The sequence below is a fragment of the Clytia hemisphaerica genome, unplaced genomic scaffold, assembly GCF_902728285.1.
Source record: "Clytia hemisphaerica strain Z4C2 unplaced genomic scaffold, Clytia hemisphaerica genome assembly, whole genome shotgun sequence".
In the NCBI taxonomy this organism is placed as follows: domain Eukaryota; kingdom Metazoa; phylum Cnidaria; class Hydrozoa; order Leptothecata; family Clytiidae; genus Clytia; species Clytia hemisphaerica.
In genome coordinates, this window is record NW_027103977.1 from 303,317 (window position 1) to 368,190 (window position 64,874).

General features: G+C 35.4%; 3 protein-coding genes across 3 annotated transcripts; 1 reads left to right on the forward strand and 2 right to left on the reverse strand.

The window, feature by feature from the left end:
• The first annotated feature begins 25,211 nt into the window (after positions 1–25,211).
• Positions 25,212–31,046, forward strand: LOC136810831 (ELAV-like protein 3). Its single transcript, XM_067067418.1, has 3 exons — positions 25,212–25,655; positions 25,846–25,923; positions 29,446–31,046. Exons 1-3 carry the CDS (start codon positions 25,461–25,463, stop codon positions 30,364–30,366), a joined length of 1,194 nt encoding a protein of 397 aa, XP_066923519.1. The 5' UTR covers positions 25,212–25,460; the 3' UTR covers positions 30,367–31,046.
• Positions 31,047–47,317: 16,271 nt separating this feature from the next.
• LOC136810832 (serine protease hepsin-like) lies at positions 47,318–50,063 on the reverse strand. The gene is made up of 4 exons (XM_067067419.1): positions 49,886–50,063; positions 49,151–49,351; positions 48,439–48,555; positions 47,318–47,894 (listed from the first exon to the last, which is right to left on the reverse strand). Exons 1-4 carry the CDS (start codon positions 50,049–50,051, stop codon positions 47,749–47,751), a joined length of 630 nt encoding a protein of 209 aa, XP_066923520.1. The 5' UTR covers positions 50,052–50,063; the 3' UTR covers positions 47,318–47,748.
• A 419-nt stretch (positions 50,064–50,482) lies between these two features.
• On the reverse strand, positions 50,483–52,977 carry LOC136810840 (uncharacterized). The gene is made up of 3 exons (XM_067067426.1): positions 52,858–52,977; positions 51,557–51,739; positions 50,483–50,742 (listed from the first exon to the last, which is right to left on the reverse strand). Exons 1-3 carry the CDS (start codon positions 52,895–52,897, stop codon positions 50,483–50,485), a joined length of 483 nt encoding a protein of 160 aa, XP_066923527.1. The 5' UTR covers positions 52,898–52,977.
• Positions 52,978–64,874: the final 11,897 nt, after the last annotated feature.

The window sequence follows — 64,874 nt, forward strand, 5'->3', positions numbered from 1 at the left end:
GTCTGGGTGCTTGCATCCATCAGACGTATTTTTTTGGTAAAAAAACCAGCCATTTTTCTTTTGGTTTTATTAATACTATTACTAAAACAAAAGATAAAACGGTTAAAGCAATTTAAAAGAATCAAAAACGAATAAATTGACCACAGAAACTTAAATAACATTTATCAAGTAAGGGTTATGGTTTCAGGTCATGTGATATCACCATAATTAACCAACTATCATCATTAACCAACCCTTACGAGGGATTATCATCTTACGATGACGACAATAGAAAAGGAGTAAAAACAACTTAGTAGAAAATGACTGTAAAAAACGATTGGATGGCTATTTGCAGCTGAACCAAATTTTCATCACTGGCGTTGATGCTTCGATTCACTTTCATAAAATTACAGGAACATGTTCAATTTCTTTCACCATCTCAATATGTCTTTTATGCTTGACCAGACCACAACAATAACCAGGGAAATTATCAATTACCAAAAAACAACTTTTTGTGGTGAATAGCACATTCTATATTTTCACATGTGTATCAGGGAAAAATTCGGTGAACATACGGCATGTAAATATTCATCTTATAAGACATGTGATAAGAAGGGAATGATTTTTCAATTAAATTCTACTAAATTCAATTCATTTCAGAACTAGTTGGTAAACATTGTGTGTTGAAAAAAAGCTCTGGAATTTAGCAAATTTCTCAAACATAGTTTAATGGGACATTTCGATCATAAGTTAATTGGGACCAGTGTTCTTGTTTATTCTGTTAAACGATTTCTCGTGTTATCAGAGATGAAACTTTAACAGAAATTAGCTGGATTGTATATAGGCGAAATGGCTACCAGGTTTGAGTGAATGATAATGATACTTTTATCACACTTCGGTCTTATATCGTCTTATATTAAACAAAAAATCAACTTTCCAAAATGATCCAGAATCACACGAACCTTCAGATCTTATCGCAAAACATTACGTCATGAATATCGAGAATTGCTTGGTCAATGTAAAGAAAGAAAAACAAAATAAAAATGTTACCTGGTAAAAAACCTAAAGTCTGAAAGGATCCAGGCATTTTCGTTTTTTGGAATTTTTTAAACTAATAAAATAATATTCTATATTCTAGCTTATCAATTACGTAACGTTTCAAAATGAGCACGCTCGTACACAGACCTCTTTAATATTTTCGCGTGCTTTGGAAAATCAAAACATCTTGTTTCTTTTTATGATGCTGTTACTGCTGTTGTCATTTATGACGTTGTGCATATTGAAATAAAAAAATATGTTTTGTTATAAGAAGCACTAGCTTTTTACCATAATATAGACGACTATAATAATAGTAAAGTCGTATTATTGTCCACTAGAAAAAAGTTGGCTAAAATATCATCCCCGATGGGAAATTATGCTTCAATTTGTGTCCCCGCTGAAAATAATCAAGTAAAACTGAGTGGAAATCCCACATTTTGACGACGATATACATGTAGTTAACATTTTTCGAAAAATAAAGCCTGAAGTAGATATAGAATGTCCCGGAAAGGATTTTTGACGACTCGATTACCTCGATTACGTTTGATGAGTGGGAATTCCACATTCATCGATCATAGTTTATACATTTTTCGATAAATAAAGCCGGAGCATAAATTAATAAAAAAGATTCAAAGAACTAAGTGATTTTGGTATCGAGATGTTACTCTCTTTTTAGAGAGTCTTTGATGTTTAACCTTCTTAAGGTATCTTGAAAACCAAAACCAGACCAGTACTGGTTTTAAGAATGCTTAAAGAGGAGGTATATGCAACAAAAAGAGCTCACCATTAATTTTTTTCCGCTGCTGCCTTTCTATTGCCTCTAGCGTGTCCGTTTGTTCGTCGATCTTGATGACGACAGTTGTTACTGAAAGACGAAATGATATTAATTGCTCCAAAGTCATAATAAAATCCTTCTTTTTCCAATATAAGGCTTTGATCTTAAAAAGATAACCAATTCCCAATTCAATAGATCCATCCATCATGGCAGACTTTTAGGAATTAATGATTTTTGCCCGTTATTAAAAGACATGTGTAAATTACATTTTTTCGTTAAGGAGCTTATTTTGGACTGAAGCTGGTCGATATTTGCCTCCAGGGGCTGAAGACCGTATACGTTCTCCGTCTGGGTGCTTGCATCCATCAGACGTATTTTTTTGGTAAAAAAACCAGCCATTTTTCTTTTGGTTTTATTATACTATTACTAAAACAAAAGATAAAACGTTTTAAAGCAATTTAAAAGAATCAAAAACGAATAAATTGACCACAGAAACTTAAATAACATTTAAGTTGAATCAATCAAGTAAGGGTTATGGTTTCAGAAGGTCATGTGATATCACCATCATTAACCAACTATCATCATTAACCAACCCTTACGACGGATTATCATCTTACGATGACGACAATAGAAAAGGAGTAAAAACAACTGAGTAGAAAATGACTGTAAAAAACGATTGGATGGCTATTTGCAGCTGAACCAAATTTTCATCACTGGCGTTGATGCTTCGATTCACTTTCATAAATTACAGGAACATGTTCAATTTCTTTCACCATCTCAATATGTCTTTTATGCTTGACCAGACCACAACAATAACCAGGGAAATTATCAATTACCAAAAAACAACTTTTTGTGGTGAATAGCACATTCTATATTTTCACATGTGTATCAGGGAAAAATTCGGTGAACATACGGCATGTAAATATTCATCTTATAAGACATGTGATAAAGAAGGGAATGATTTTTCAATTAAATTCTACTTAATTCAATTCATTTCAGAACTAGTTGGTAAACATTGTGTGTTGAAAAAAAGCTCTGGAATTTAGTAATTTCTCAAACATAGTTTAATGGGACATTTCGATCATAAGTTAATTGGGACCAGTGTTCTTGTTTATTCTGTTAAACGATTTCTCATGTTATCAGAGATGAAAGTTTAACAGAAATTAGCTGGATTGTATATAGGCGAAATGGCTACCAGGTTTGAGTGAACGATAATGATACTTTCGTATCGTCTTATATTAAACAAAACAATCAACTTTCCAAAATGAGGCAGAATCACACGAACCTTCAGATCTTATCGCAAAACATTACGTCATGAGTATCGAGAATTACTTGGTCAATGTAAAGAAAGAAAAACAAAATAAAAATGTTACCTGGTAAAAAACCTAAAGTCTGAAAGGACCCAGGCATTTTTGTTTTTTGGATTTTTTGGAATGTTCTAATTTATCAATTACGTAACGTTTCAAAATGAGCACGCTCGTACACAGACCTCTTTTATATTTTCGCGTGCTTTGGAAAATCAAAACATCTCGTTACTTTTTATGATGCTGTTACTACTGTTGTCATTTATGACGTTGTGCATATTGCAATAAAAAATAAGTTTTGTTATAAGAAGCACTAGCTTTTTACCATAATATAGACGATTATAATAATAGTAAAGTCGTATTGTCCACTAGAAAAAAGTTGGCTCAAATATCATCCCCGATGGGAAATTATGCTCCAATTTGTGTCCCCGCTGAAAATAATCAAATAAAACTGAGTGGAAATCCCACATTTTGACGACGATATACATGTAGTTAACATTTTTCGAAAAATAAAGCCTGAAGTAGATATAGAATGTCCCGGAAAGGATTTTTGACGACTCGATTACCTCGATTACGTTTGATGAGTGGGAATTCCACATTCATCGATCATAGTTTATACATTTTTCGGAAAATAAAGCCGGAGCATAAATTAATAAAAAAGATTCAAAGAACTAAGTGATTTTGGTATCGAGGCGTTACTCTCTTTTTAGAGAGTCTTTGATGTTTAACCTTCTTAAGGTATCTTGAAAACCAAAACCAGACCAGTACTGGTTTTAAGAATGCTTAAAGAGGAGGTATATGCAACAAAAAGAGCTCACCATTAATTTTTTCCGCTGCTGCCTTTCTATTGCCTCTAGCGTGTCCGTTTGTTCGTCGATCTTGATGACGACAGTTGTTACTGAAAGACGAAATGATATTAATTGCTCCAAAGTCATAATAAAATCCTTCTTTTTCCAATATAAGGCTTTGATCTTAAAAAGATAACCAATTCCCAATTCAATAGATCCATCCATCATGGCAGACTTTTAGGAATTAATGATTTTGCCCGTTATTAAAAGACATGTGTAAATTACATTTTTTCGTTAAGGAGCTTATTTTGGACTGAAGCTGGTCGATATTTGCCTCCAGGGGCTGAAGACCGTATACGTTCTCCGTCTGGGTGCTTGCATCCATCAGACGTATTTTTTTGGTAAAAAAACCAGCCATTTTTCTTTTGGTTTTATTAATACTATTACTAAAACAAAAGATAAAACGTTTAAAGCAATTTAAAAGAATCAAAAACGAATAAATTGACCACAGAAACTTAAATAACATTTAAGTTGAATCAATCAAGTAAGGGTTATGGTTTCAGAAGGTCATGTGATATCACCATCATTAACCAACTATCATCATTAACCAACCCTTACGACGGATTATCATCTTACGATGACGACAATAGAAAAGGAGTAAAAACAACTGAGTAGAAAATGACTGTAAAAAAACGATTGGATGGCTATTTGCAGCTGAACCAAATTTTCATCACTGGCGTTGATGCTTCGATTCACTTTCATAAAATTACAGGAACATGTTCAATTTCTTTCACCATCTCAATATGTCTTTTATGCTTGACCAGACCACAACAATAACCAGGGAAATTATCAATTATCAAAAAACAACTTTTTGTGGTGAATAGCACATTCTATATTTTCACATGTGTATCAGGGAAAAATTCGGTGAACATACGGCATGTAAATATTCATCTTATAAGACATGTGATAAAGAAGGGAATGATTTTTCAATTAAATTCTACTTAATTCAATTCATTTCAGAACTAGTTGGTAAACATTGTGTGTTGAAAAAAAGCTCTGGAATTTAGTAATTTCTCAAACATAGTTTAATGGGACATTTCGATCATAAGTTAATTGGGACCAGTGTTCTTGTTTATTCTGTTAAACGATTTCTCATGTTATCAGAGATGAAAGTTTAACAGAAATTAGCTGGATTGTATATAGGCGAAATGGCTACCAGGTTTGAGTGAACGATAATGATACTTTCGTATCGTCTTATATTAAACAAAACAATCAACTTTCCAAAATGAGGCAGAATCACACGAACCTTCAGATCTTATCGCAAAACATTACGTCATGAGTATCGAGAATTACTTGGTCAATGTAAAGAAAGAAAAACAAAATAAAAATGTTACCTGGTAAAAAACCTAAAGTCTGAAAGGACCCAGGCATTTTTGTTTTTTGGAATTTTTTGGAATGTTCTAATTTATCAATTACGTAACGTTTCAAAATGAGCACGCTCGTACACAGACCTCTTTTATATTTTCGCGTGCTTTGGAAAATCAAAACATCTCGTTACTTTTTATGATGCTGTTACTACTGTTGTCATTTATGACGTTGTGCATATTGCAATAAAAAATAAGTTTTGTTATAAGAAGCACTAGCTTTTTACCATAATATAGACGATTATAATAATAGTAAAGTCGTATTGTCCACTAGAAAAAAGTTGGCTCAAATATCATCCCCGATGGGAAATTATGCTCCAATTTGTGTCCCCGCTGAAAATAATCAAATAAAACTGAGTGGAAATCCCACATTTTGACGACGATATACATGTAGTTAACATTTTTCGAAAAATAAAGCCTGAAGTAGATATAGAATGTCCCGGAAAGGATTTTTGACGACTCGATTACCTCGATTACGTTTGTTGAGTGGGAATTCCACATTCATCGATCATAGTTTATACATTTTTCGAAAAATAAAGCCGGAGCATAAATTAATAAAAAAGATTCAAAGAACTAAGTGATTTTGGTATCGAGGCGTTACTCTCTTTTTAGAGAGTCTTTGATGTTTAACCTTCTTAAGGTATCTTGAAAACCAAAACCAGACCAGTACTGGTTTTAAGAATGCTTAAAGAGGAGGTATATGCAACAAAAAGAGCTCACCATTAATTTTTTTCCGCTGCTGCCTTTCTATTGCCTCTAGCGTGTCCGTTTGTTCGTCGATCTTGATGACGACAGTTGTTACTGAAAGACGAAATGATATTAATTGCTCCAAAGTCATAATAAAATCCTTCTTTTTCCAATATAAGGCTTTGATCTTAAAAAGATAACCAATTCCCAATTCAATAGATCCATCCATCATGGCAGACTTTTAGGAATTAATGATTTTTGCCCGTTATTAAAAGACATGTGTAAATTACATTTTTTCGTTAAGGAGCTTATTTTGGACTGAAGCTGGTCGATATTTGCCTCCAGGGGCTGAAGACCGTATACGTTCTCCGTCTGGGTGCTTGCATCCATCAGACGTATTTTTTTGGTAAAAAAACCAGCCATTTTTCTTTTGGTTTTATTAATACTATTACTAAAACAAAAGATAAAACGTTTAAAGCAATTTAAAAGAATCAAAAACGAATAAATTGACCACAGAAACTTAAATAACATTTAAGTTGAATCAATCAAGTAAGGGTTATGGTTTCAGAAGGTCATGTGATATCACCATCATTAACCAACTATCATCATTAACCAACCCTTACGACGGATTATCATCTTACGATGACGACAATAGAAAAGGAGTAAAAACAACTGAGTAGAAAATGACTGTAAAAAAACGATTGGATGGCTATTTGCAGCTGAACCAAATTTTCATCACTGGCGTTGATGCTTCGATTCACTTTCATAAAATTACAGGAACATGTTCAATTTCTTTCACCATCTCAATATGTCTTTTATGCTTGACCAGACCACAACAATAACCAGGGAAATTATCAATTACCAAAAAACAACTTTTTGTGGTGAATAGCACATTCTATATTTTCACATGTGTATCAGGGAAAAATTCGGTGAACATACGGCATGTAAATATTCATCTTATAAGACATGTGATAAAGAAGGGAATGATTTTTCAATTAAATTCTACTTAATTCAATTCATTTCAGAACTAGTTGGTAAACATTGTGTGTTGAAAAAAAGCTCTGGAATTTAGTAATTTCTCAAACATAGTTTAATGGGACATTTCGATCATAAGTTAATTGGGACCAGTGTTCTTGTTTATTCTGTTAAACGATTTCTCATGTTATCAGAGATGAAAGTTTAACAGAAATTAGCTGGATTGTATATAGGCGAAATGGCTACCAGGTTTGAGTGAACGATAATGATACTTTCGTATCGTCTTATATTAAACAAAACAATCAACTTTCCAAAATGAGGCAGAATCACACGAACCTTCAGATCTTATCGCAAAACATTACGTCATGAGTATCGAGAATTACTTGGTCAATGTAAAGAAAGAAAAACAAAATAAAAATGTTACCTGGTAAAAAACCTAAAGTCTGAAAGGACCCAGGCATTTTTGTTTTTTGGAATTTTTTGGAATGTTCTAATTTATCAATTACGTAACGTTTCAAAATGAGCACGCTCGTACACAGACCTCTTTTATATTTTCGCGTGCTTTGGAAAATCAAAACATCTCGTTACTTTTTATGATGCTGTTACTACTGTTGTCATTTATGACGTTGTGCATATTGCAATAAAAAATAAGTTTTGTTATAAGAAGCACTAGCTTTTTACCATAATATAGACGATTATAATAATAGTAAAGTCGTATTGTCCACTAGAAAAAAGTTGGCTCAAATATCATCCCCGATGGGAAATTATGCTCCAATTTGTGTCCCCGCTGAAAATAATCAAATAAAACTGAGTGGAAATCCCACATTTTGACGACGATATACATGTAGTTAACATTTTTCGAAAAATAAAGCCTGAAGTAGATATAGAATGTCCCGGAAAGGATTTTTGACGACTCGATTACCTCGATTACGTTTGATGAGTGGGAATTCCACATTCATCGATCATAGTTTATACATTTTTCGCAAAATAAAGCCGGAGCATAAATCAATAAAAAAGATTCAAAGAACTAAGTGATTTTGGTATTGAGGCGTTACTCTCTTTTTAGAGAGTCTTTGATGTTTTAGATACTGTCATTTGGGGAATAGAAACTTTTCTAGCAAGCATAATTTTCCAGCTTTGTTAGTAAGCTCATTCTTCATATTTTTATCCGAACCAATCGAAGGTCAAGAAGACCGTTTTATCTGTCTATAATTTATGTTTTCTTGTGCTTGAATAGAAAGTCAAATAAATTTCAGCCCTTTCAAAACATACTAACGAAGAATTGTCGTGTATAGTGTAGAAATCACTATAACAATTTCTGAATCAAAATTTACCTATGGATGATAAGAATTGACTATTAATTGACCGTATTTTTTTGGTATCTTATTAGACAAAATCAGGATTTGAACATTTTACCTGAATTGCTTTCAGTTTTTTCAAAGTCACCTTGACTGTAGCTTGTGTTCAAAATACTTGTGAATAATGGATTCAAGAATAAGTCATTCCAAATCTATGATTAATGAGGATAAAACTAATGAAATATCTTAACACGTGTACTATGTGTACTAAGGTTACACCCTAAACTTTCTTTGAAATGAATGAAGCTGTGTAGGGACAGACCCTGATTTTTTTTGGAAATGTATCAATGTACTAATTTATAATTCAAAAGATTATCCGCCGGCCTTAATTTTACACTGGCCTCTTTTACGCCGGCCTTTATTACGCCAAGAGCCTAAAAATAATGCCAATAAGGGCCGGCGTTAAAATTTTAAATATAACAGCACAACACTGTCATTGAAGAATGGTAATACTACTTTTGCCGTCACCGATTTCTTTCTTAGCGAGCCATAAAAGGGAGCGTTTCTATTGCTATTCATTACTCGACATTTTTAGTGCTAACGGTCAATAAATATAAAAACAATAATTTCTTTTTAATCCAAAGGTGAAGTATGCTCGGTGCTTTGGTTCTTTTCACTGACCGGTTCCTTGATTTATTAATATGTTCATTTTTTGATAATGTATCTGTCAGCCTGTCGAGTTCTAAAATGAAAACCATTAATGACAGTTAAACCAAACTAGGAAATAGAATTAAAGTGATTTGGGGGATTTGCTTTGTAGTTTGTATGGGAATAAAAACAAATCCTCCGAAGAAGAAAACCAGGCGTTAATTTTTTCATACTGACGACAGTTTCATACCGTCTATGACGACGATCTTCAGTGAAATACTTGGATAAATACATTTTTATTCTTTTTTAATGTTTCTTTGTCTGCCTTGAATTTTGTTCATTTAACCGAATCAAGCTTGGTTTTTTATCTGTTCATTGAATTGTCGTTGAGCGGTTGGGCTGCTTTCTGCTTGCTCTTTAATTTTCTGTATAGCGCTTTTAAAAAGGTTGCGTGAAGGTGTTTTGCACACCACTGCACACATCGGCCATCTCTGAGCATTTGAGGGCCTTGATTGGAGTTGTTTCAACTCGAATCTTTTCAATCTTCCACTGAAAACTTTCTTAACAATTTTTCATCTTCTAATTCTGAACATTTAATATCTTTAGTTCGAGCTGCCTGCGCCCGAACTTTCCCGGCTTTTTTTGAAAAAGTTTTCAACTGAAGGCTTTTTAATCGATTTTGTATCGGCCATTTGAGGACACAATAAAATTCCATCTAATTCGCTTTTTACTGATGAAGAAGATTTGTTCATTTGAACTTCAGTTTGAGTTTGAATCTGAACAGACAGTTTGTGTCTCAACTCCATTGACATACTGAACAATAGTTTGTGTTTTTGACCGACATAGCAAGGAAATTCTGTGTCTGAATTGCTGCATCTTGACTAATTTTATTCGTGGTAATTGAGTTTGGACACAATTAGAAGGGATAGCAATTGTTTGAGTTGCGACAGACAGACAGAGAATTTTGAATGAATAAAAGATACCTGAGGTTTTTTGACTTCACATTGCGTCCGTAATTCTTTTCGCAGTGCGTATCAGGGAAAAATTCGGTGAACATACGGCATGTAAATATTCATCTTATAAGACATGTGATAAGAAGGGAATGATTTTTCAATTAAATTCTACTAAATTCAATTCATTTCAGAACTAGTTGGTAAACATTGTGTGTTGAAAAAAAGCTCTGGAATTTAGCAAATTTCTCAAACATGGTTTAATGGGACATTTCGATCATAAGTTAATTGGGACCAGTTTTCTTGTTTATCTTTGGAGCAAAGTAAATTCTGTTAAACGATTTCTCATGTTCTCAGAGATGAAACTGGATTGTATATAGGCGAAATGGCTACCAGGTTTGAGTGAACGATAATGATACTTTTGTCACACTTCGGTCTTATATCGTCTTACACGTTTTTTTTTTTATAAGAACGTCAAAAATTTTCGAAGCCTTCGGATGTTCTTAGTTTTTTTGATTTGAAGCCTAAAAATGTTCTTAAAATGTTCTTATTTTCAGCATTTTTTGAGCATTTTGATGTAATTTCTTAAGAAATTGCATGTTTTTAAGTCTCCAAAGCCTTAGAATGTTCTTAGAATGTTCTTAAATTTTTGGGCCTCGAAGCCTTATGTTCTTATATAGTTTGTTCTTATAAAAAAAAAAACGTGTATATTAAACAAAACAATCAACTTTCCAAAATGATCCAGAATCACACGAACCTTCAGATCTTATCGCAAAACATTACGTGATGAATATCGAAAATTGCTTGGTCAATGTAAAGAAAGAAAAACAAAATAAAAATGTTACCTGGTAAAAAACCTAAAGTCTGAAAGGACCAAGGCATTTTCGTTTTTTGGAATTTTTTAAACTAACAAAATAATATTCTATATTCTAGCTTATCAATTACGTAACGTTTCAAAATGAGCACGCTCGTACACAGACCTCTTTAAATATTTTCGCGTGCTTTGGAAAATCAAAACATCTCGTTTCTTTTTATGATGCTGTTACTACTGTTGTCATTTATGACGTTGTGCATATTGCAATAAAAAAATAAGTTTTGTTATAAGAAGCACTAGCTTTTTACCATAATATAGACGACTAGAATAATAGTAAAGTCGTATTGTCCACTAGAAAAAAGTTGGCTAAAATATCATCCCCGATGGGAAATTATGCTCCAATTTGTGTCCCCGCTGAAAATAATCAAATAAAACTGAGTGGAAATCCCACATTTTGACGACGATATACATGTAGTTAACATTTTTCGAAAAATAAAGCCTGAAGTAGATATAGAATGTCCCGGAAAGGATTTTTGACGACTCGATTACCTCGATTACGTTTGGCTGAAAATGAGTGGGAATTCCACATTCATCGATCATAGTTTACTTTTTTCGAAAAATAAAGCCTGAAGTAGATATAGAATGTCCCGGAAAGGATTTTTGACGACTCGATTACCTCGATTACGTTTGATGAGTGGGAATTCCACATTCATCGATCATAGTTTATACATTTTTCGAAAAATAAAGCCGTAGCATAAATCAATAAAAAAGATTCAAAGAACTAAGTGATTTTGGTATCGAGGCGTTACTCTCTTTTTAGAGAGTCTTTGATATTTAACCTTCTTAAGGTATCTTGAAAACCAAAACCAGACCAGTACTGGTTTTAAGAATGCTTAAAGAGGAGGTATATGCAACAAAAAGAGCTCACCATTAATTTTTTTCCGCTGCTGCCTTTCTATTGCCTCTAGCGTGTCCGTTTGATCGTCGATCTTGATGACGACAGTTGTTACTGAAAGACGAAATGATATTAATTGCTCCAAAGTCATAATAAAATCCTTCTTTTTCCAGTATAAGGCTTTGATCTTAAAAAGATAACCAATTCCCAAGTCAATCGATCCATCCATCATGGCAGACTTTTAGGAATTAATGATTTTTGCCCGTTATTAAAAGACATGTGTAACTTACATTTTTCATTAAGGAGCTTATTTTGGACTGAAGCTGGTCGATATTTGCCTCCAGGGGCTGAAGACCGTATACGTTCTCCGTCTGGGTGCTTGCATCCATCAGACGTATTTTTTTGGTAAAAAAACCAGCCATTTTTCTTTAGGTTTTATTAATACTATTACTAAAACAAAAGATAAAACGGTTAAAGCAATTTAAAAGAATCAAAAACGAATAAATTGACCACAGAAACTTAAATAACATTTAAGTTGAATCAATCAAGTAAGGGTTATGGTTTCAGAAGGTCATGTGATATCACCATCATTAACCAACTATCATCATTAACCAACCCTTACGAGGGATTATCATCTTACGATGACGACAATAGAAAAGGAGTAAAAACAACTGAGTAGAAAATGACTGTAAAAAACGATTGGATGGCTATTTGCAGCTGAACCAAATTTTCATCACTGGCGTTGATGCTTCGATTCACTTTCATAAAATTACAGGAACATGTTCAATTTCTTTCACCATCTCAATATGTCTTTTATGCTTGACCAGACCACAACAATAACCAGGGAAATTATCAATTACCAAAAAACAACTTTTTGTGGTGTAGCACATTCTATATTTTCACATGTGTATCAGGGAAAAATTCGGCATGAACATATATATACATACGGCATGTAAATATTCATCTTATAAGACATGTGATAAGAAGGGGATGATTTTTCAATTAAATTCTACTAAATTCAATTCATTTCAGAACTAGTTGGTAAACATTGTGTGTTGAAAAAAAGCTCTCGAATTTAGCAAATTTCTCAAACATAGTTTAATGGGGCATTTCGATCATAAGTTAATTGGGACCAGTGGTCTTGTTTATCTTGGGAGCAAAGTAAATTCTGTTAAACGATTTCTCATGTTCTCAGAGATGAAACTTTAACAGAAATTAGCTGGATTGTATCAGCGAAATGGCTACCAGGTTTGAGTGAATGATAATGATACTTTTGTCACACTTCGGTCTTATATCGTCTTATATTAAACAAACAACTTTCCAAAACGATCCAGAATCACACGAACCTTCAGATCTTATCGCAAAACATTACGTGATGAATATCGAGAATTGCTTGGTCAATGTAAAGAAAGAAAAACAAAATAAAAATGTTACCTGGTAAAAAACCTAAAGTCTGAAAGGACCAAGGCATTTTCGTTTTTTGGAATTTTTTGAACTAACAAAATAATATTCTATATTCTAGCTTATCAATTACGTAACGTTTCAAAATGAGCACGCTCGTACACAGACCTCTTTAATATTTTCGCGTGCTTTGGAAAATCAAAACATCTCGTTTCTTTTTATGATGCTGTTACTACTGTTGTCATTTATGACGTTGTGCATATTGCAATAAAAAAATAAGTTTTGTTATAAGAAGCACTAGCTTTTTACCATAATATAGACGACTAGAATAATAGTAAAGTCGTATTGTCCACTAGAAAAAAGTTATAATAATAATAATAATAATGATATATTTCTGGCATTTCCAAAATTTACATTTGGCTCTTCACCTGAAAATTCTGTATATAATATATGTGCAATGTCTAGAAAAAAAAATTGAAAAATATCCTGGTAGTATACTGAAGAAAAATTGGGGCCTTATGCGGACAAGTAGGTAGGGACGAAGCGGTGGGCTAGTATGATGAATAAAATGATTAGGATTGAGGGGTAAAATGTGAATAGTGGTAGAGCTAGACTAAAACCTAAACAAATCCGAGTATCTGAGTATGCTAGCTGAGGCCATCGCAATGTGTGCTATTATAAAAAATTAACGAATATATTTTTTAAAAAAATACTAACATAATGTTATAAGCTAGACTAGGCTAGAGGTAAAGTAAGCGACAAAATAGATCTAAGAACTCGGTGAGATAGAATCCCGACAGAGCGTAAGATAGAATGAGCAAAACTAGCATAGATTGCAAACCGAAGGCTGTGTAAAAGTGTACTGGACCTTGCAAAACACGACCAGTATTATGACATAAATAAGTGAGCTATCAACTATCTAAATTAAATTAATTGAAACTAATTAAACATCAAATAGAAAAGAAAAAAAACTTCATAGAATTAGAAATATAATAAAGTCATATGCACTGAAGAAAAACAAACTAACTAAACCTAAGAACAGATGGGCTAAATCTAAGATCAGAATGGAGAGTAAGAGAACCAAGGCTACGAGTAGCGATATTGAAGAATTGAAGTCAAGATTAAATTGAAACTAAAATGGCCCGTGAATCAAATCGAGAATTAGACTAAAACTAATAAATATAACAAATAATAATATAACACAGAAAGCACCAGCTAGGAAATAGCGAGTAGTGATGCAGGGACTACAGTTGGTAGAAGAGGTACTACTGCAAGCTCCTAGCTAGGGCTTTGTCGAAAAAATATTTTTTTGTTTCTTGACAAAAGGCTTTGTAGGTATCTGAGTCACGACAGTTAACAGGTAGTTCATTGAACATTTTAGAAGCTTCAGATTCAAAGGAACCACTAACATTACAGGTTTCACGCAATTTAGTTCCACCAATTACATCCGTTCGAGTCTTGGCTTGCACACATTTCTCCATAGGGAGGAATTTGGGCCAGTCATTCATATTCACTGATTTCCACGCAAGTTTAGCCAGACTGTATTCGGTCCGTTCTTTGACAGGTAGCCATTTCATATCTATTACGTCAGACTTGCGAGAGTAGCTCTTCCGGACGAAGCTAGCTGTGGCATTTTGGACTCGTTGTAATTGGTTGAATAGATATTGTGGTGCGTTGTGAATTACGGTATTACCATAGTCTATTTTACTCAATACAAGAGATTCTGCCAATTGGCGTCGTACACGGTATGGTGAAGTTGGCTAAAATATCATCCCCGATGGGAAATTATGCTCCAATTTGTGTCCCCGCTGAAAATAATCAAGTAAAACTGAGTGGAAATCCCACATTTTGACGACGATATACATGTAGTTAACATTTTTCGAAAAATAAAGCCTGAAGTAGATATAGAATGTCCCGGAAAGGATTTTTGACGACTCGATTACCTCGATTACGTTTGATGAGTGGGAATTCCACATTCATCGATCATAGTTTATACATTTTTCGAATAAATAAAGCCGGAGCATAAATCAATAAAAAAGATTCAAAGAACTAAGTGATTTTGGTATCGAGGCGTTACTCTCTTTTTAGAGAGTCTTTGATGTTTTAGATACTGTCATTTGGGGAATAGAAACTTTCCTAGCATGCATAATTTTCCAGCTTTGTTAGTACGCTCATTCTTCATATTTTTATCCGAACCAATCGAAGGTCAAGAAGACCGTTTTATCTGTTTATAATTTATTTTTTTTGAATAGAAAGTTAAATAAATTTCAGCCCTTTCAAAACATACTAACGAAGAATTGTCGTATATAGTGTAGAAATCACTATAACAATTTCTGAGTCTTAATTTACCTATGGATGATAAGAATCGCCTATTAATTGACCGTATTTTTTTGGTATCTTATTAGGATTTGAACATTTTACCTGAATCGCTTTCAGTTTTTTCAAAGTCACCTTGACTGTAGCTTGTGGTCAAAATACTTGTGAATAATGGATTCAAGAATAAGTCATTCCAAATCTATGATTAATGAGGATAAAACTAATGAAATATCTTAACACGTGTACTATGTGTACTAAGGTTACACCCTAAGCTTTCTTTGAAATGAATTTTTTTGGAAATGTATCAATGTTCTAATTTATAATTCAAAAGATTATCCGCCGGCCTTAATTTTACACTGGCCTCTTTTATGCCGGCCTTTATTACGCCAAGAGCCTAAAAATAACGCCAATAAGAGCCGGCGTAAAAAGGGCCGATATGGTATCACAAAATATTGCATAACTCTTATTGTAAGCAACTCCGATTTAACCATAGTGATTGATCTTTATTTGATCGGAGTTTATGGCACGTGTTATTAGTACTGAAATTTTACAAAAAATCCGATCCAAATTACTCAAGTACTCGAGTAAATTTTAATTATAACAGCACAGCACTGTGATTGAAGAATGGTAATACTACTTTTGCCGTCCCCGATTTCTCTCTTAGCGAGCAATAAAAGCACTTTGTCCGATTTAACTATAGTGAAGGAACGTAAACAACAAGCGAAATTCTTCCTTAAACTCCTTTTATAGCATATAAGATTTTCTTTCACTTTCTATCTAAAATTCAATGGTGCTTAACAACGTTCTCGGAGTTTTACTAGTGGAGGGAGCGTTTCTATTGCTATTCATTACTCGACTTTTTTAGTGCTAACGGTCAATAAATATAAAAACAATAATTTCTTTTTAATCCAAAGGTGAAGTATGCTCGGTGCAAAAGATGTACTTTGCAATGAGGATTTATGACATTTGCTCTATACGGAGCAAAAAGTATGGGGATAAAAACCAGGTTTGCTTTGGTTCTTTTCACTGACCGGTTCCTTGATTTATTAATATGTTCATTTTTTGATAAGGTATCTGTCAGCCTGTCGAGTTCTAAAATGAAAACCATTAATGACAGTTAAACCAAACTAGGAAATATAATTAAAGTGATTTGGGGGATTTGCTTTGTAGTTTGTCTGGGAATAAAAACAAATCCTCAGAAGAATAAAACCAGGCGTTAATTTTTTAATACTGACGACACTTTCATACCAATCTTCAGTGAAATACTTGGATAAATACATTTTTATTCTTTTTGTGTCATAATGTTTCTTTGTCTGTCTTGAATTTTGTTCTTTAACCGAATCAAGCTTGTTTTTTTATCTGTTCATTGAATTGTCGTTGAGCGATTGGGGTGCTCTCTGCTTGCTCTTTAATTTTCTGTATAGCGCTTTTAAAAAGGTTGCGTGAAGGTGTTCTGCACACCACTGCACACATCGGCCATCTCTGAGCATTTGAGGGCCTTGATTGGAGTTGTTTCAACTCGAATCTTTTCAATCGTTTGGAAGAAGACTTCTACTGAAAACTTTCTTAACAATTTTTCATCTTCTAATTCTGAACATTTAATATCTTTAATTTCGAGCTGCCTGCGCCCTAACTTTCCCGGCTTTTTTTGAAAAAGTTTTCAACTGAAGGCTTTTTAATCGATTTTGTATCGGCCATTTGAGGACACAATAAAACTTCATCTAATTCGCTTTTTACTGATGAAGAAGATTTGTCCATCTGTTTGAACTTCAGTTTGAGTTTGGATGTGAACAGACAGTTTGTGTCTCAACTCCATTGACATACTGAACAATAGTTTGTGTTTTTGACCGACATAGCAAGGAAATTCTGTGTCTGAATTGCTGCATCTTGACTAATTTTATTCATGGTAATTGAGTTTGGACACAATTAGAAGGGATAGCAATTGTTTTAGTTGCGACAGACAGACAGAGAATTTTGAATGAATAAAAGATACCTGAGGTTTTTTGACTTCACATTGCGTCCGTAATTCTTTTCGCAGTCTTTCGATCTCCGTGGCCATGTTGTTGATTGTTTGCTCGTCATTCGCCGATCTCCATTGCAACGTTTGATTCTCCTGGAAAAATAAAACCATAAGAAAAGTATTTCTTTATGTTGAATTTGAGCCTTTGAGCATTTTCACTTTAAAGTCGACAAACATTGATTTTCAATTTTAAAAAGCCTTATGTACAAAAGATTACAAGAAAATCGAGATAACTTACATCAAAAAACTCTAAACAATAAAGATCCCTCAATTTTATAAGCCTTGGTAGGAAAATGCTTCATTTCTACTTAATCCCTTCTATTTCTCCTGTCCTCAGTCACAATCTGATAGTTCAAAAATCGCCTGATGAGTTTCATTATCTAATGCACGACAAAATAGATGTAGACCTCGAATTGTTCAATTTGCCAGAGTTTTAGTTTTCGATTCAGAGCGTCAACATGCTGCTTGCTCTTTGAGTTCGTGCGGGGCTTTTGAAGAAGAAGGGCTGTCGTGACATGGAAATCATACATTAGCCTTTGATTAACCGAGTGGTTTCTTTGATGTAGTTCTTTCTCCAATACACAATCTTTTCGTAACATTCTTTCAGTTTGCAAGTTGCTTGGTTGTCATTGAGTTGACCACATATGAATTGTCGCTGTACCACGGCTTCTTGAGGTTGATCCGGTGGCCGAGGTGGTGGTCAAACTGGACGTGTCCGCACTTTTTTAAGCTTATACTTGCGGCGCTGTTGTAAAGTTGCGTTTGTTTGGGTGGTTGTCAACTGTTGGTCTTTCAATTTATTGCGCACGTCTATCATTGTGAATTTTAATTTTTGTTGTAACTCCTCTCTCTACCTTCTCCCCGAGACTGTGGAGAAGTTCAGCCCGTTTCTTTCGGCGATGGCGATTCCTCTGGGTGTTTTTCGACACTGTTCTTTCCTCGTTATCAGACGAAGCCGACAGACTAAGTTCACGTGAATCCATTGTGTTCTTATTTGAATACTTGTACTGAAACTATAAGAATACATTAAGAATATTTAAGATTTGTGTAATCTTTGACACTTAGAGTTTCAGGCTGACCATCCCTATGAACCTTATCATGTGAACCCGAGATCGAGATCGGTGAGACCGCTCCCGAATCCGGCGCTCCCGATACGATCTCTCCCTCGGCGTTCATCTGTCATCTCGCCTGTCACGATCACCGTCTTGCCTGTCACGTCCACCGTCTTGCCAAACTTAATACAAAACGTTGAACGCAAATTCAGTAAGTAATATACAATAACTGCTTCAAAGAAATGACATCAATTATCCAATTCCGCCGTCCTCGTCGATTTGTTTACGACTTACATCTCGACATTCTTTTGTGATTCATTATAACCAAAAATAGAAGAAGATTAAAAAGATTTCTTGTTTCTCAGCTCCAAATTTCAAATGTCAAAAAAAAATTTCCAAAAACTTTTTTTGTTTATTTATTTTAACTGATTCAGTCCAATCTCCGTAAGCTAAAAACTGCCTTAGATACTGAGCGATTTCGACACCCGTTGTATCATTGCGTCCCCACTTTTCTTTCTTCCCAACCTGGACATCGTGATTCATTGCACTTCGTTGAGATTCGCAACTATTAGTGATTAATTTTTGCGTTCACCTGATGATGGAACTTTGATTTGAAATTTCTAACATGGTCAGAAACGTTGAGTACCGATCCTTGTTTTCTCCTGCTGTCATGACTTAAAAAAACGTCATTGCTGTACTCAATGCAAGAAAGTTGAGTGAAAAAGAGATGATTGTAAGGTAGGGTTGGTAAAAAAGTTGATGGGGCGGTAAATAAACTATAAGAATCAGTATAACTTAGTTAAGGCCAGTGATGCAAAGACTTTAAAGGAATTTGGTCGTCCAGTAACCAATAAAACGATACAAGGGAAGGGAAGAGCTGCCTAAGACCACTGATAGAGTAATCTCTTGTTATGCAGGCATGGATGGATATGTGGACGATAGAAAGAACCAGTAGTTGTGATATCCTTTAGAGAAGCAAAACAAAGGAAATTTTCTAACTGGAATCAGCCTGCTTGAGAAATTTTTTCGAGAATTCTCCATAACATACCCTCTCTTCTTTTTGAGGGTGGTGTGGAGATGTTATCTCTTCAACATTTCAGAGCACGATTTTGCATTTTTTGTTTGGTTAAATCAAATTAAAGTTGGATTCTTCTTAGTTCTTGCCAGGTAATGGATGAAAGAAAGTATCAAAGAGACCACAATTTACTCCTTCTGTCTTCTGTTGGACAGAAATAGATCCGATAGTCAGCTAAGATGCAGGGGTTTTCAAAAGTGAGCAGATTTGATGTCTGATGTGCAAAGTCATACAGACTTTTTTATAAGCAAAGGCAGACACAAAGCATCCAGGCATAGCATATGCTTGTTATATGCTTATGAATTGTTACCCAGACCAATTTTTTATAGAATCTCAGAAATTAATTTGAACATTCGATTTACAAAGCATTTAGATTTTTGGAGCAGTGGAATGTGGCTAGTCGTGGAATGTCTTTTTTTACTTGACCACTTCCAAACCTTTTTGAACAGAAAAAAATTGACCACAAGAAAAATATTTCAGTTTGCCCTATATGCTTATAAAAACATGTACTATGAAAAGAGCTGTTTAGTAAATTGACTTCATCTTTTTTTTTGTATCCGATATCCGATTGTACTGGCTGCAAGCCAATTGACGCCTTCAGTATCCAAAAACTGAAATAATTAAATTAAATTAATGATGGTCATGTGATACAATACCAAAGTCATGTTTGGAGTTTAAAGATACTCATGTTTGTCTGAGACATGTTTTGACTCACTTCGGCTAACCTTCACTTGAGCAGATGCGTCAAATTTGATGACATCATCTGATGTGAGCATTTCTTGAATCTGCTACTAGAGTCGCTGTTTTCTTAGAGGGTACTTACTATATGAGCAGAAACTTTCGCAATTCTAAATAGAGGCAATCTGCTTACTACGAGAAAGCTGTCATGAATCTAGACATTCAAACTGAAATCTTTTTAAACCAAGTATTCTTTGTCCATAAAGGATATAACAATCAATTTGATCACTTCGACGCTTCTTTTGCCTGCCCGATTCATCCAAACCATCTTTAGCTTTGAATCAGAAAAAACTCTTACCCTTCCCATACATATTCGCTAAATGCTATATTTTCTGACGTATTGTTTTCATTTTTCTCCTTATTAATATCTAACTTCCATCATCAGGTAAGGTCCATTCAGCATCTAGCTTGTTTTTCGTGGATCATAAAAATAAGCAAAATAAATAAATTGATCAAGGCTCAAGATGAAGATATTTTATAAATTTATACGGAATTTGATTTGATATTTTTCCTCAATTTCGTCTTCGATTGCCACGTCGATGCTTTTTGGCTTTCCGGTTATTCGGTTTTTTGGCATGTTTTGATTTTTCGTCAACGGTGACCTGAGTTTGTTCTTTGGCAGTGATAACGGATTTTTGCTGTTGTCCTTTGAAGGCGACAACTTGTTTCTCGATTGGCAATTTGCTAGCGACAACGGATTTGTGTTGGTGTGCTCTGCTTGTGGTATCTGGCTTTTCTTGTTGTGCTTTGCTAGCAACAGCTGGATTTCGGTCCTGTTCTTTTCTAACGACCACTGACTTTTGGAGGTGCATTTTGCTAGCGACAACTTGATCTCCATATTTAATCTCAGCCAGCATTTTTGCTTCCTTGCTCTTGTCGGAAGAATTGGATTAACCGCATTTGAATCCTTGTTTCAAGAATGCAAATACGTTCAACGTGTATGAAAAAGGGGTCTGAAATGCCATTTTCTCAGAATATAATAGCATAAAAATTTCTTCGCTATTTTTTGGACCTACCTTGTTGGAGGTCCTATGAATTAACCCATGTTCCTTCGTGCGTGCGTTCGTGCGTTAGTTACCAGCTTTTCTCGAGATAGACTCCTTCAATTTTTCTGATCTTTGGCACCAGGGTGCATAACAATAAACCCTCGAATGTGACGGAGCCTGATTTGCGAGAAAACATTTTTTTGGGCAAATTTGAGACTAAAAAACGGGGTTTTTGGACTTGGTGAAAAATTGGATCATTAGTTTTTTCTGATTTTTTTCACGAAAGTGGGGTATCATTAGATAAAGATGACTCAAGCAGATTTTTGCAAAAATAAAATTTTCGGCTCAAAAGCGCATCTTTAGCTATAAGAATCACTATTAATAAACATACATCATAGCCAAATTACTCATTTTTTTATGAGATAGATGTTTTTTTGCTCATGAAGGCTTACTTTTTAAGAATATTTGTGTTTGAGCATGAAATTTTTACAGTGAAAAGCATATTCCGACCATATAGAGGGCCTCCCTCTTTAGATTTGGATGATGACCAACCTTTGTATCTGCTTTTTTGGTTCTCCTTTTTAATCTGAATTAAGTAAGGCGAATTTTATTCAATCAACAGAAAACGAAATTTAAGCGAATCGCGCTGACCTTAAACAGCTTTAACCTTTTTTTATTTTTCTCGAAATTTTTAGATTTTCTCAAAATTAAACCATGCTGTCACAGGCACGACGCAACGGGTACGGTGGTCGCCCTACCAGATTTTCACAAAAAAAAACCGACATTTTCCTCTTCGTCGGTAAAATCGCTTAAATTTCCTCATTCGCCGTACCAGATATAAAAAGCTTCCGTCGTGTCTGTGTCGCCCTTTTCGTGAATTGTTCTTATGTTGGTGCTTTTGAGCCACTTTATATAAATGTCAAGACTTGTGATTTTTACCATTTTGTCATTTTTATTTTTTATGAGAAATGTAAATTTTACAAATATAGAGAGAGAATATTGTTTCAAAAATTTGAATATTATTTTCTTGAGAAAAAGTATAATTTTTATCTCTCTTTCAATTTTTGTTTTCGAGTTGTCCTATTATCGTCGAAGGTTTGGTCGTGGGGGAACCCGGGGGGGGGGCACTCGATCTGATAGTAACTGGGCGAAAAATCGATCCTTACGCTACTTTTTCTTGAAATTTATCGTCCATTGCAAGGCAAAAAAAAATTGGTCATTTTCTCCTTAATTTTGCCCCTTTAACTCCGTTTTTAGCTCACTTTTATTTACACCTTTAAAGTGCATTTTTCCTGAGGGGGGCGGTTGGTGTACTTAGACAAAAAGGGGTGCTGGGTATGTGTGGATGAAAAATGTCAGTTTTTTTCTAAGGTCTTCTCTAAGGGTTACGAAAATCAGAAAATTTCAAAATACGCTCTCAGGGTTCTCAGCCTGAGAGGATCGATTTTTAGGAAATTATTTTGATTTCGAGAGAAAAATTGTCCCCTCTCCTTGAGAAGATTCCTTGAAACATTTTTTTCATTTAGCCAATCAAATTCTTCTATACAACTCAAAACAAATTATGACATAATCTTCTCATTGAGACATGAGTTCAAAATGGTGGAGTTGCTTTGATTTCATTTTTATGATTTTGTTTCGTGTGCTAGGCCTATACGACACGGTGTAAAATTTCATTGCGATTGCGACAATTTGTTTTTGTTGCAATTGCACAAAAATTGTTTCCGTGTCCCCTTAGCTTAAAATACCCACCATTAATTAAGGGCCGTGCCTACATTAGGTCGCTCACCTTGAGTGCACCCCCCTTGGGGCGGGCCACACGGTAGCTCTTCTGTCAAGCTACAATCTCCGAGACAAAAGCAGCCAGGAGGGACTTCGGTCGGTGGTTTACTGAGAAAAAAATTGGACTCGAGCTTTCGAATATTCTATAGGGTTTCGAAAATGAAAAAATATATAAAATTTTACATTCCCAAATTAGTCTAAGTCCTCCCCCTTTATCGTTTTATCAAGCCTCAGTGACATACACTTCTCGGTGGGGGCGTACGGTATTTTGGAATTGCGGAAATCGACCCTTTTTTCTTCGGAATTTCGGAAATCGGGCAAAATTCTTTCATTATTTCGGAATTCTGAAATTGTTTCGGTATCGGAAATCCGTGAATCTTTGCTTCGAATTTTCGGTATTATAATATAAAGCTTTTATCCCCCTTTTTCGGAATTCATACATGAAAAATCAAATTTGGTGAAAAATTAGTCAAAACGAGGAAAAATACCCAAAAAATTCTTTTTACGGTATTTCGGAAATTTTGGCAAAATTATTTGGTATTTCGGAAATCGCAAACCCCGTACGCCCCCCCCCCCTTCTCGTTTAGCACGTATGAGTTTTGCTTTGTTATTTATAGGCTCTGACGAATGAAAAATTAACTCTGGTGAATTCTAGTTTTCAAGGCCGGCGAAATTTTAGCAAGCCCAATGAATTGAACCAAATTTTTTAGACCGGGCAATTAGAATATTTTTACGTGCCTTGGACCAGCGAAATTCGCCTTTCGCCAGAACTAAATAAGTCTAGTCTGAATCACGGACCTCTATAGATATACTTCCTATATTGAAACCCTTTTTGCTAAAGATTGGGTAATAAATAAGAGCCCTGACAGAAAAAAGGACGAGCATCAAAGATTCTATTTTCGCGCCCTTTTCATTTTGACCGTTGACAATCAGGGGAAAACCCAAACACTTTGGGCATCGTTGGGCAATTTTTTGTTATTACGCAATAGCTTGTCGATGGCGTGTTCTAATTGGATAAACAATTCGAATAATGAGGAAAACCTTTTGTTTTGAGTCGGAAAGAAAAAAAGAAAAAAATGTAGACAGAAGAAAATTAATTATGTGATCGGTCAAGTGGTCCCTTTGTAAGTATGAATATTTTTGTCACAAAAGCCAAGCCTGTTTTGTTTTCATTTTTCTTTATGAAGGGGGAGACAGGGGTAGAGACAGCATGACAATCTCGTATCTCAAGCTGGCGTTGATATGACGGTGTGCTGTTGATGGGGTTAGTTCGGGGAGACATTTTCAAATCGATTAACTTTTAATACTTATTTTCTGAAGGTGAACTTTCTCATGAAACGCTATGAAAAAGAATTAAGCTTTGAGGTTCCAAACTGAATGAAGTGAGAAGGCTGGCAAAGGATAAGTCGCCTTTTCTTTTAAAAACAGTTAAAAAGAAAAAAGCAAAAGCTCTTCTAGTATATATTTTCTTTTGTAAATTGAAGGCTAGAAAATTCCTTTCAGAAAAATGGAGCGACGAGTGTTTTCATCGAACCCAAATCTCATTCAAAAGGTGTTTTTGTACTTAATTTTTTATTCGACAACACTAGGGGTTGGCAGATGGCCTACAATTTATTCTCTTTTCACTTTTTCCCCATTTTCTTTTGTGAAGCAAAATCTTGTTTGAATAATTAATCTATCTATTGCGGTAGTAATTTTGTGATGAAAAATAGAAGAGCATATTTTTAATATTTTTCCCTCTCACTCTCTCGCTTTTGTTTGCGTGGTCTTTTATTTAAAAAACAAAAGGGATATCTGGAACGTGGTTTCTACATGCTCAGAAAATATTGAAGTATCACTTTTTTCTTGCATTAGTACGATGATACTTTTTAAGGAATTTTCACTCTAAATTGATACCTTATCCTATTAACAAATTCTCAGATTACTCTATGAGAAAAAACGACAAATTTCATGTTTTTTGAGAAGCTTGCAAATTTTTATCTTCTGTTTGTTAGAAAAAACCAGGTTGAAATTGCTATTCTGTTTATAACATCTGACATATTTTGTTCTTTTGTTTTCGGGGAAAACCCATTATGCGAGTCATGTGTGACAGATGACATGAGCAGAGTAAAACCAGATGTCTCTTGTTGTTAATAGAAACGTATTTTTAACCAATGAGAGACGGTCATTAGAAAGTATAAGCCAATCAAAATTGTTACAGAATATTATTCTATTGTTTATTGGTACGAACAAATCATGGAAGAGAAATTTCACGAATTTAAATGTAGGAGCGATTTTCAAAGGTTCACTTTATGAAAAACTTATGTGAGAAGGGAGCATCATAGTTTTGTTTAAACTTTTACGTTCTTTTTCGTTGTATAAGGCTTGGTTTGGGTTTGATTGATTTTTTGAAAAAAGAAGACTATTTATCACGAAGAAAACAACACTGTACACAAGATTTTTAACCAGAGAAAAAACTACAATTTTTAACTTATTGGTATTTATATTATTTATCGCAACACGTGAATTTTAACACAGCATGACAACTGTACATCTAATGAACGGACACCATCACCTTTTGAATGGAAACATGAATGCTATGAATGGACATTTAGCAATGAACGGTTATGCAAACCATGCTCAAATGGAGCCTCCAAAGCCTGCCGAACTCGTTGAAGTCGAGCCTTTCGATGAAGACAACGCTACAAATCTTATCATCAATTATCTCCCTCAGGTATTTTTTCTTCCATTCCATTTTCCGCTAGTTTTTTTGAGTATGTTTCGATGCTTTTTCAAAGTAGATCTTAACACACAATATTCGGTTTTTCGAGGCAATATTTTTAAGTCTTTTAACGAGTGAATATCAGTAGTTCTTGGCTCTTCGTACTTAAAGTTTAATTTTTTATCTCTTCTTTTTCCTTAAGGAAATGACCGAGGAAGAACTTCGAACTTTGTTTTCATCCGTTGGACCCTTGGAATCATGCAAACTCATTCGTGATAAGGTATAAACCTCCATTCTATTTTGTTGTTTTTCTGTCTGTTTTGCATGTTTCTCTCTTTACACATGTATTTCGTGTTTTTTTTGGTTTTGTTGAAAATTAATCTGCAAGGTCGACCTTTTCTTATAATCTAAAGTCTCAAGACAAGACAATTATAACATCGTAGTGATACTATAATTCTTTCAAAACAAAAAAGCGAGAACTTCTTTAACAAGCGTCACATGGGAAATCCGCGATTCATTCATAAAAAATCGTAATTTTTCAAGAGTTTCCTTTGAAAACATAAAGTTGTAAAAAAAGTTAGAGAAACAGTAAGTTTTGTGTAATTTATGTCTGTTTGTTTGATCGCTATTAAAAATGCATCACTTTAAAAAGTTTAAAGAGACAGAAAGAAAAAGTTTCGTCTTGCCGAAAATGTTTGGGCATGCTTTTTTCTCTATTTGTTTTTTTCCGCCATTTTGGGTTCCTGCCCACAAAAAGATTCGAAAGAAGCCATTGTAATGAAAATTCTTTTCAAGATGAAAAAAAATTCTCTCTCGCGCCATCCGCTTTTCTTTTGAAAGAATTTTTTTTCGTTTCTATTCTTTTGAAGGGTAAATTTGATTTACGAGGTTTTGGCTTTTGTCTCAATTTTTTTCTGTTTTATTCAATTCGGTGATGGAATTAATTACACTGACAAATTTTCTTTAAAAAGAAGGAACATTAAATTTATAATTTCCTCTGACGTAAAGCCAATAGAGAAAGTGTTTTTTGAAACGTTTCTGTCGCATTTCCTTTAGTGTCTCCTTCTTTGAGACAATTTGAACTGTTGATTGGCTGAAAATGATTTGCCAAAAAGGCAATTTCTTTTTATGCCTTACTTGACAAATTAGAAGAATTTTACACTTTGGGGTTTCCCTTGGCATCTGGCATGTATTGTCCAATTTAGATTTTTGAAACGCCAAAGTGAGACTAAAAGTACTCTAAATAATAATTCTTTATAGTTGTCTTTTTTGTCAGCCATTTAGGAAGAAAGGGAAGGCTAAGAGATACTCTTCATTTTAATGAGAAAAACCTCATTATTAAAAGCCCACACAGCAAAAGCAACCTTTGATGCCAAAACACTAGAAACTTTTTGAGGAGAACTTTTTTCTACATGACAGGGAAAATTTTTAATGGCACGATGACTGATTTAGTATATTTGCTTTTCCATTCAGATTAAACTGAGTGTCAACAGTTTGTTTTGATTGAACCAAAATAAAAACTTTAAGTGAATGAAAGGAAAGAATACCTCACTCAAAACAAACCCTTGAGCAATCCCACTTCAAAAAGTTTATTTTTTTAAGAAGCCTACATCCAGACAGCTTTTATAAATACAAACTAAAAAGAAGTTTATCAATTATTCTCACTTGAGGGGATTTGAAAGTTTTGACAAGATGATTTCTGATTGGATAAAAATTTGATGACTTAATCTGGAAAGGTATTTCTGAAATAAGAAGCAATAACAACTTACAGCATACAATGTTTCTATAAGAACAAACTATATAAGAACAAGAGGCTTCAATGGCCACAAGATTGGAAACAAAAGTTACTCAATTCGTAAAAATAAGCATATTGAAAAGTAAATTTTCATGCTTTTAACTCAAAAAGTTAAATACATTCAGAGGCCTCGAAGATTTTGGATGTGCTTATAAAAATTTATTGTAAAGGATGGCGGGTTATAGAGTAATATTTTAAGGCTTATTCAGGTTATTTGAGTGATCACTAAAAAATTTTATTCCAAAGAAGAGATTTTTAACCCATCACATTGAAGCTTCTTAAAAACTTCATATTCGCCAGACGTGGTGACATCGATCTTTCTATTTTTCTTTGTAATGTGTTTGAGAATCATAACTTGACACCTCCATGTCTGTCAGCAAGAAATGCTTGTTGTCAAAAATCTAATGATGTTTTTTTGTCTTGTGTTACTCTTATCCTTTTTATACGAATTTGTTACAATTTTGTTCTCCTCTCCGTTTAGAAATGCCAGCTCTAAACACTTAATCTCAAAATTTTTTGAGGATCTTGAAAATACTTTATTCGAAAATACAAAATAACGATAGACAATTATACATTTTTTGTAAGAAAAATCTCTGAAGCTTGGGGACGTCCTCAACTTTTTTAGTTTTAAGCCTCAAAATATTCTTAATTTTACTCTTTCGTGAGTGTTTTTGTGCAATATACCATAAAATTGGGTCTTTAAAATCCTCAAAGCTTTCAAATGTTCTTAACATGTTCTTAATATTTTGGCGTTAGAAGCCTTTTATTCTTATAAATTTTGTTCTTATAAAAAAGGTGCATCCATAAAAAATGATACCACTTTTGACCTTTTTAGTGAAACGACTTTTTAATCTGAGAGTAACGATTACTTTATCTCGACTTCTAATCTTTTTTTGCTATGTCACACTTCAAACGCTTACTCTTCAAATCGTGTCTTTAAGCTGAGAAAATGTCATCGGGAGCTAGTGAAAGTCTGAAGGCTTGAGTGAGGCTTTCTTTTAATCCCGATTGTCTTTACTGTGAGATTTTTTTTCTGTGGATAGAAAATGTAAGGGCTCAGAATGAATTTCTCATACAGTCTTGAGCCTGGTTTAAGATTTGATCTGAAACTTTAACAGAATGAACAGTTATTTTCACAACATTCGAGAAGGAATTAACCCTAAAATTTTCGAAAAATAGTACAATGGAGTCTCTTTAGCTCGAACCTCTACAACTCGACAATTTGTTCCCCGTGGGTGTTGGAGTTATGGAGACACCACTGAATCTTACACAACTTGTTGTTGTAGTATCATTTTCTAATCACACAAAATAAATTGAAATTATTCAAAAGATATTTATCTCAATAGTCATGTGTTGTTAATTGGTCAGTCATTTTCGACCACGAGTTCAATTTCTTTTAATTACTGAAACAATTTGATACCTATTTGCTTTCCTAATGAGTACCTTCCAACCCTCATAATTAACAGACAAAATTTTTGTTTTGATTTCATAAGCAACTTTTTGATGACAGTGAAAATGCTAACGACGAGTTTTCATTTTGTCACAGCTTGGCTTTGCTTTCCATATCAAAACATCACAATCCCTATACACGTTTTTTTACAAGAACATCCACAATCTTTGAAGCCTTCAGATGTTCTTAAACCTTTTCAGATTTAAGCCTAAAAATGTTCTTAACTTGTTCTTAATATTTTAGTTATCGGAGCTTATGTTCTTATATAGTTTGTTCTTACTATATTTTATGTTTTCTTATGTTTTTATTCCCTGTCTCGTTGGATTATTCTGCTAATAACAAATGTAGAAAGGATGTTAGATTAGAAGGGTCTTTCTTGGTAGCGATAACTCTTTTTACGGTCACAAGCCTGTTCTATTCTACCTTTCTTTCTATCTTGCCTTTAAATGAGATTTTCATATCAAGTTCTCGCCATGTTTTTCGGTTTTTACTTTGTTTCGAATTTCCCTCGTGCAAGACATCGAAAATAATTCCCCATTTGCCCATTCTTTCATCAGGTCACACGTGCTTCCCTCGGTTACGCATTCGTCAAATATGAACTTCCCAATGACGCCAAAAAAGCCATGGAATCTCTTCAAGGGATGAAACTAACCAATAAAACTATCAAAGTTTCGATCGCGCGGCCATCGTCCAACGAGATCAAGAACGCCAATTTGTACGTCAGTGGTTTACCTCTCACTTGTAGCGAACAAGAATTACGCGTCCTATTCGCTCGCTATGGAGCCATCATCACGGCAAAAGTTCTGTACGAAGAAAATGGCCAATCACGTGGTGTAGGGTTTGTTCGATTTGATAAACGTATTGATGCGGAAGCAGCCATTTCCGGCCTCAATAACCGTATTCCTGAGATGAATGGTGCGGTCAAACCACTCACAGTGAAGTTCGCTAACCCTCCTTCACAAAAGATTCAACCCTACCTCGATATCTTGGCACAAGCTAAAGGGCTGGCTGGATCCGCCCTTCTTAGACAAGCAGTTGGTCTCTCTCAACTCTCTCCCATGGCAGCTACCTCGACCGCTGCGGCAGCTTCACTAGGAACCTCTCCGCTCGCTTCACCCCTGTCTCCTAACTCGTCGATCTTGCGTGGAAACTTAGCTATCAGTCCGTCCAACTCGGTGACCGCTTTGAATGGCATCCAAACATCTTCATGGTGTGTGTTTGTTTACAATCTGCCGTCAGACGCCAATGATCTTACCTTATTCCAGCTCTTCTCCAAATACGGAGCGATTTTGTCCACTCGCGTTGTCTACGATGATAACACTAAGAAATGCAAAGGATTCGGCTTTGTCAATATGGCTCATTACGAAGACGCAACGATGTCAATCTTACATTTGAATGGTTACTGTTTGGAGCGTGGAAAGCCTCTTCAAGTTTCCTTCAAACGCCCAAAATCTCAACAAAATATGCCTGTGGCGTAAATGGGCACCTGTTGGGTGGATGGTCGGAACGATGGTGAGATTCTGCTTTTTTTGTTTGCTTGCTTTTCCGTTGTTTTTTAATTTTTCCAGAAGAGAGAAATTTTGTGTATATATATTTGTGAATGGAAGACTTGGGAATTTTTATTTAGTTTATATAAAAAGCAGGATAATAAAAGAGGGTCGTTTCGTTACCATAGATACAGGGGGAGAGAGAGCAGTGGGTTCTGGTGGGTTAACGGGAGGTAAAGAATTATTTTTTAGAATTTTCATGTTTTTTGTTGTTTTTTTTAGAAATGTCCCAGGAATTTCTAAAAAATCTAATTATTGTTATTATAAGGAATTATATTATAATATTTTTTCTGTTAGTTGTTTTACTGTTCATTTGGAAAGCACCAAGAAATTTTTTTCGGGATTTTCAAATTTGATCAAATTCGGAGGTTTAAAGTATGAGAAATTCTTTTGTGATTTTACTGAATCTTAAACATTACAAATATGCTGACTCATCAAAAATTTAGCTTCTTTCTTGGTGTTTTATACTTAATTTCTTGATTTTTTTGCGATGATGAAGAAATGAATTTTTTTGTCTTGGTTTGTTTGTTGGTATAGATAAGAGATTAAAAAGGATTTTTAAACAAAGCGCTGCTGAGCTGCTGCAACGTTTTTACAACTCGGCAGTCGGCCAGTGTTATTACGATAAGCATTTACTGTTCATACTTATTATATTGTAATATTATATTATTGTAGTACCTAGTTCATTTTCCTGACCTCGAAAATAGAAAATCAAGAAATTTCTTTCTGTTTTTATATCTTATATGTGAAGGCTAGATGCCTTTAAAAATGTAAAACCCAATATTCTTACCCTAAGCCCTGCTTGCAGTGGAATCTCTCAAAAGCGGACATTTTCGGACAGCTCCGGACAAAAACATTAGCTGTTCGCTGGAGAGGGATTTCACTGTAATATCATTTTAGGGCGTGGTTATTTAAATTATGAAAAGATAGTGTATATAATATTGCTATTATCCTATAATACTTTCTCGTAACGAGATAATAAACTTTAGAACTTTGTTATTTTGAAATATTTAGTAGCTATAAGTTTGTGTTTTTGTTGCTTAAATGAAATGTTTTTTGTGTGTTTTTATTTCCAAACGATTTTCTTTTCTTTTTTTCTTTGGATTTTTTTTCGTTCCATTTTCATATCGTTTTTGTTTGTTTTTTGAAAGATTTTTACCGCCATTTCATTGGTCCAGAAATGTTAATAATCCGAGAAATCCAATTCATAAATGAATTCAAATTTTCTTAAAATAATTCCAAGTCTTTTGTTCCGTTACAGAAATAAATTATCAAATTTTTATCCAAGATTTTTAAATAATATTGTTATGTATCTTATTCTTCCTTGAAGACAGTTTTGATCAGAATTTATTGAGATTTTGAAATCAGCTTTTCTTTTGGTCTTGAATACATTGTTATTGCGTTTTTCAAAATTTGGGATTATTCCTATCAGAATTTGAGCCATATCAAAGAATTTCTTTCGTTCTTTGAAAAAGAAATCAAAAAATCTTTCTATTTGTCGTTTTCGTTTCGCCTTAATTTTTCATCAAAATATTTTCATTTATTTTCTCTCTTAATTAGCAATATTTTGTGTTCTTTCATTTTTTAGTATTATAATTTCTTTGATTTATTTTTCAATAGTAATATTTCTTTTGTTGTTTTTCGAATATTTACGTTTTCTCAAAATTAAAAAGATAAACTCAATGAAACAGATGAATCAAAACACGAAATTTCTCTCCCTTCAAACATTTTTACTAAGTAGCATCCCACTGAGCGACATATTTGAGATGACGTCATTTTAAAATTAAAATACAGTAGATAGATGAGAGGTTTTTGATAAAAATGGGGCAAAAATATTCTTTCTCTTATATCTGTATCGCTGGAAATATATTTTCTGAAGTTTGAAAATTCGTTTTCTGAGAAAGTGAAACTTTTGGCATTAGGTGATTTCAAATGTCATTTGTGGTCGAAAGACTCTTAATGATTTTGTTTTTAAATATCGGTACACTTTGCCTTTATAAGAACAAAAGACAAATCTCGACTGATTTAATATTCATGGAACTTTGATTTAAGCCTCCAAATTGTTCTTATTCTGTTCTAGTGTTTGAAATTCAAATTCTTCCCCTTAGTTAACACCCCTGTCTCACAGTCCCGGTGGAACTTTTTTCCTCTGGGGATAAAAATTTCAATGGGGGTAGTAATTTCTATTGTCCAAATATTAAAAAGTCAGCGGGGTTGTGGTTTTTGAGTGCAATTTCTAAACATTGAATTTCGAGCGGGGATGAATTTAAAGTCAATTTCCCAGTGGGATTGAAATTTCAGGGTATTTTTCCAGTGGGGCTGGGGTCCCATCGGGTCTGAGACACATGGGTGTACCTTATATCATTTTTGTTCTATATGCTCATTGCAAAATATATTCTTTGAGTTAAAAATGAAGTTGGTCAATCTTTTTGGTCAATAATGACCAAACAACCTCGACCTCAACCTCAAACAACAAAAACATTGTCTAAGGGGTCCTAATTATCAGGCCTGAGAACTTGATGGTTTCATTTCTCCAAAAATCTCTCGCACTATTTTGCCATAAGTTACCTACCAAAGATGAAATTTATACCAGTTTAAATATTCTCCACTCGGACTTTTCTTTCCAAATCAAGGTTTGATACATTGGTTTATATTTGAGAGAATGCGATTGAACACATCGTCAGAAAAATGAAGGAAATATTGTATCGATTTCCTTTTTATTTGTTTTTCAGCTTTCTGTTGTAATCGATCCTCATCGAAGACAAGCAAAAACAAGACGACTCAGAGTCGAAAATTTCGCAAAGTATTTGATTATAGTGGGGGCCACTATGTCGCGAAAAAGCTTCTCGTGTGCAGCAGCTTGTGCAAAGGGATTTTATGATTGAATATTGTTTCTTGAATGTAGAAGATCAAAATTTGAGAGGTGGGGCCGGGTGGGACCACCCCCTGCCATGGAAACTAACGTCATTGGTTACTATGGCAACCAAAGTAAAAAGTCGTCAAAATTGAAAAAAATTTTGTTCCATTCGAAAGAGCATGAAAAACTGATAAAGAAAACGATCTCAACCTATATCTGAAAATGAATATATCATGAGATATTAAGGAAATAAGGCAAAATGACGTCATCGAAAAATAAAAATTTGTCAAAATTCAATTTTTTTTTGGAAAGAATACCTTCCAGTGGTGAACATAAAATATTATTACGAAAAGTCAGAAAATCCTTTTTAAGAAGTGTATTAGCCAAAATTGATATTTTTAAATTTTGCCTGCAACAATGTGCTGACTGGGCGTACTCCCAAGCTCCAACCTTCGACAGGAAAAAAATGAAGATATCAACAAGCTGCTGCACACGGGAAGACATAGTGGCCTCTACTATTATTCATAAATGAAATAATCATATTAAACGACTGGGGAATACAAGGGTTGAAGAATGTCAATCGGAACCTCTAACAGAGAATAAAGTTACCCTTACAGAGACAAGGCGAAAAAGTGACTCTTAGAGCACATTTTCAAAAAATGTTCTAACCTTCTAGAGATTCTTTTGACTTTTCAAGTTTCGTACCTTAAATAATTCCGAGACTTGGGAAGGTCAAAAACAGAACCTTAGTATCTTCTTATACCTGGTATATAACTATTTATGCCTAAGTACCCCCCCCCACACACCTTCACCATTAAAATAATGCAATAAATAGAACGGGGCTAGAGCTATATTGTCACCCAAATGTGAACTGTCCCAGTGTGGCCAAGTTACATTTCAATATCATACCAATATCTTTGACTAGTTACAAAAATATTAAAATGTTTACACCTTGTAGGATTGTAGATAAATCAAAAATAACTGTTTCAAGGCTCGAAAAGCACAAATTTGGAAAATTACATAAATATTTTAAATTTGATGGAAATTAATTTAAATTTTTAAGGCCAATTTTTTTTCTGCAAAAATGTTTTACCTTAAAGCTACTGCTACTTTGTTACTGCTGTTACTTGCCTTGCATCCATATCATTGAGACGTGGAGTTACATATTTTTTGAGAATTTATTGATTGACTAGTAGGAAATCGATTTTGGAGCAGGTCGATCAAATTTGATTGACTTCCATTTCTTTTTTTTGATGAATAACCAATCAATTTGTTCCAATATTCGATAGGTAATGAAGCCCATTAGAAAATTTTGAGTATTGATCATTAATTGGATTTGAATGATAGCATAAAATCATCGAATACCTATCAATTACTGTACGTTGGTCTAATGTCAACACCCCCCTTCTAATTTCAACATCCTTCTTTAAAGATAGGAATAATTGGAAGGTCAGAATCGCTGATGGAAACTATTTTTCTTTGCTTAGCGATCAGAGAAGAATAATATTATAATATATTAATAATACCTTTTGTCTATAAGTGATCCCAACCTTCCAATTATTCCTATCTCTAAAGAAGGGTGTCGGAATTAGAAGAGGGATGTCGACATTAGACCAACTTACGGTACCAGAACCCATCGATAGAAAATAAATCAATTGTTTTGAGTGGGAGCCTGGCACTGTATAAAAAAGTTTGTCTTTGAGTTATATCTGATCAATCAAAACTCAAATCCATTGTATATACAGTATTCAATCAAAGTTGATACAAATTTTACAGCAAGATTTTGATATAGACTTCAACAACAGTCTTGCCGTTTTCCCTCACATCCATTTGGGTTGACCGGGTGAAGGCTCGTACACTTTCCAAGTGAACCGCTTTGAGTGGGAATCCTAAACTTTGACGCCTGCATAGCAGTCGGTTGGCAAATGATATCATACTCCAGGATGCATCGTCTCTTATTTTCCCACTATTTTCTACTTTCCTGTCTTCTATCCTGATTTTCTATCTTTCTCAAGTGTTTCTAACTGTTTTCTAAGTATTTTTCTGAAATTTGCCCGTACCGGTGAAACAGGTCTCCCACCCCGGCTCGAACCACAAAATGCAAGCAACCTTGGTTTGCAATCCCAATGCTTAACCGCTTGCGCCAACGAGACACGGCAGAAAGCTGTCATTCACAGATACTTATAGCGTGTAATTTACAGACCATAATTAAGAAAGCTCCCAACCCTACCGGTGCCCCTACAAGGATCCCTACGGCGCTACGGGATCCAAAGTTAAATCTTAGGGTATGAATGCCCCTAAGAAGGCCTTCGGCCTTATATTGTGACTCTCGAGCTCCAACCCTAACCCTAACTGATAATAACCGAGCCCCCGTCTAGGCTAGCGTCCGCGGATTGGAAAATTTCACTTGCATCCTGGGAGTATGATATCGTTTGCCAACCGTAGCAATCAAGGTAACTTTTTCCAATCGACGACTAATCGATAAATAATCGATGGATTGGATATCGTTTGATTTCAATAATTGATACATGATAGACAGAATCGATAATCAATATTTTACAGGAAGCTCAATTGGCTATCAATTGTAGGTATTTGTGATCCATTTTCCATCGATTTATTCTTAAGATGTTCGATTGATCACAATTGACAGCCAATTGAGTCCAAACGATTAAAAAACTAATCTATTACATATCAGTTAGAATAGTCTTGATTATCGAAATCAATCTAAATCCAATCAATCGGTTGGTTACCAATTAGTCATCGATTGATATTGAGCCTGGAAAATGACAAGTATTAACACATCGCACCTACCTAGCTAGCAAAAGGTAACTTCTCTGTCACTTATAGATTGACACCCCCTGTCAGCCTGCTATAAATTTTTCTGTGGAATACTTAGTAAATGATAATCTGTCTTACAACACAACTTAATCAAATATTAACAAATAATTCTACTTGTAAAAATGAAGATCATACCTGTCTGTGTTGTCTGTATTATTGTTGTTGTGTGTAGTGATGTTCAAGAGCAACTCTAATTGTAAGATTCCTATCACTTTATTGGTGCATTACTAACTACACAAACATAAAATACTATGCTATTGTAAAGAAATATAAACCTCTTTAAGTACTCTAAAAACATCAAAAACATGATAAAAATACAAAAATCCAGAGCAAGTCTGACAGCATGATCGAATCCGCCATTTAAAAAAACTAGTAATGTTTATGAATGCTTGGTTCCACCTACCTAAGCACTTGCGGAGTGGAATCATTAAATTTTATTTTAGCGAGTGAGTTCATATTTTAGAATCTTCGAGAATGTTCTAGAAGTTTCAACTACTTTCGTTTTCTAATTTTTTTTCCGATGACACCGCCGCCGCCGCGAAAGGCTATCGTAATACTTTCGCTATGCGAAATTAAAAATCTAAACATGGAACATCGAACATGGCGCATAAAAACTCGAATTTAGTCTGAATTTTTGAAAATCCAATTCCTTAATAAATTTCAGGAAAGACTTTAAAAAATACTTATTTGAAGCCTTCGAGTATATCTTGAAAACCTTTGGGGATTGTTGTGGAGTCAATTTGACAGAAATGTTGAACAGAGACTTCGTTCATGACTCAACAAAGGCCCCCAACAAAGTCTTGATCTCAAAACCCCTACAAAAGTCATTCAACAAATCTCAATCTCGTATCCATTTTTGGATGGACGTGATACAATACTTTTCGTGAGCGCTATCACAATAATAACATTGCAAACTAAGGGACTGGGTTCGAGTTTAACAAAATCAGGGATACTATAGAGCCAATCTAACAGAAATGAAAAAACAGAGGCTTCGATTCAAAAAAAGTCTCGACGTCAAAGGGCCTGATACAATGTGAGTGCTATCAGAATCGTGAAAGAGTGACTGCGTTTGAGTTTGACAAAATCGGTATTTTTTTGAAGACGTGAAACGGAGGTGTGATATACTTGAATCCTCATCAAGTTTTTTTTTTTTTTTTTAACGAGATACACTTCATCAAGACCTTCTCAAGTTCACTTTTTATCCGATGCTTCTTCTGCGTGTAATGGATACCAAATATTCGCGAGGTTAAGTATCGATAGAGAAATCACGACGAATTTCCCCTAGCCTTCGATGGCGCCACTGAGAGAGATCAACTTGCTACTAGAACAAATTTCGTGTAACGGTGTTTTTTTATTTCGACTGTATTATGTATTATTCACTCCACTGTGGATGAGGTGAGTGTGCACTAACCTTGCCTGCTTGTGGTTCACGCTGGATTAATGCACACTTGGTTAAAAACTTTTCAGTATTGCAAGCTGGTAAGCAATATAAACCTTAGCAAAAACGGTTCGGGAAACACCTAGACCGCCCAATACTGTAATATCCTCTGTAAAGGAGAAGCTAGCTTTTAGCGCTCTCTACTTTTTTTATTCCAATGACTGTAAGAACTTTCCACTCGCGTCCACACTAAGTATGCGTTAAATTAGCTTTCTGGTTCTGATTTGGTGACACTTGTCTATAGATCAATTCAAACAACAATGGCAAGCTCCAATTTGCTATAATATATGAATGGAGCATTTTGATACCTCCTTTATCCTGTTTTAATCACTTTCTTTTTCAGTCAGTGTAAACCAGGCTCTCGGTGAGTGTTGATATTTAGTCTCAGTTTGTTGATTTTGTGGTCATTTGAGGGAATGTCGTAATAAGAGACAACAATGCTTTTGGAATATTAATACACCTTTTTACGTCTACTCATTTTGAGCCTTCGTGTGTTCTGTGAGTTTTTGTTCTTTAAAATGTTTTTTTGTCAGAATTTTGTGAGTATTTTTACTGTAATTTCTTTAGAAATAGCATGTTTTAGAGCCCGAAAAGCCTTAAAATGTTCTTAAAGTGTCCTTGTGCCTTGAAGTGTTATGCTTATAAAAACTTTTTCTTAGGAAAAGAATGCGTACTTCAGGAATGTCAGTAATTATTGAATATTATTCTTGCAGCTCTAAGGATGTTTGATACCTACACCATTGAGCTTGAAGCCCGAAGGGCTAAAAAAGAATCTCTAACCTTTCACAGGCAAGAAAAAGTGAAGCCACTTATTTCTCATTCAGAACGCGTCTAGATTGCGCTGCAGTCATGGCGACGGATTGTATCTAGTGGCTTCATTCCCCATGCAGGAGTCTCGAGTCTAGCCCTTCGGGCTTGGAAGTCAATGACCTATGCTTTATTAAACTTCTATTCTTACGAAGACTGTGGTTTTGATTTTGGAATGCAAGGTCACCAGTAGAGGTTTACGGGGGTTGTGAAATACCGAAGCACTATCCTTAGATCATCAATACTGTCATCAAAAATTGTTGTTTTGGCTACAAGATCGATCTGATAAAATATCCTCCAATCTCGCACCGCTTGCACCACTTTCTGAATCTTTTTTACTGATGGACGCGAACTAAGGGACTAAGGCCGAGTTTGTTGTCTTCAGAAACAGCAAATTACAGTCGTCTTGTATAAGGTTCCCATTTCCACGATAAGATTCCGCTATTTTTCCCGGGATAGCCGGCATGCGATTAGAGTAAGTTTTTTTCTAAAGATACGGAAAATCTTATGTTTACTTACGAAACTGCCTAACTTTCCGAAGCTTATTTTGCAACTACCCGGTGTTCTTGTCTTTTTCTGGTAAAAAAGTGGCAAAGGAATCTTAGCGGGGAATTGGAAATCTTATACAAGACGACGGTACATCGAGAAGAGCTTGTAGGCTGAAAAAAAGGTTTAAGCGAGTCGGTAGAAGATTCAATATGAGAGATTATACCGTGAAGGAAAATCTTTTGATCTTCAAAAGCTGGAATAAGAGCTTATTGAAAAGTCAGTGAAAACTGAGCTAACACTCTAGACGACTTGTTGAGGGCTTAAAAATTAATCTTGTTAAGAAAGACTGGCCTTGATAGCTACTTTTGAAACAAAAATCTCTTTGATGAAGAATAACGTCTTCTTTAAGTTTTTCAATCGAGAACCCTCTTAAGATCTTTTTGAGATCAAAAGTTTCTTTGCTACCAAAATCAGCCATCTCGTATACAGACACAATTGGATTACTTTTTGATCAATTTATTGTTGTTTGTATTGGATACTTGTTTAGAGAAAAAAACCTGAAGCTGAACTCGTTACTACGGCACATAGTCACCCCATTCACCCACAATGCAAAGTGCGATGATTCCTGCATTTGATGGACAGCAATGCTTTTTCCAACACGTTCTAGAAGTTTCTGTCACTGCCTCAAACAAGAAGATTCTTCCGAACTGGAAAGAAACTACCCGAACCAGAAAATTAAATACACGTTTTTTTTTTATAAGGAACCTTAACTTTGCTCTGAGCCTGGAGTTCCTTATTTTTACAGAGAATTTCAGTCTCAAAGTCCCTTATCGAGTTCCTTACTACATAGGAAATTTTGAACTTTTTGCCCCTTGAAAGATCAAAGTTTGGTCAAATTAGTCCCAATAAGGTACATTATTTTCAAATCCACTTATTCTCAGCCTGAGCAGTTCCTTAACAATTCCTTATTTTTTGAACCATTTTCAGCCTCGAGTTCCTTATAAACGTGTTCCTTATAAAAAAAAAAACGTGTATGTCTAGATGTGTATAGATAATGTATATATCCATCAAATGAACGTCTTTCAAAAGTCTTTCAGGAAGATAACACAATTAGCAATCTTCTGAGAAAATGAAAAGTAGAAAAAGTGGACAACTTTTGTGACAGAGTGTACTTCTACCCAGGAATAGTCTGAGCTGAGGCATCTCCTAAACCCTGTGTTTAAAGGATTCACCGTAGCCCTCTAGGTGACTTCGCGATGAAAATCTCCATTTGCACCGTTAACACCCACCCTCGAAATTTCGAGATATGGAGTAAGGTTTATAAGGCATTGTTAACTGAAGGGGCATTAAAATTTGCTCGAGTTAAGGAGGCATTCGAGTTATAGAGGTTCGAGTTAAAAAGACTTCGCTGTATTCACAGATTGTTGCGTTTTACTGTGAAAATTCACCAAAAAAAGATACGCTGAACCTTTTTGGTTTAATCTTAGCCAAAGCTAAAGCTGCTTGATCATCACCAGGTGAGCTATTTTCAATGATTTGATACTTCCTTCACGTCATCAAATTTTTCAAAACTTTTTTTCTCTAATTTGATTTTCTAAATAAAAAGAAAATTACTTTATTTTCGCTTCCTTCCAGACTGTACTTGCCACAATATCAAATCAATAACTTTTTAAAGTCTCTCCGCTGGAGCGCTATAGTATCCTCCAACGATTCATATTCCTAGCGTCGTTTATGAGCATTTCTTGTTGACGGTGACTTCCAATATTATCAAACAGAAGAGCGTATCAAAAAGTGGAACGTCAATTCGGCGCTCGGCGCTAAACAATACAGATTGTTATTCAAGTGCTAAGAAGATCACTATCTTGGCACTTTAAATAGCCCAAATCGGCATAAATCGAAAATTAGGCGGCGCAGTGGCGGAATTAATGCCGGCCTTAAATACCTTGGTTTGGGCCAATAGGAAAAATTTTCGATTTTCAGCTGGTTACATGCTTTAAAATGTTCCTATTTCAAACTGATTTTTCTCAGAAATGAAACTATATTGTAAAGTATAAAGTATAAAGTGCAAGAATACTTTTCATTTGAAAAAGTGGGCCCCATTGTAGATCCCCACTGGCGGATTCAGGACAATAGAGCAAGTACGTCGAAAACATCCGAAGGAGTGCAACGCTCGTTAAAAGACAATGAAACTAAAATGACAAATCACTCTTTCCCTGATGAGTTCGACAGGGTCTAAAACCACCTATGCCTTGTGGCGTGGGTCCTTGACTACTCTGCCAATCTCCATCGTGGTGCTCTCCATCGTGGTGCTCCACCCACCGCACTTCCTACTGTATCAATCAATTTATTAATGAAGAAGGATTTGTAATTAAGAAGCAGAAGGAGATACGAAAATGCGTTAATGACCATCATTAATCATAACATATCATCATCATTTGCTGTCAATTAACTGAATCATGCTTTTGTAAGAATACATTAGTCTACACAAAACATACCTTTTAGGCCTTGCTCTTACTTCTAGAGTAGGAGTTTTACGCTCGAACGAAGGAAGATATGACGTAGCTTAGAATACAGTGGGGTCTCTTCCCGGGGGGGGGGGGGGTACTAGGGCAAAATGGGTTACGGGGATGCTCCGCTGGTCAGGGTACCTTTTTTAACCTCCACGAGTCCCTGGTAGGGTCGCAAAAACACCAAAATAGAAAAATCAGTCCCTCGTAGGGTGCCTATTTTTGGAAAATTTAGGGAAAAAGTAGAAAATTTGAGAAAATTTTGGAATTTCAGTCCCATTCAGGGTCACTTTTTTCGCAAATTTCGAGTCCCACGTAGGGTCCATTTTTCGAACCTCGGCGGAGCACCCCCGTCGGTCGACAAGGGTAGTACCCCCCCGGGGGTCTCTTGAACTTAACCCGAACAAGTTTTTTCAGTTAACAATGCCCTATAAGCTCTATAACTTTCTTTAACTCAAACAATTGTTTGCTCCCGGTGCGTGTTCGGGTCCGCTGTATAAACTAGAATCTACTTCTAACTGCCAGCTTGTAATATTTGATGAATCTGGTTTCTTCTACCGAATCAGTGAAACAACAATGCAAACACAAGATAAAACTTCCCATTTTAAAGAAAATGGTCACTATGTATCTTCTTTTTCTTCAAAAAGGCTGGATTTAAATATGTGGGGTTGTTGTTTGTAGATTTACTGTGAGTTACAGTAAAGCCAAAAAAGCTTCTCAGTGATCACCGTAATTTGTTTCTTGACCTATAAGAGTTCAGCCTACATTTCCAACGCAGATAACTATTCATCCCTGTCTCAGTTGCCCAAAGAGAAGTTTTTAGCCATTTGAGGTATTTGGTTTTCTCAAAATATCATTGTATCCTTTCATGAGGGAAGTAATTCCGATCGGTATGGTATACGGTATATTACTTCCAAAGGAAAATATTTAATGGCTGATCTTCCAAGAGATGTATGAATGTTTTTCTTGTCTATATGACAAACATTGCTTGATCCAAATTATTGAGACAACCTTTCATCAAGAATTCTCTTCAAGGTTCCACGGGAATTATTTGCTGTTTTAATTCAGTAACTATCATATGATACATAAACTTATCTGAAAGTTATCAACTTCGACTGACCAAGTGCAAAGTGCTTTAATTCAAGTTTCAAAGGATGATTGGAATTTGTGCCCCCTCCCCCCGGACCAAGAAGCTCCTAGAACAAGTAGTAGGTCGAAAAAAAACCAAATAAAGACTCCCACCTCGAACCTTGTTACAGCGGCACAATCGTCGACAAGAATAGCGAGTTTACATATCTATGTTTTTCTGCGATGGAGCGATGGAGACGGTTAGGGTTTGATTCGAATAAACCCTGACTAACTGAGGACGACGGTAAATTTTCACTTTTACTGTCCTCGATTTTACGGGTCAAAAAAATCATTTTCGTGAATTAACCTTGTTCAAAGCAAGGCGCAAATACATAGACTCTGAAGCAAATAAACCTAGAGCTGACAGATTAATACAATGTTTTCATCCAATGAAATTTAATTGTTCTTATAAATGAGCCGGTTCATAATCTTCATCTTTTTCGCTTGCTGTCATCATCATTTTCATTTGATTCTTGTTGACACTTTTAACGCCTCTTTCACGACGGAAATAGCCTATCTAAAAATTGTCTTTCTAACATATGCAATTTCGTAGGAAATCATTCCAAGCGACTACCGAAAATAAAAAAACCTTCAGAACAACGTAAAAGGTTTTAGAACGTCCGAAGATAAGGAAGCCTTAAGAATATTTTAGGCTTGTGAAGAACGGCCAAAAGTTACATATGTCGTTCTTTATTAGGGTTAGGATTAGGGTTTGTCGTTCTTTTTGTCGCTTTTCAATAGTTATTTGTCGTTCTTTTTAGATTGTCTGGAAACGTTACAAGAACAGTCTCTATAGTAAAAACCTTGACCTTTCAACAACACTAACAGTACCATCAAGGTATAACTCTTTGAAAAACCATAAGAGCTTGCGTGCTTTTGACAGCGGAAAAGCTTTCAGACCACACTGAATGGACTGTACTATATTAAGATCCAAACATACTCTCATAGAAAGACAATCGTGAAATCGTGAGCTCTCAAATTCTCGCACCTTTCATTGTTGTACAAAATACTCTAATTCAATTTTCAAGCGGGATTAGTTTTTCACACACTCAAACCCAGGGCTTATCTACCACCCCTTTTACGCTATTGATGATTATGATGGACGCGTTGCCGGTGGATACAATTGCAAACCAAACAGTTCCTCAAATTTTACGGCACTGGCCTCTTTACGTCGTAGGCGTCGCAGAATTGTTTATCGGCCCTGGCTCGCAAGGGTTTTGATAGAATAATGGAGCGTATCGAATAGTAGAACGTCGAATAAGAGAGCGTCGACTGTGTTTTAAATAAGCGAATTTCTCACTAAATTCTGTGTAAACCTAAGTAGCTTTTCAAATTGGGTTCCTCATGGATAATCAAAGTGACCCACCTTTCTGATTTTGAGCACCCAGGCTAATCTTAAAGCTCTTGGTCAGCCATTCACTAGACTGGATAATCCTTTTGTTCGTTATATGATACTATATACTGTTGTGATTCTATCCTTTTTTACTTTTTATTGTGAGAATCGGAATCCTATTAACGTCGCCTTGTCTTTTAACGTCTGCTTTGAAAATCACGTGATTAAAAACCGTCTTTAAGAAACTATCGTTCATGGTGTAACTGCAATGCCATCAAACATTTGCCCTAGCTCAGCATAACGCTCACAATGCCGTAGCAAGCATTTGGGATGGGGGCTGAAGTTTAGTGACGCATTGAGGGCCAACCATGGTTTAGTCCGAGAAGGTAAATTTGAAATCTAGACCTCTGTATTGCTGGTAAATAAACCAAAAATCAATGAATTCGAATAAGGATTTATATTTTCTTTAATGTCTATAAGAAATCAAAATAGAAAACATGCGATATCTCAAGTTTGAAGAAGAATTGAGAGGTCGTTGACCCCTCATTAGATCGAGAAATTTATGGGGAATGAGATGGGAAGGTTTATAAGGCTTGGGTAGGGCTTTAAAATTTGGCTGAGTTTTTAGCCATTTTCAGCTGATGATGTCATCAAAACAAAAAAATGCGATAACTCGAGATTGGAAAGGAATTGGGAGGTCGTTGAACCTCATTCTATCGGGAATTTTTAACTTATAGACTTCTTTTATTTTTTTTAATGTTTTGAAAAACCGCTCATAAGAAACCATCTTTGAAAAAATTATTAATTACTACGGCACTGCCATCAAATATTTGCCGAAAGTTGACCCAATCCTTTTGATTTAACCTCTTGCATTGCAAGATGTAATTTTGTGTAGAAATGCTTACAGTAAACGTCAAATATTTTGCTTAACCAAAACTTTAAATGATTTTCGAGCGGTGTACGAAATCAAAATACTTTTTGGAATTTTCCTGATCATTTTGCATCTTTAAGGATTTCGGACTTTTTGCTTAATTTTTTTTGTGTTCGTTTGAAACATATTTGAACCAATATCTTGTATTCTTTGTTTGGGATTATCATGGCTTTATGAATTTCATTTCTGGGATTCTGTTTTATATAGTCTGAATCAAAGAGACAATGTCACAATCACAGGTACATTCACACCCCCTTCTCACAGACCCACTGAGAACCCTTCCCACTGGAAAAATTGGCCAAATTATCGTCCCTGGTGGAAAATTATCCTCCAATTTTTGTCCCCACTGAAAATAATCAAATAAACCAATCCTCACTGCAAAATATTATGCTTTTCTTTCCAATATGGGAATATCAATCCCCATCGAGTTTCAGTCCGTTATTTTCATCCCAATGGCTGAAAAATCCGGGTCTGTGAGAAGGGGGTGTAGATTCTCAGGGGTTATAAGTTATTCGAAAAAATCACGTACACACGTATCACAAAAAATTAGAAATCAAAATCATTTCATATGCTTTTTTGAAAGTTATTTATCAAACTCTCTCTCTAATTCGAACCATTACTATTCGAATTTTTATTTAGTCCCCATCAGCTAGCAAATACTTTCTATAATTGGAATCTTTCTCTAATTCGAAGAAGATTCATCGTCCCTTAAAGATCGAATTAGAGAGATTAATTTGTAGTATAGGAGCTCATATCCGTTCGTAGATGCCCGCAGCCTAGGTTTGGCCCAAATGTTGAATTTTTTGTTTCTTTGCGTCCGAAATATTTGAACCTAAATCTCACAATCTTTGTGTGAAAACAGTCCGCAGGTGGTTCACTTAGAAATATTCTTCATTAAAAATCTTCACAAAGGAAAGAATTCTTTCTCCGTCGGAAGAAAAATCTTTTAGTGTGGTTATATTCAAAAGAAAAACGAAATAAGTCACAAACCTCATTCACCCTCAGATATCAGACCCTAAAACAAAATCCAGGGGGTATCGCATTAATGTTTATGAAGAGTTTAACTATCAATATTACTACGATACAGCACGGCTATGATGTGTCACGAGCACAGAGTACAATGTCTGGTAGGCGCTGTGATTTCCCTATCTAGGGGTAGGAAACTATCCCGGGATAGGGCCTGGTCCGATGATATCAGAGGGTCCGCTTCTCTTCTCTATTACTAGTTGTAAACCCCCTGTTGGATAAACGGAAAACCGGTTAAAATATTATTTTATTAGTTTCTGCAGATAACAAGATCTATCACGCTGCAGGTGGTTTTTGTTGTTTGAGAAAAATGAAGATGAAAAAATTCGAAAAAGACTTTTCAATATAGATCACTAATCCTTCTTAAGGTTTAAGAAAATTTCAAAAATGATTGACTAAAAGTTCCTTCTCTCTCTCTCTCCAATCTTTTTATGAACTCCTCATGTATAGTTTATGAATTTTCAAACTTTCGATGATAGAAATTTCTAAAATCACTTTATCTCCCGGTTTTTCAGATTAGTTTTAGAGTCCTGAGTTTTCTTCCTGTCATTCACATCACTCCAACCCGTTGATTTTTGCAATTTTATAACCCAGTCGCTCAGCATTTCTAGCAGTGACACAAGGGAACCTATGAAAGCTTTTTACACATAAACAATAGATTTTACAACTAAAGGTCATTCCAACAATCTAAAAAATTGGACACTCTTAACGAATAAAGTGTAACATTGGATTCCTTGGTGGGTGTGGCTGCAAAACCGTTGAAAATATTCTTGCTATCATTTTCTCATACAACAAAATATATTCCCAAGTACATTCATAAAAATAATACACATTTTAAATAATTCACAATTCTTCTGCACAATAAATAGACTAAAAACTGGTGAATTTGGGAATTCTTAAACTGGACTGGAATGACAAGGCAACTTCCCCTCAGCGACCTTTCTTTTAGCGGGAGGGAGCCGAAAAACAAGGGGCACAAAAGGTTACTATTACACTTTAGAATGAACAGTTTTCAGCCGAAAGGGAAAAAATACTCAGCATTTTCAAACTCGCTTTACCGTTGAAATTTTTATTAAGATATTTTACATTTAAAAGGGACGCCAAAATCCCAACTTTCGAAAATTGCCTCCGCTCTCCCAAGTTGCCCCAATTTTGATCACCCCACCACGCTACTGAGATCTGCTAATTCAATAGCGACTATCTACCCAAATACACGAAACATCAACTAAAAATTTTCAAATTCAATATGAATATTATCTTCTGTTAACATTCATTCCACCAAGTAAGTGATGAAAGTAATCGAGTTATCAAGGTATTCAAGACTTCCAAGCTGGCACACAACGTTGTTTCGACGTTCATCTAACGTTTTATGGACGTTGTGAACGTTAAATAAACGTTGAAACAACGTTGTGTGCCAGCTGGGTTGTTCTCTCCTCTCCGAGGGAACCATGAAAAAGGAACGGTCTGAGTATAAAGACTCTGCGGACCACATTCAATGTTTCAGAGGAGAAATCAATGACTCGCCCTAATTTAATTCCGATCAAAGATTTATAAAGCCTGAGGACTAGATGTCATGCTTTCGCTGGAAAAGTGTGCCGAGGCTAGGAAATCCTACCTAGGTCACGTGACATTACAATAGAATTTTAGTGCTTGACCAATAAGAAGTTTCGCGGGTCATCGAAAACAATAGCAGCAATATTTTTGCGATATTCACTTTTTTTTGCTTGGAAGAGCCTTAAAGCACAACATCTAGCCCTTCAAACTTTACAAAAATCTGTGATTCCGATCCTTTAAGACGGCCCTGATTACTTTAGTGACGAAAAAATAACGCCGAATAGGGCCTAGATGATATCCTAAAATAAAAAATAATCTGCGGAGCACATCCAATGCTCCAGAAAGGATAATTCATCAAATCTGTGCGTTCTTCATTATCTTTTGCTTCATTGGAGAGCAGGTTGTCTAATATATTGGTTTTGGAGCAGCAGATTTGAGTAAGGTTTCTATAATCCATTCCTTGTCCTGTGATACTCGAGTGTAGAGTCCGTAAGCGTTCGGTGTTGCGCATTCAAATCCAGACGATACAATGCCTTGAGCGTACCATCGACCTACAATAGAATGCAAAGAAAGTCATAGGAGCATTGGGTGATCAGCACCCGGGGGGTATTTATGGACTGAGTTGCGCTAATAAATGATACTTTACTGGACTCTATGCTTTGATGACAAAATTAACAGAAAGCAAAGAAGTTCAGAGTCTAAGTAGAAGTAGACTCTAGGTCGAGGTTGCCAGTGGCTATTGATAATTCTCTTTTCCAGAATCTTACAAAATCTTCAAATGCACATGATCCAGAACCTTTCAGCAAACATAAGAAATGTGCTAAAGTAGTCAAAATTTTGCTAAAGATGTTTGTAATTTTTAGCATTCTGTTCTATAGTTTTCGTAATGTAATAAATGATTTTCAATGTTATCCAGACGAACGTCATAAAGCCTGGTTTACATTGTGTCTCGGAAAAAAAGCTGAAAAAATTTAAAATTTGTCTCGGACACACTGTACACAGAGACAATGCTTCTCTAACACAGCTTTGTTTTAACGTTCATCTAACGTTCATCTAACGTTCTATGGATGTCAGATGGACGTTATTATAACATACCATTTGTATGACAGACCATAGCACCTCCACTGTCATAATTGCAGGCATCAATACCGCCCTCTTTGTACCCTGCACATAACAAATATTTCTCCTTCACCGTACCATTGTATGCCATCTCTGAAAATATAGGAGAGTCACAAAATCGTGTATTATTTGATCGAGTAGTTTACCAGCAAGAAATGACGTCAAAATTTTATGTCTATGGGAAAACTGGGAACTAGGGAACGAAAACCCAAAGATTGTATCACGTGGTTGCAAATGTGTTCAACAAAAAAAGATTTTCTATATATCTTGCCAATAATGGCATATTTTAAATTTTCCTCAAGGGCAAATTAAGCAATCTTTCTCTAGCTTGAATTTGCCACGACTAGCAAAATGAGGGTCTTCATGAAAAAAATTATACGGCATGACGATTTCAATATCATGAATTACAAAGTTGTTTCCATAACTGGATTTATCTTGGGCTAGTTGGGAGAATGATAGACTATGCTCTAGTCTAAGACAAATCACTATCTAAGAAATTCGCAAACGAGTTTTTTTGCCGAAAGGAGTTTATAGCCGGTAGAGTTTGCTTGTTTTAGTCTCTGTTTCTTCAAAACTCTACAACTAATTTTTTTCCGTATACTACCACAACACCATACCTCCATATTTTCCCGCCGACTATCACTTTAACGGTCGATAATATCGTCTAGAAGAATGAGTATAAACATACCTAGATTACAAATCTTGTTAGGAATCGTCATGACAACAGCATGCATTAAATGGTCTGGTTGTTTTCCTTTATAAGACGTGTGACCCCAGCCAATCACGTGACAGTATTGTCCGTCTCTGGTTGGCTGCTTGTTGTCAGGGAGGCAGACTTGACCACGGTGCTCATGTTGAAGATCTATTGGTTGTGCAAGTTCCATAATGGCTGTAAACGCAAATTCGAAATTAGTTTTAAGAATTCTTTGTATCAAAATAAGGGTGTCGAAGGGTGTTTTTTTCTACCCTTATTTTACGTCACCCTTCATTCATTTCCAAACCCTTTGGAAAAATGAGGGGAATACCCCCGATGAATTAATGAGACAGAAGCAAATTTTTTTGCCGGCTGCACGCATCCCTTTGATATAGTGGATGCGTATGGTGTAAACTATTCCCGTCCGAGAGTCACCCACGTCTTTGTGTTTTTGAGTTTTAGAAACTTGAGTAGTAAATTTTATATGAGAGACCTATAAATTTGAATGTCTAGAGATTAATACAATCATTAGATTGCTGAAGCTTTTTAAGAAAATTGTTACAACTCTCGGACGGGAATTTCATACACGATGTGCATCCCCTATATCATCAAAACATATCAGAACGTTTGAAAAAAGGATGGCGTTTATTCGTTCGAACATTAGATATGCATTAAAGCAACGTTGTATGCCAACTGGAAAGATAAGCATCATGGGAAACGAACACATACCAATATCATTATCAGCTGTTACCCAAGATCCTTTGCGATGTTGATGTAAATACAGAAAGTATTCGTCATGGAAGAAAACTCGCTTGACTTTTACTTGTTGTTCAAAAAGGTCTTTGGTACGTAATTCATGATCGCCTGCATATACATGCCAATCTTCTGGCTTCATGCTTGTAATATATTCATCTGGAGGAAGAGAGAACGAATATGTTATGGATTACAAAAGAATCTTATCAAGGTAGAGGAGTATAGAGTTTTACAACCCTGCTTCACTGATTTACTTTTAAAATATCCATTCCTAGCTGAGTTCAGTAATTCTTCAAACCCGAAAGACACTTCTATACCATGGAATTATTACAGAGACTCTGGATATGCATTGAATGACTCTGATTTTGAAAAATGCATTAATACTCTTATTTCTAGAAAGTTGCACCCTTGAAAAGTTTAAAATGCATGGCGTTCTAAATCTAAGGCCTAGCAAACGTGAATTGACGTCAAAATCAAAGGGGCTTATTTTTGAAGTCGTTGCATTGTAGTGTAAAGAGAAGAAAGTTAAAACAGCATTTTTTAAAATGGGCGTTGGATGTGATATGATAGCCGTTAAAATAAACGTCGGCACTTACCAAAACAATGGGCAGCAGTCATTATAAATCGACTTGAAAGGATTGAACCACCACACCATTGTGTGCCATTAATCCTCAAACTCACTTGCCATGGCCATTCACCCTCTTGACTGCCAACGCCCCCAACCACCCTTCGATAACGGGCGTTAACATCCATGATTCTTCGAAGGTTCTCAGCGAATCTTGAATATACTTTTTGTTTTGGTTTGACCAGTTTGCGACCACATGTCAAATAATCTGTAGATTAAAGAGGCAAGTTTGCAATATACCATGGACTGAAAATGACGAACTTTTCTAAGTATTTGGTGGATAATTAGCGACGAACTTTTTTAGCCAGATATTCTTCTCTAAAGTGTTTCACCAGTTTCACGGATTCTCAAGTAATATCTATAACTATAGCCAATAGACCCCTCTAAGCTGTTTCACCAGTTTCACGGATTCTCAATTAAGTAATATCTATAGCCGAAAGACCCCTATACGCTGTTTCACCAGTTTCACCAGTAGTGGAGCAACGGGCTCTGGATGTTAGATACCGAGGGTGTAAACTCATCGAAAAAAAGTGTACGTGTATTTTTTGAGTGGTTAATCCCCCTTCAGACACCGTTGTTTTATGATAGGTCCATTGCAATGGCCGAGAGGTTAAGGTGTCTTGATCTACAGGCTCTACGTTCAATATATCGCTTCTTCCAAATGTTCCGTTCAATTCTTACATTGCCGAACCGTCTGGCCGTAAATTCCTATTTTTATTTGATAAGTCATAGAAGGTATACAAAATCTATTCTCGCGAATAAACAGTGAAAACAATCAAAAGACTTTCTAAAAGTCCTAGATTACTGGACTATCCACGTAAAATATCGACTCCATCTATAAACAGTTCAGTTTTTCCCCTTGTGATTCATAAATCTAAACTCATATAAACTCCATTAGACGCTACTAGCACGGTCAACCTTTATATTCTTGAACAATCGAAAAACAATCGAAAGACTATAAAAGTCTGCGATTATCTATCTTAAGTTAAAAAGATTAGAGATGTCTAGTCAAGAATTTATACCTTTATTTTTTCGTTCATCACAAAGCCAATTACAATACTGTTGCGCCGCAGAAGATGAACAGAAGTTCGGCGTAAAACTCGCAACCTCCGTGCAAATGTCTCGATGTGCTTCGTTAATGTTCGTAAATGGTGATTTCCGCCAGTTCTTTTTGCCAGTGTATAATGCATGCGAGAAAGTGATTGCTAGATTGTGAAGAGATGAAGAAAGAGAAGAGATGCGAGATCATGATATTCATGACGTAATCTTTTATACAGAAGCACCCAATATAGCCCGGCGTTTTCTAAACTCAAAATTAGTGGCAAACACCCGGGCTATTTTTTGGGTACTTTCGAACAAAATATTACATCATGAGTATCATGAATAAAATCGAGGTTGACATATAAGAAAGTCAATGTCACTTTTTTAGCTAGAGTCAATTGGACTTCTTGATATGGAAGGATTCTACCTATCCGGGAGATTTTTTCCTATTCGAGGCAGTTGTGGTGACAATCAGGCCCGATAAAACAACTGTTAAAGTGGTGAGGCTGAAGGATAAAAAAAATCTCATTAGCTCAAAAGTGGGGAGGCTGAAGTCTCCCTAGTCTCCCATCTTCGCTGGGTCTTTGACAATGAAAAGTTTTTCGTTGCTAAGAAAAATTTGGATGCTTATCATGTATAAGACGTTACTGTTCCGTTTTGCTCCAAGTGTGAACGTCAAAACGGTTCCGAAACAAGTGTGAACGTCAAAATTCGAAACGTCAAAAAAGAAAACGTTACAAAGCAAAACAGATCGAAACAGTTTCGCTCCACTTTTTTCATCGGAACGGAACTGCTCCGTTTTCTTACTCTGAAACGTTCCGAAACCAATATGACCACACTCGATCCGTAACGGAAATCATATCGGAGCGAAACGGAACTGTAACATGTGAACATGGTTTAAAACTCCCCTACAGTATCAAAACATATTAGAGGGGAGGCGTCCTGCGTGCAGCCTAATCATCTTCCTGACACCTTAGTCTCCAAATCAGCACCTATTTGAGCCAACCGCCCGACCAACCGGCCACCCATCCGCCCTTTTATTCATTGCTCCAACATGACTAATCATCAAACTCACTTTAGCGGACACTTTACTTTACAATCGGTATGAAAGAGCGGGAGGATCAATTGTAGTTTTCTCTTAGCTTAGTGTTTATCTAAAGAATCATAAAAAAAGACAAAAAGAACGAAAAATTTCACAAAGAACGACAAATGCCGTCCACACACAACCCCGACTGAAAGTGACTGTACCACCCCGTAGTCATTCCTGTTGGTTTGTACCTACCTGAAAAGAGAACCAAGGATATCAAATTTTGCCAGAACATTGTGTTTTTGATTCTCTACGCTATATTAGTTTTGTGCTTGTTGAACTTCATATATTGTTTTGTTGCTGAGTAGACTATTAGTGAAAGAAAATAAATCAATCGTAAATATCTTTGAGAAACTTTATCACAGAATCTTGATTGCAATATTTAAAGCAAACTCGTTTCCATTCCGTTTTTATGATTCTGAAAGCACTCACCAAAGGTACCAATATCCAATGTAGTAGTTTGCTCTTAAGAATTTATTTTTTTGCGTTGTTGATTTCTATCTAATGATGTGGTCGCTATGCGGTGGCATTATCAGTAAAAATTCTGAGGCAGGTATGAGGTGTACCTAAAATATTAGACTATAGTCTATACGGTCGACGTTCTCTAATTCGACGTTCTACTATTCGAAAGGCTCCATTATTTGATGAAATTTAAAGTCCTCGTCAACAAGAAACTCTCATAAACGACGCTTCCTTATTCGATAAGCTCCCTTATTCGATGAAAATCCTATTCCCCTTAAAGATCGAATTAGAGAGCGTCAACTGTACTTCAGACTGAACTTTGCTTTTTGTCAAATTTGATGACGCAGAGTTTAATCATTACAAAAGAAAATACCAAAATTCCAATACACCTTTTCGACCGTAGCCGCCAGTAGCCGCGCTGACATTTTTTTGTCCGTTTTGCCACCCTAAGGCCGTCCCAGTCTTTTTTTCACAACAAAAGACAATAGAAAAAAATGTAAAGAAGGATTGGATCGATTTTTTTATACAGACTATGGTCAGATTTAAATCCCGGCTCAATATAATCTGCAGCGGAGACAATAAAAGCTATAACTTTTGATAGAATTCGAATTAGATAGTGGTTTTGTGTTTGTTAAAAAGATAACCCCAAGTGGAATATTATCAAAAAGAAAAAAATCAAACAATGGACAAATGAAGATGTAAAGTGAAGAAATAGAAAATCAACTTCATGTAGAACCATATCAGAAAGTCTTCGATCTTTAAAACGTCTCTATCCTTTAGCTATCTACCAAATGCAAATAAAACATATAGTCAAAGGTCTTTCCGTCTAGTACAAGCTGGTCCTCTACTGTGCTACAAAAAAATTCAATATTTATGAATCTATGTGAAATCTGATTTTGCGTTTGCGGTTGATACCACAGATATCTTATATAAAACAATAGATAGAGCTAGCTGACTGAAGCAAAAAAAAAAATCCGCTATCTTTGATAAGTGGACCTCAGTTCGGCGCCGGCAATTTGATCGATCAAGACCATTCTCTCGCCTCCACGTTTCCCACCATGTCAGTTGTTTGTTTAATTGAAAAAATTGCCGGTACCGAACTGTGGTCAACTTCAGCAAAGATGGTGGATTATTTTGCTTCACCTGTCGTTGCTTGGGAAATACAGAGTAGCTCTATCTAGCGTTTTATTTATGATACATGTGGTCGATATGTGTTAAAATTCCATATATTGAATATTTTTTCAATATCCTTATTTCTCTGTCCATATTTAATATATTTAAGTGCGGCATAAAATAAAACCAAAAAGTGTGAAAATTTCATTATAAACCGTTATTTCCTCAGTTCGTAATATATCTGATTGTTTTAGTTGGGAAGTTTTGATTTGATTCTAAAATTTTAGCAGCTTTTCCGAGATCCGACAATATAGGCCTTTTCATAAATTACGTTACGAACATCACTTGCCTCGTTTTGAATTATTGCCAAGGTGATCAACTCCCAGCGGATTTTATTAAAGCTACTTTCTATTCATAAAAAAATCCTTTAATGTCTCAAGGGATATAATCACCATGGTAATTGTTTGAATACGAGGCAAGTGATGTTGTGACGTAATTTATGAAAAGGTCTGTTCTCTCACAACAAATTCAAACCAGGTTTTCACAATCTAAAAAATAAAACTCATAGAAAGATAGATAAGATTGTATAAAAAACAATCATTCATATCGCATTCAGTGATTTTCTTGAGTTCGTTTTCCTCCCAGAAAATTATGGCAAAAGTGACTTTAAATTCAAACTTCTATTACATGAATTTGTCTATAGTTCGAGTAAATTCTCAGTTCCCGTAAAAAATAACCACTCCTGAAACAGATTAAATTCGACATAATTAAGGATGGAATTAGAGAGACGATTGTATGTATCACTTTCAATCCCTTCCAACGGCGACGAAAACTTCAACTGACATAAAAAGCTACAGGCAAATAAAGAAATTTACTTTCAACATTTTATATCAAACCAATATATTCAAAAATAATGGATGATTTTAGAGTACGTCATAAATATGTTATGACGTCTCAAGATTCACCGTGAAAAAGACGGGAAGACGAGTGAATGTTCTTTGACGATATATCCATCTCCGTTCGTTCACTACAATACCCAAAAATCAACCAATATGGACGTTGTGAACGTTAGATGAACGTCGAAACGACGTCAAGTGTTAACTTGATCCCACGGATCTTTTTCATAGCCTTCCTTGTGCTTACGTTATAACAGCTCTAATAGAGATCTTTCCCAGTTCAACAATTCATTCACCGGGCAAATATGAATGATAAAAGATCTTCAAAATGAATCCACGCCCAATCTATACCTCAACACAGAGGGTGGTCAAAGATTTTAAGATCATTTCCAACGATGGCGCTGATAAAGCTCTAAGGATGTTTTTTTGGTTTACACCTCCCCTTTTTTTCTTTTGATTTGATGATGATGACGTAGCATGGAAAATAAAATCTGATTGGCTATTTATTGTTCCAACTGTTATCTGATAAACTGTTAGTAGGTCTGATTGGTTCAGTTGATTTCATAGGATGCTCCATTGCAGAATTGATATTACGGTCATCGAAACAGCGATTGCTATGATTTCCATAGATTAGAATATTAAGTCCAAACTCGTACCACGCTCACAAAAGGTTGTATGAATTACAGCAAAATCAGCAAAAGCAAAAAATGGTGGAAGTTGTTCTGAGTACGAGAATTTTTTCAGTCAAAACAACAACATATTAGTGTGCTTTTACTGTAACACCTCTGTTTCAAAAATACTCAGGGAAAATTCATCAGAAGATGAAAGACAAAACCGTATCCCAAAAAAAGCTTGCAAGCTACAACAAGGTTTTTGGGTTAGCGCTTAGGGTTTTCTAAAAGAAAATTTAGACTCATATTAGTGTGAAATCCTTCAATTTCTTACCCAGAACCACCTGCACCACCTTTTGATTTTACTGATGGACGGGAGCACTATCAGAATCTTAAAAAGGTGAACTAAGAGACTGGGTCCGAAATTGCGGTCTATCATCTGAACAATGCATTCTGGTTATATTGATGCGACTGAATCAAATCCCGTGAGAAAGATGTCCATCACTTGCCAAATCTCGCAATTTAAAGATATAACTAAATACAGCATGTGGAGATTGATTTATTTTTCTTGATGATTTGAGTTTGTTTTAAACCAATAGCCAGTTGAACGTAAATGGAAAGGTCAACTGATTAACTATGTCTAGGTTGATCATTTTCTATAAAATAACAATAAACTGAACGCTAGGCTAGGTTGGTAATTTGGAAAATCTCTTTTGAAAGATAACACACTCTGACAACTAAACAAAATTCTACGAAATTAGCTGTCTGTAAAATTTCAAATGCGGATGAATTTTAATCAGTTGGTGGTTTTTCCAATTATACTTCAAGTGCGGTTGGTGAAAACTCCAAAATGAAGATGTAAAATGAAAAAGAAGATATAGCTCACAGTTGGCCACTGATTACCTTCAAACCACGTCAAAAAAGGTCAAACCGTTTTTGCTCTACTCGTAGTAGAAGGTTAGAATACCGGCAGTAAGGCCATAACTTTTCTTAAAGAAATCTTTTTGAAATTTACGTGAAACTCTGCGTCAATACCATATTTCCTCAACTAAGCTCCGCGGGGCTCATTCAATTTTCACGATTTTAAGTGCGGCGCATATTTGAGGGCGGTGCTAAAAAGAGGGCGGCTGACGCTTATTTCAAAATTTCAAAATGCAGTTTAAGAAAGATTTTTCAGAAAAACCTTTCAAACTGATCAGCCAATATCTTAAAGCTAATCCAACAAACTCTGCGAACTCTAATGAAAAGAGGATGAGAAAAGTTGGACTTTTTGTTCCAGCGAAGTTTCAATGTTCTCCAATGTGTAGATAACTTTCGAAAGTTTTATACGATGAATTAATTAAAACGAAGCAAAAAATTTAGTTATCTAGGCCAATGGTGGAAGGTTTTGTCAATAGAAAGACAGTTGAAGTTGAGTAAAACATACTTGTTTCAGTTTTTTTTAAGTTTCGACAAATTATTTTTTTTTCTCAAATTCCAAGCGAATTTTCTTCAGCCTCCCCACTTTTACGGTTGTTCCACTGGGCCTGTATTGGAGGGCGGCGCCGCGGATTTTTTTTCCGTCAACGAACGAAGACCTACGCTAGCGGCCGAATACCTTTAAAACTTTAATGTGCGGTTTTCCATCGGCCGGAGACCTACGCTAACGGCCGAAGACCTACAAATTTAATGTGCGATCAGTTTTCAGCGGCCGAAGACCTACACAAACGGCCGAGGACCTGCAAAACTTAGAAATTTGAGAATCTAAATCTGAGCCAGCGGACGAATACCTTTCTTTGCCGCATGAAAGTTTTTCGCACCAAACTGCCGTTCAAGCAATAAATTTTTAATATTTCGAGAAATAAATTCTTTTCGTGATAAGTCACATGAAAACATAATGGTACTCTTGTAAACATGGAGAGGAATTTGATTACTGATATTTTTGAGGAAATCAAATCAAAGTACGAAATTGTTACATTTTCTTGTAATGAAAATCATGAAACTGATATTGAGATAAAATGTGATATATCTTTCAGCACAGATCTCAAAAATTTTATTGAAACCTACTCAAAATACACGGGTGAAACCTTGAAAGTTAGGACCCCAAAAAAGAACATTGAGAAGAGTATCTATTCGGAGCGAGTGTTTTATAGATGCTACCACGACACAAGGTACGAAAAGACAAGAGATGTCAAGTCAATATTGGAGAAGAAACCAACCAAAAGATTCAGGAATACTTTTTGTCCCTTTCAGATGTCGGTTAAGATACTTAAAAGTGATTCTAATGAACAACCAACTCCATTTAGATGTACCATAGATATAGAGCATAAACACAATCACCCCGTGAATTCTCTTCATGCTTTAAGCTTTAAATTGATTTCAGAGGAAACGCAAAATTATATCAAAAAGCTATTCAAATCTGGTATGACTCCATCACAAGCATATGCTGAGTTTCTAGGTGAATTTCGTAGGAAATATGCTACCGAGTACCATTATGTTTTCATGTGACTTATCACGAAAAGAATTTATTTCACGAAATATTAAAAATTTATTGCTTGAACGGCAGTTTGGTGCGAAAAACTTTCATGCGGCAAAGAAAGGTATTCGTCCGCTGGCTCAGATTTAGATTCTCAAATTTCTAAGTTTTGCAGGTCTTCGGCCGTTTGTGTAGGTCTTCGGGCGCTGAAAACTGATCGCACATTAAATTTGTAGGTCTTCGGCCGTTAGCGTAGGTCTTCGCCCGCTGAAAAACCACGCATTAAAGTTTTAAAGGTATTCGGCCGCTAGCGTAGGTCTTCGTTCGTTGACGGAAAAAAAATCCGCGGCGGCGCCAAATAGAGAAAATACGGTACAGTTTGAAGACATTTGAAGCAATAGAACTCATCCCACAGGAGCCTTTGCAAGTCAAATTTTTTCGCCAGTGAAAGTGTTAAAGTAATTTTCAAAAATCGAATTATCGATGAATAAATGAAAAATTATAGCATGGTGCTAGCAGGAGTCGAATTTTTCTTTATTTTAAATATTTTTTAAATTTCCAAAAAATCGAAAGTACAGGATGGGCAAAAAAAAAACGTAGTCAGAGAAAATTTCAGAGAAATTCCATTTCTCTTTTGTTAGTTGCGTTGGAAATTTTTGTCTGACCACATCTTTTTTGCCCACCCTGTACTACTAGAAAAAGGAAAATGCTCAAATTTTTCAATTATTGAATCACACATCAAAAACTCAACTGTCACGTATCTCTAACATTAATAAAAAGCACGAATCTTACGAAATACGGTAATATCCATTCTGCACAATGCAACATCCAGCATCTATCCGTCAATTTTTAAAACATCATTTATGAATATCCTTCATCTTACAAGATGATGGTGTTCAAAACCTAGTTATTTTGAATATGTTTTGATCCCAATAACTGCTAAATCAAGAGGTTGTTACGAGTTACTACGGGTTGGAAAGCTTGGATTATCGATTCACGAAGGAAAGTTATGACTGTGACTCCCATATAAGGAATACACATTAAAATAGAGCTCTCCATCGTTGTAGACCTTGGTGTTTCATCACCTTGGTTAGTCACCCGGAAGCAACAAAGTGTGATTTAATAGCCTCTAATCCACTAAACACAGTTTAAGTACATACACAGGCTAACAAAAAAGTTTTTCATCTCAACCTCTGATGAATAAATCCAATTTTTAGCATACACAACCATCACTATGATACTTTTGCCGAATGACAGAGTGTATTTCACCGAATCTTCCAAAATGGTGAATTTCTAGATATTTTGAATTGAACTTTTGTTACTATGGCTTTGGAGGATTGGAACTACTGAACCATCGGGGCCTAGCGAGAAAACTCTTGGATGGGAAACGAAGCCACTTATTTCCCATACCTGAAACGTGTGACCTGTGTGGTTCTCACACAAAAGCCAGATTGAAAATAAAACCTATCACCATATTACAAAATATGCACCACGTGAAAACAACGAAAGCGCTAGATTTAATCCCTTCTTTCTTCTAAAACTGCGAAAATCTTTTTTTTTCTTGCGCGGGAAACTAGGTTAAAGATTCGCAGATGTCCAACAAAGCCACATTTTTAAACTAAATTTCCAAAATCCAGTCTCATCTAAAGGTGGATTTTCGAATTTCAGTTCGGAAAAAACTGCGAAAAGGCAAACCTAGTATATCCCAAGCTAAAAGTTTATATAAAATATGCTCCAAAAGCCAAAAAAAAAACTTTCAATCGAAAAACAGATCCATAAATTCACGATAATATCCGGTGCCCATACGATACAAAACCTCGTCCAAGTGTATTCCAGGCTTTATGAGCGTGACAATAGCGAGTTTATGTATTCGAGATAAATCGAGGGCGACGGTATAAAGCAAAGTTGACATGTCTCCAAAATTACCGTCCACTTTGCTCGACGACAGTAAAAACACCAAAATACCGTCGTCTGTTTAGGTGAGCAAATGCGATATAGAGCCGTACATCAACGATCGACTTTGTTTTGTATCGATTTCACTTACCGTCACCCTCGATATCCTCCGATACATAAACTCGGTAGTATATCCAAATACAACAGAAGTTGTGTTAGAAAGAATGAATGTAACAGTCGTAACATGGAAACACTGAGAATGAGATTGGTAACGGCTAACGCCCACACTTTATATCTCCAGCCTCTAAAGCCTGTTCTTACAAAATGGTAGGGGAAAGTATTTTAAGACTTTCTTTTTTACTTCCTAATCGTGAATACTTCCTGAATTTCGAGAGGAGAAAGTTGTTAGTGAAAACAAAACTGTCGCAACTTGACCCTTAGGATTAACTATAAAAAACTTTCGGATTTTCATTATTTGCTTATCTGATGATCGTTATAGTTTTATCAATCTTTCGGACCTCTGTTTAAGAAACAAACTTTTGATCAGTTAAACAAATAATTTACTTTCTGCAGAACCCATCCATTCAAAGTTTCTAAATACATGCTTTTTGTTTTCTTCAAAAGAACCAGTAAGTTTTGGCTCAGGCTTGGCTATTATTACTCTATTGGTATTATATTTCGCGTGTTACAAAATTTCGCGGGTACTTAATTTCGCGATATTTTAGGCCATATTTCGCGAAATTTAATACCATTTTTTAAATTTTTCAAAAATACAAAATCGCGAAATTAAATACACACGAAAAATTTTCAAAATAGGCCGAAAATACCTATTTGTTACACTTAGTTACTATTTCTATCACTAGTTTTGTTATTATTTTTGATATGTTTACACCCAATTCGTTGCGTTTCAAGCAAAATCAGTCATTTTCTTGCTTTATTCCCACTTTTTGAAAATGCCCAATTTAGTGAATCGTGAAATTCAATACACGCGAAAATTTCCAAAAACTGGCAATCGCAAAATTTAGTACACACATCTAAAAAATACTGCGAATCGCTAATCTAATCGCGTAACGTTCTTATGATCCTCTAACTACACTTTGATTTCTTTTCTTGAAAACTTAAAACGGGATTAAAATCAGTACTTTCTTAGTAGTCTCTGAATTCTGAGGCTCAGATTGTTCTTAATTTGTTCTAAGCTTTTGGCCAATTTTAAGCCTCGTCGGTGTTCTTTAAATTTGTTCTCATAAAAAAACGTGCACTATACATTCAAACTTCCCAGAAAGATACAGGTTGTTTGGAATAGGATAGCATTACTAAAATTATTTCCAAGAATCTCTCTCTTGTCTCTTTCTCTGGGACCTACATTATCTGATATTCCGATGGCGGATTGGCAGCCGCCCACGCTAAAGCTCTAAAGGAGCGGGCCAATTTCCCATCGGAGAGAGGAATGAAAGTTAGCCTTTGATGTGCTGCATCCCCAGTTGGGTTCAACTGCACTTGCACGTAAAGCTAAAGATATTTTGGTTAGACCCGCCAATCCCCGAAAACGAGGGTTGGGTGAAAATCGCTGCATCTGAGTGCCAAATGAGAACCTGCAAAGCCAGAACGAAACGTCAACCTAACGTACATCTAACGTACATTTTTGAACCTTTCATCGTTAACTACATTATAGTTTTCAGAAAGGTTACAAATTATGACGGAGGAAATCAAAATTAGTTTTTTTTTCTAAGCTCTCTTCTTCACATAACCTGACATCTGATGATTGTACGCAAGTTCATGAAATTTTCAGTTATGTTTTTAACATTTTGATTTTTTTGGAAATACATATTTTCCACAAATACGAAAAATATTTCCAAAATGGATTAATAGTCTGAAAATCCAGAAACTTAAAATCAGCTAAAAACAGGGGGGGGTCGGTAGTAAAATCTCAGACATAATGACGTTTACTACGGTGGTGGTGTGACGAAAAATCGAAAAAAAACTTTTACTACCCAGGGTAGTTAAATACTAAAATGGGTGGTATCTATGTGTTAAATGTTGAAAAAATTTTACTACCTGGGTAGTTAAAACTGGTAAAATTAGCAAATTTTAGCTATTTCTGTAATTCTTTTAATTTTTTGGATGACTTTTCTGAAAAAATCTGAAAATTTTTATAACTTGAAAAAATTTTCTGTTGGAAAGTTGTTTGCTGCAAACAAAAAATTCTCAAGATTTTTTGTCAATATAAAAAAGACTTTTATTCTAAGGGCAAAACATTAATTTTTGCACAAAGTGAAAAATGTGTCACAGAAATAATCATTTTTAGTAATCTTTTTTTGTAAAATCAGTCCGAAAAGCAACCAAAAATAGGTGGTCTTTATGACAAATTGTCCCAAAAACTTTTACTACCAGGGTAGTAAAATACCTCTTCCAAGAGTCTGGGTGGTGGTATGTAAAAATTCGTAAAAATCCTTTTACTACTCATATATGTCTGAGATTTTACTACCGACCCCCCCCTGCTAAAAAGAGCCTTAAAATCCAAATGCAATCGACTAGACAAACATTTCAACCTACAGAGAGAAAAATAAATCACTTCCAAAAAGAAAAAATCAAAGAAATTCCTCGCAATAAAAATCATCCAACTTTTATTGAAATACTTAGCGAAGTTCGTCCCTTTAGAACTGCGACATTTTTTCCTTGAAAGTTTCTTCATTATGAAGATAAAAAGGTTTTATTGGCAAAACCCGTGAATTGGGAGGCGAGAGTGGGAAAATCAAAAAGACTTTTCTTACCGAACAAATTTTCTATAGAAGACCGCCCTTTTGAACCTCTGTCAGTCAATTGAACGAAACTTATACAGTGGAGTCTCTTTAACTCGAACCTTTGTTGTGGTCCCTTTTATAAACTTTAGCTCTATTCTATATTAACTCGAACATACAGTTGACGCTCTCTTATCCGACGTTCTACTATTCGATAGGCTCCCTTATTCGATGAAAATCCGATTCCCCTTGAAGATCGAATTAGAGAGGATCAACTGTATATCTGTTCTCCGTTCGATAGACTCTAATGTACTGATAATGTATGCTCGTAAAATGGAGAAGCTGGAAGTAATCTTTAGGCGTACAAATATTTGCGTGCATAAATTAAAACAAGCAACATGCTGAATGAACCTTCCTGATGATGAGACTCAGATAAAAATAGGAAATATAGCAAGAGAGTAAGAAAGTGTCGCGAGCTGTCCAAAAGATTAGAAAAAACTAATGAAGCAATTTCAGTCCAGAAAAACCCAATTTTTAGGCACATTTTGGCCCAGATTTGGCCAAAATAATAATTTTTTGAAAATCGGGCTTCATCATATCTTAAATACTACCATTTTACATCAAAGTGTAAAAAGTCAGAAAAAAATATCAATCCAATCGCAAGAAATGCTCTTTTCCCCTAAAAATGACATAAGGGAATTTCCCCAAATAAGAAAATCCGATTTTTATGACCGAAAAAAACTGCTTGAGCCACTTTTTAGAGAACCTTGCCCCCCATCTTTATGCATAAAATCAGAAAAAACTAATGAAGCAATTTCCAAAAAACCCCATTTAAAAAAAAGCCCAAATTTGTCCCCCAAAATTTTTTTTCGAGAATCGGGCTCGTCACTTTTTGGGAATCACCATTTTACATTACTGTGCAAAAAATCAGAAAAAAACTAATGAGCTAATCCCGAGAAAAGCTGGTAACAGACGAACGAACGAACGAACATCGGTTAATTTAAAGTTCAACCACCCACCGGGGTAGGTCCAAAAAGTCTTTGGAGTCAAGTTTCTAAAGTAGCTAAAAAAATTAGTTCATTTGAATTTAAGGGATTGTCAAATCTAAGCCATTCATAGACGATCCTATCGTCTACACAAGATCACTACTAAAAAGGGAATAGTTTAGGAGAGGCGTGATAAATTCGGGTGGAGTAAGCAGTGGCGGAGATGTTTACAGTGTAGACGATACCAATTTGGCGCAAAAGAAAAAAACTGAAAAAAGCCGTGGATTTGCCTTTGCGTATTATTGACGATTCGGTTCGACCATTTTCAAAACATTCGAAAGCGCAACGTATAGTATATCAACTCTTATTTTTCCACACTGGCTGAAGGAATTTCTTGCATGAAATTCTTTTCTTTATGGGTTTATTTTGTAGCTCAAATTTAGAATGCTAGTTTGCAATTTATTTGCAACAAGTATTTAAATTTTAAGTGCCATGCTTCATATGTTTAACATACTTTGACTTCAGAAATAATCACCACAAAGACTTAACAGGTTTGTTGTTAATATTTTTTACAACCTTAAACACAAGTGGCCGAAAAGGGGGGAGAGCAGAAAGGCACACAGAATATCTACATGGTATTTTCAGTTCTTGAAATAAAAGTGAAAACGGCACAGACAAAATATGTACAGGAACTAGAATAAAATAAAAATGAGTACACAGCTAAGCTTAAAAGGACGAATCACAAACACATAAAATAATACAGCATAAAAATACAAACTAATAACAAAAACATGAGTAAATACTGAAATATAAACTGACATTGACAAAAAAGGGCATCACTAAAACCATATACGCTGGTCATAAAAAAGAAAAAAGGAAGCTTCCCAAAAGATGCTGGGAGGGTGGTGGAGCAAAAATACAGCAGTCAGCACTAGGCAAATGAAGAACTGAAAAAGGTCCATGTGGAAGAACTGAGGCCTTAAATAGGCATGAGAGTGAGGCTGTCCCAAGAGTCGGATATATCAAAACAAACCATTTGCATCTAAACTCTGATATAC

Bases quoted from the DNA above. Each gene is read 5' to 3' on its own strand.
- LOC136810831 (XM_067067418.1), top strand. From the start codon at position 25,461: ATGACAACTGTACATCTAATGAACGGACACCATCACCTTTTGAATGGA. The intron at 25,656-25,845 runs GTATTTTTTCTT...TTTTTCCTTAAG, and splicing joins TCATCAATTATCTCCCTCAG to GAAATGACCGAGGAAGAACT. The intron at 25,924-29,445 runs GTATAAACCTCC...TTCTTTCATCAG, and splicing joins GCAAACTCATTCGTGATAAG to GTCACACGTGCTTCCCTCGG.
- LOC136810840 (XM_067067426.1), bottom strand. From the start codon at position 52,897: ATGTTCTGGCAAAATTTGATATCCTTGGTTCTCTTTTCAG. The intron at 51,740-52,857 runs GTAGGTACAAAC...TTCACAATCTAG, and splicing joins ATCCTTGGTTCTCTTTTCAG to CAATCACTTTCTCGCATGCA. The intron at 50,743-51,556 runs GTATAAATTCTT...TTTAATCTACAG, and splicing joins TGATGAACGAAAAAATAAAG to ATTATTTGACATGTGGTCGC.
- LOC136810832 (XM_067067419.1), bottom strand. From the start codon at position 50,051: ATGAAGCCAGAAGATTGGCATGTATATGCAGGCGATCATGAATTACGT. The intron at 49,352-49,885 runs GTATGTGTTCGT...TTGCGTTTACAG, and splicing joins AACAGCTGATAATGATATTG to CCATTATGGAACTTGCACAA. The intron at 48,556-49,150 runs GTATGTTTATAC...CTATATTTTCAG, and splicing joins TAACAAGATTTGTAATCTAG to AGATGGCATACAATGGTACG.